This window comes from Rhinoraja longicauda, chromosome 13, assembly GCF_053455715.1.
Source record: "Rhinoraja longicauda isolate Sanriku21f chromosome 13, sRhiLon1.1, whole genome shotgun sequence".
In the NCBI taxonomy this organism is placed as follows: domain Eukaryota; kingdom Metazoa; phylum Chordata; class Chondrichthyes; order Rajiformes; family Arhynchobatidae; genus Rhinoraja; species Rhinoraja longicauda.
In genome coordinates, this window is record NC_135965.1 from 1047815 (window position 1) to 1108762 (window position 60948).

At 45.2% G+C, this 60948-nt stretch overlaps 1 protein-coding gene across 1 annotated transcript; it reads left to right on the plus strand.

The window, feature by feature from the left end:
- Positions 1-17630: 17630 nt before the first annotated feature.
- Positions 17631-57537, plus strand: chrd (chordin). The gene is given in 26 exon segments (XM_078410138.1): positions 17631-17769; positions 18061-18164; positions 20907-21033; positions 21070-21085; positions 21520-21656; positions 21768-21882; positions 23469-23565; positions 23658-23799; positions 24474-24614; positions 25692-25774; positions 27510-27600; positions 27603-27656; positions 31687-31793; positions 32640-32756; positions 32857-33013; positions 35859-36100; positions 37648-37761; positions 38762-38968; positions 39083-39176; positions 39424-39462; positions 39994-40014; positions 42063-42166; positions 44349-44451; positions 45143-45297; positions 47870-47963; positions 57446-57537. Coding segments are annotated over 26 exon segments (2892 nt in total).
- Positions 57538-60948: the final 3411 nt, after the last annotated feature.

Sequence of the window (60948 nt, forward strand, 5' to 3'; positions counted from 1 at the left end):
TTCAGAATGTTGAAAGTTTTTCAGCAACAGTGGGTTTGACGCCAATGAGCGTAGCTTGACGTCTCCTGACGTAGGTGCTGTCGTTGGTTGTCTCCAGGTGACATGGTTTATCGCTGATGCTGACTTCGGTGAATTCCATTGGCGACAACCTACGTCAACCTACGTCAACCGGCGACAGGTATCGGCGTCAAAACCGGAGGCCAAAATGACGTGAGTTGTCTTCAGTTGTCACCGACAGGATCATAGCTTGTCGTAGTGTGTTGCGGGTAGACGTAGGTTGACTTCGGTTGTCGTAGGTTGTCACCTGTGTGGTTGTAGGTTGTCATAGGTTGTCGTAGGTGGACGTCCTACTCGCAACGATTGGGTCGCCGGTTGTCGGTAGCTTGCCTTAGCTTGACGTCGACTCGGTGGTAGATTGTTGTAGCTTGTCGTAGACATTGTCGTAGGGGGGGGGTCCAGTCGCCGGTATTTTGGCGACCTGCTACGACTATGACAGTCGCCTAAAAATCGCCTAAGTGGGACAGGCCCTTAATGAAGATATCCTGGATGCTCCTCCATTTTGAGCAATCATAGACCAGGGAACATCCAGGTTTAGGAAGAAACCAAAATGGTGGCGCTACCATAGCAGCTGCGGCTCACCTGCGGTCCATTTGTCTTTGTGTTTTTGTTGTTTTTTTTGTCTTAATTGTAGTTGTGATGTGGTGTTTTTGTGTTTGTGTACTATGTGTGTATGTGGGGGGGAGGGGGGGAGGGGGGGAACTGTAAAATTGTAAATAGGTGTCCCTTCCGAACGGAGACCCGACCTTTGTTTTCTGGGTGGTGTCTCCGTTCCTGCTGCGGCCTACCATCGGCCCAACTCCTGGAGCTGGCTGCCTCCAGGGCTCTGGTTCGCAGAGCCCGCGGATCGGACTTACCATCACCGGAGCCGGCCGTCCTCGGAGGCTGTGGGAGCGGCTGCGACTTGCCTTAGGCTCGGGCCGCGTGGATGCCGACATCGGGAGCTCCGGCAGCGGCAGCGTGTTCGCCCGCCCCGGATCGCGGGGCTTGGGGCGCGGACATTTCACCGTCCGGCGCGGCCTAAGATATGCCGCGGGATATTTCTCTGCTGGGCGGGGACTTCAATGTCGGGAGCCACGACCGCCCCGACATGCAGCAACAGCGGCAGCAGCAGCGTGTTCGCCCGCCCCGGATCGGACTTATCATCGGCGGAGCCGGCCGTCTTCGGAGGCTGTGGGAGCGGCTGGGACTCGCCTTAGGCTCGGCCCGCTGTGGACCGTCCGGCGCGGCCTCCAACCACAACAGCCTGACTGCGGGAGAGGACAGCAGGAGATGGGAAAGACATTGTGGCCTTCCATCACAGTGAGGAGAGAGAGGACTGGAGGAGGAGACTCACTGTGATGGATGTCTCTTTGATGGATGTTTCTTTTTTTGTGTGTTTTTGGGGTTGTGTAATTTTAATGCCTATTTAATGCTTTTATTGTTGGACTGTGGGTGACTGAATTTCGTCCAATATTGGATGACAAATAAAGCTATCTTGAATCTCTTGAATCTTGAAGAGATGGATCAGCCCTGATTGAATGGCGGAGTAGACCTGATGGGCTGAATGGCCTAATTCTACTCCTATCACTTATGATCTTATGATCCTTCAGTCATTTCCTCTGTCTCTCTGGTAACCTTTTGACCCAATGGGGTTTGAGGTAAAGTGCTTGTTTGTAGACTCTAGTTAATGGACATACAAATAGCATGAGAAGATAAAGAACAGACTAGTCAACATTATGATTCAGATTGTGCAGTAATGATATAACCAAATGAGGTAGAGTTGAGAGTAGGAATACACGGCAGCTAGCTACGTGAAGAGGGTGGGAAGAGGTGTCTGATTCAGGAGGCAGATCGCCATGTGACAAGATGCTCTTCTTGTATCTGGACACCTGGACTTTAAAGCTCCTGTACCTTTAGCCAGAAATTCAAAAGAAGAAAAAGGAATGACCAGATTGGCAGGCATCCACTACAATACTTCAGATCTTTCTGATGCAATGCACCATGAAGTGGGACTGGGTGGATGGAAGGAAGTGATGAGCCTATAATGGACTGGACTATGTTCACCACTCCTGGAGTCCTGGCAGGTCCAGGTAGTCAAGGGCACAGCGGTTGCCACATGGGGCTGAGATGCATTCTGTCAGAATACTTTCCATAGCAAGTATGCAAGTTCAAGAGAATCCTTGCATACTTTGATGCAATACATTGAGGTACAGAGAGATTTTGGGGTCCAAGTTCATAACTCCCTGAAAATGACAAGTTGATCGACTGGGAACTAGAGCAGTAGGTTAGCGAAGGGAAGAAGACAATAGACAATAGGTGCAGGAGGAGGCCATTCGGCCCTTCGATCCAGCACCGCCATTCAATGTGATCATGGCTGATCATTCTCAATCAGTACCCCGTTCCTGCCTTCTCCCCATACCCCCTGACTCCGCTATCCTTAAGAGCTCTATCCAGCTCTCTCTTGAATGCATTCAGAGAATTGGCCTCCACTGCCTTCTGAGGCAGAGAATTCCACAGATTCATAACTCTCTGACTGAAAAAGTTTTTCCTCATCTCAGTTCTAAATGGCCTACCCCTTATTCTTAAACTGTGGCCCCTTGTTCTGGACTCCCCCAACATTGGGAACATGTTTCCTGCCTCTAACATGTCCAACCCCTTAATAATCTTATACGTTTCGATAAGATCTCCTCTCATCCTTCTAAATTCCAGTGTATACAAGCCTAGTCGCTCCAGTCTTTCAACATATGATAGTCCCGCCATTCCGGGAATTAACCTAGTAAACCTACGCTGCACGCCCTCATGTCTTTGTAATGTGGGAGGAAACCGAAGCCCCCAGAGAAGACCCACGTGGTCACAGGGTGAACGTACAAACTCCGTACAAACACCTCCCATAGTCAGGATCGAACCCGGATCTCTGGCACTGTATGGCAGCAACTCTACTGCTGCGCCACCGTGCCACCTTTGGTGAGGTGCTAACTGAGTACTTTGCATCTGTGTCTGAGGAGAAAGACTTGGAGGACAGCGAGATCATTGCAGAGAATACAAATATACTAAGGCTGTTTGAGATCAAGAAGCACGTGGTGCTGAGGGTCTTGAAGAACATTAAGCTCAATAGGTCCCCAGGGTCTGATGGGATCTATCCCAGGTTATTGAGGGAGACAAGAGAGGAGGTTGTGGGAGCCTTGACAAAGATCTCTGTTTCTTCTCTAGCCATGGGCATGAACGTGGGGAACTGGGGAGTGGCCAATGTTGATCCTTGGTGGAGGAAATAAAGGCTTAGTCTATGACAGGTCCTGTATTACTAATTTACAGTGTGTGGTGTGGTAGCAGGATTCGCAGATAATTGTAGAATCTGACAGGGACCGCGACGAGAATGCTCCTGCTATGTATGGCCCTCAAAAAGAATGCCTCAGACAATCAGAGGATGAAAGACACCCCCTAAATGACCACCCTTTGCTACCTCAGCGTTTGAAATCACGCAGAAGTTTCCTCTCTTCTGTCCATCTCCTGGACTGCAGTGCATCGTCCAGAAGACTCAAACTCTGGGAAGAGAGACTAGAGAAATCTCCGGAAGGCACTCGCATGCCAATCGATCCCTCTGAGAAACTCCCACCAGGTTCCGACCAACCGTAGATAACCTGGCTCAGTCTCAACAGACTGCGGACAGGCGTGGGGAGGAGCAAATCCAACATGCTGAAGTGGGGATACACTGAAGATGCGGCAGACTGCGAGTGTGGACGGGACCTCCAGACTATGGAACATCTCCTGAGCTGTGACATGCTGCATGACACATGCACTGTAAAGGATCTTGCAGAGGCCAACGGCGTGGCACTAACATTCGCTCGCTATTGGCTAACAGTTGTGTGATGACACGAATAAATAGAATATTACTAACTTGACTGGGTTTTTTGAGGACATGATATAGGAGACAGATGAAGGCAGAATAGTGGATGTTGTATACATGGATTTTAGTAAGGCTTTTGGATAAGGTAGGTTGGTAGGCTGGTAGACTGATCGAGAAGATTAAGATGTACGGGATTCACAATGACGTGGTCATATGGATTCATAACTAGCTTATTCATAGGAGACAGAGGGTTCATGTTTATTGGCCAGAGGAGCAGAATTAGGCTACTTGGCCCATCGTCTACTCTGGCATTCAATCGTGGCTGATCTATTTTTCTCTCTCAACCTCGTTTTCCTGCGTTTTCCCCATAACCACTGACACCCTTACTAATCAAGAACCTGTCAATCTCCACCTTAAAGATACCCAATTACTTGGCCTCCAGAGCCATCTATGGCAATGAATTCCACAGATTCACCACCCACTCTGACTGAAGAAATTCCTCGTCATCACCTTTCTACGTCCTTTTATTCTGAGCCTATGGTCTGTGGTCCCCAACACTCCCACCAGTGGAAACATCCTCTCCGCCTCCACTTTATCCAGGCCTGTGTGGTGTCCACCAGGTTGTGGAGGAAGGTAGACATTCTGGTTGGAGACTTGTGACCAGTGGAGTTCCACAGGGACCTGCACTGGGACGGTCACTGTTTACGTCATATATTAATGACCTAGGCATAAATGCAGATGGGTTGGTGAGTGAGTTAGCTGCAACGCCAAAATTGGAGAATTTGCAGACAGTTGGGAATGCTGTCAGAACATGCAGCGAGATATAGATTGGCTGCAGAAATAGGCGTACATTGGCAGATGGAGATCAGATGTACCTGATCGAGTGTGGGGTGCTGCATTCAGGGAGGTTGAATGTAACGAGAGAGTACACAATTAATGGCAAGACCCTTAACAGCATTAATGTGCAGAGGGATCTTGGAGCCCAAGTTCATAGCTCACTGAAGGAGACCACACAAGTAGCTAGGGTGGTAAAGAAGGCATATGGTATGCTTGCCTTCATTGCTGGAGGTATTGAATATATGTGTCATAGAGTCATACAGTATGGAAACAGGCCCCATACAGGCCAACATGTGCCAACTTACACTAAACCCGCCTACCCGTGTTTGGTCCATATCCCCCCAAACCTGTCCCAACCATGTACCTGTCTGTTTCTTAAGTCAGGAAGTCATGATGCAGTTCTCTAGGACATTGGAGCATTGTGTGCAGTTCTGGTCACCCCATTGCGGGAAAGATGGGAGGCTTTGGATAAGGTGCAGAGGAGATTTATTCGGATGGTGCCTGGAATAGATGGTTTCAGCTACAGGGAGTGGGTGAATAAACTTGGATTGTTTTCCCTGGAACATCGGAGGTTGAGGGGAGACTTGATGGAAGTATATAATGTTATGAAAGGCATAGACAGGATGGACAGTCAGAACCTTTTTCCGAGGGTGGATATGTCCAACACTAGAGGCTACGTCTATAAGGTGTGAGGGGAAAGGTTTAATGGAACGGTCTTTTACACAGAGATTGATGGGGGCCAGGGGTGAAGGTGGAGGCAGATATGGTAGAGGTGTTTGAAAGGCACAGGGAAGTGCAGGGAATTGAGAGGCATGGATAATTTCAGATGAACTAGGTATCCTGTTCGGCACAAACATTGTGGGCTGCTGCATTATTCTAAAGAAGGCATATAGTATGCTTGTCTTCATTGGTCAGGCCTTGAGTTTAAGAGTCAGGAAGTCACGTTGCAGCTTTACAGTACTTTATTTAGGCCACAGTTGTGATATTGCATGCATCTCAGTACAAGTGTGGAGGCTTGAGATAGAATGCGCAGGTGGTTTACCACAACGCTGTCTGGATTAGCTGGTAATAGCTGCAGGGAGAAGTTAGACAGACTTGGATTTTTTCTCTGGAATATCAGAAATCGAGAGCAGACCTGATGGGAGTATATAAAAAGTTTATCAAATAATGAAAGGCAGAGGCAGTTGCAATGTTTTTCACATGATGAAATATCTAGATGAAACAGATTTAAGGTGGGAGGTGAAAGTTGAAAAGAAGATGTGGAGGCAAGTGTTTACACAGAGGGTGGTGAGTGCCTGGAACATGGTGCCGGGGATGGTGGTGGAAGCCGATATGATAGTGGTGTTTAATACACCTTTGAATGGGCACATTGATGTGCAGGAAATGGAGGGATATAGATCATGTGCAGACAGATAAGAGACGGGCTTGGCCTCAAGTTTGGCACAGATTCTGTTCCTGTGCTTTGTTCTTCTGTGCTCTGTGATTTAATCTAAATACGCTGATGCACTTCCTAATCACTGAGTCAGTGAGAAGGAATGGGGCTAGTTTGCTGGCAATTTGTATGCCTAAGATAGACACAAAAAGCTGGAGTAACTCAGTGGGACAGGCAGCATCTCTGGAGAGAAGGAGCGGGTGACGTTTCGGGGCGAGACCATGCCTAGGTACTTTGAATTGTCCACCATCTCCAGCTACTACATTTATGAAGACTGGGAGATGATGAGAATACCTTCCCTCTACCTTAGGTTTTGTCTTGCTGATATTGAGGGCTGTGATGTTGTCCTGATACCATGATATAAGGTTCCCGACCTCTTTCCTGCACTCTGTCTGGTCATTGTTGCTGATTCGGCCAACAACAGTGAACTTAAAGATGGAATTGGCACTGTGTGTGGCCACACAATGATTAGTGTACAGGCAGCAAAATGGACTGAGCACACAACCTTGAGAAGCACCAGCGAGGAGGGTCAGCTTACAGAAAATGGTGTGACCAACTCTACTGCTCAGGATACACATTTTAAACATATTCTATTTCTATTTGCCAGTACGTTTTATAATAGAAATGTATCATCATCTTTAGCTGGATTCAAAATGTGTACAAAATCATGAGAGGATTAGATCGGGTAGATGCACAGAGTCTTTTACCCAGAGTAGGGGAATCCAGGACCAGAGGACATAGGTTCAAGCTGACGGGGAAAAGATTTAATAGGAATCCGAGGGGTAACTTTTTCACACAGAGGGTGGTGGGTGTATGGAACAAGCTGCCAGAGGAGGTAGTGGAGGCTGGGACTATTCCATCGTTTAAGAAACAGTTAGACAGGTACATGGATAGGACAGGTTTGGAGGGGTATGGACCAAGCGCAGGCAGGTAGTTGGGACATTGTTGGCCGGTATGGCCTAGTTGGGCCGAAGGCCCTGTTTCCACACTGTATCACTCTGTGACTCTATGAAGGGCCTGTTTCCACACTGTATCACTCTATGAAGGGCCTGTTTCCACACTGTATCACTCTGTGACTCTATGAAGGGCCTGTTTCCACACTGTATCACTGTGACTCTATGAAGGGCCTGTTTCCACACTGTATCTCTCTATGACTCTATGAAGGAAGAGCTAATAATTAAAATGCATGAAGTGTACTTAACCAGAACATGATTTTATTGGCCATTTGTTAAATGTGTATTGACTTAATCTGATGATCATTCCTACTTCCCCCAACGTGAGCTGTGCTGCAAGGGTGATTTGCTAAATAGAATCAATAAACACCTCGTTATCTTTGCAGGAAAGTGTTGGAGGTGTTAACACAGGCTCTTCCCACAAGGACGGCCAGTTGCAGCAAATTAATTTTGGAGCTGCACCGCTAAAAGTTGTATGACAGCAATTTGCACCTTTTACTAATAGCAGTTGCTTTTAGCATTTGCAAATTAATAATACACAGTTACTTGTAAATCACATTTGCGTTTGAATAAGGTTTACATTTAATTTGCAAGTTTAAACCGGCTTCTTCCTTTTCCACTTTTCAAACATTGAACTTAGCAAAATAAAAATATATTACTGTTCCGCAGCTCTGTGAATATGTAAAGCAAGATGTGTTTAGATTTACTAACTGTTGTAAATTCTTCTTTTATCTCCGCTTTTGTAGAATTAGAAAATAAATTGAAAGCGAAAGAACTAGCGAGCAGACTGTTCACAAACGTGGTAAAGTTGTGTTTATCGCGGTATATTATTTTTTTTTCTATTACATAGAAACATAGGAAATAGGTGCAGGAGGAGGCCATTCGGCCCTTCGAGCCAGCACCGCCATTCATTGTGATCATGGTTGATCTATTAAAATGTTGGTGAGACTAAAGTATAGCAAAAAAAATCCCTAATATTTCTTACATTGTTTTCAGCTGTTCGATATATTTTTCAAACGAACCATTAAAAATGAGCAGACCGCCCTCATTTATTGATTTTAAAAGATTGCTCAAACTGGAATGTGATAATATAATCAATGACGAATGTCATGCCGTCTGCGTCCCGGTAGTTCTAATGGGAACGTTGTTTTTTTTCTAATAAAAGCTGAAAAATGTTCCCAATGTTGGGGGAGTCCAGAACCAGGGGGCCACAGTCCAAGAATAAAGGGGAGGCCATTTAAAACTGAGGTGAGAAGAAACTTTTTCACCCAGAGAGTTGTGAATTTGTGGAATTCTCTGCCACAGAAGGCAGTGGAGGCCAATTCACTGGATGAATTTAAAAGAGAGTTAGATAGAGCTCTAGGGGCTAGTGGAATCAAGGGATATGGGGAGAAGGCAGGCACGGGTTACTGATTGTGGATGATCAGCCATGATCACAATGAATGGCGGTGCTGGCTCGAAGGGCCAAATGGTCTCCTCCTGCACCTATTTTCTATGTTTTCTACAATGTCGCGCACCTAAACTGAATACCAGTGCTGCGAGCTCCGCTCCTAATTTCCTAAATTGGACTGATCTAGTTTTGTTATGTGTTCTCGGTTGTTTTTCTTTACATTTTCTTTAACTTTCATGTAACCTTTAAAGTGTTCCGTGTGAAGCCAGCGCGTTGCCGCTGATCTGGTGGACAGTTACCTCGGGAATCTAAGATATAAAACACACACACTCTCTGCAACGGTCTGTTTGCAGACTTCCCTCGAACAAGCGCGCTGGGACACCATGAAGGGACCAAGTGCGTTGTTGTCCCACCCTGTGTGGGATGGACGCGATGTCAAATCCACTCCACAGATCGACGCACAAAATACTGGAGTAACTCAGCGGGACAGGCAGTATCTCTGGAGAGAAGGAATGGGTGACGTTTCGGGTCGAGACCCTTCTTCAGACTGAGCGGAGGGTTCAGAAGAAGGGTCTCGACCCGAAATGTCACCCATTCCTTCTCTCCAGAGATGCTGCCTGTCCCGCTGAGTTACAGCGGTATTTTGAGTCTATCTTCTCTGTGCGTCTGCATTTCCATCCTCCACATTGAAACCACTCCATCCCTAATCCTGATCAAATTGGCAATGACTATTCCTATTATTGTCCAGTCAAAACAAGTATTTGTTTTCCTTTATTGAGGTTCAATGATGACACATCAGACTTGCAACCGGGAAATAAGTTTGTTAATATTTTGCGTCTGGCAGGTTTTCGCCGTTCAGTGTCTCGATGTTATTTGAGACACTGTTATTTGCTGTTGCCGGCGAGGTGACAGTGATAATGTATTGCGAAATAAACCATTGGCCGTTTCCTCACCTGCACGCGTTTCTGACACTGTGTGTTGTGGCGTTTAATTACGCGTTGATGGCGTGTGAGGGAACACAGCGGGTCGGGCAGGGAAATGGACAGTGGGCATTCAATGCAAGAGGAAGGGTCTCGGCCCGAAATGTCGACTGCAGAAGCAAAGAACTGCAGATGCTGGGTCAGACCAAGGCAGACACTAAGTGCTGGAGTAACTCAGCGGGTCAGGCAGCATCCCTGGAGAAAAAGGACAGCTGATCTTTCGGGTCAAGACCCTTCTTCAGTCTGAGTCACCACCTGACTCTCAGTCTGAAGAATCGTCTCGACCCGAAACATCACCTGGCCCTCTGGTTACTCAGCTTTTTGTATCTATCTTAGATGGCGTTTCGGGTTGGGACCCTTCTTCAGACTGAAAATAGGGGGTGGGGTGGGGTGGGGGGACACGAGCTGAGTTACTCCAGCGCTTTGTGTCTTTCTCGAAATGTCGACTGTCCATTTTCCTGCCCAGTGCTGCATGATCGACAGAGTTCCTCCAGCAGTTTGTTTATTTCCCCCTCCATATTCTAGCACCTGCATTCCTTTCCGTCTCCATGTCCATCAGTGAAGGAGCACTTTTGAAGCTGATTTGAACAACGCAGCCTGGTACCGTCCATTGAAGGCAGGCTCCTAGTGACAACAGCCAAGACACCAATGCAAATGTAACCGTGACCCCATGGGTTGAACAGAGAAACATAGAAAATAGGTGCAGGAGGAGGCCATTCGGCCCTTCGAGCCAGCACCACCATTCATTGTGATCACGGCTGATCATCCACAATCAATAACCCATGCCTGCCTTCTCCCCATATCCCTTGATTCCACTAGCCCCTAGAGCTCTATCCAACTCTCTTTTAAATTCATCCAGTGAATTGGCCTCCACTGCCCTCTGTGGCAGAGAATTCCACAAACTCTGGGTGAAAAAGTTTCTTCTCACCTCAGTTTTAAATGGCCTCCCCTTTATTCTAAATATTTGAATACATGTTTGAGTACAGTTGGTAAAACGACGTGAGGCTGAGTCGTGGTCAGAAACGGTCCTGATTTGTGTAAACAGGCTCTGGGCAACTGTGGGCCGCTGGAGCTGGACTTCAAAGAGCGGCGGTGGGAATTGTTGTCGAGGCATCTTGAACCGGGCTTGGTCGGCTCCATCCAAACAAAGGAGGAGCTTCTTTCTAATTCAGCAGAAGCGATGAAAAGGCGGGTTGAACAGTGATGGGCGAATTCCTGTCACCGTCCTGTGAATTTCTGGAGCAAATATTTGAGCCGGCGCTTTCTCCACTTGTGTGGCTTTCACACGGGGAGCAGGACTCACAAGCGCTCTCATTGACACCTCTGCCGATCCGCACTCAATCCTCCTCACATTTCTGCGCCGTGCCGAGCGATCAGCAACCCCCCCCCCCCCCCCCCCTCCGCGTTGAGAGGCCGTGGAAAATATGAAGTAATCACACCGAATTATAATGCATGCGACCCCTCAGGTTTTTCGGCTTGCCGTAACTAGTCTACAAGGTCCTGTCCAAAGACTTCACACGGACAAGGCTGACCATTGCAACTCCACCCATTTGCAAGACGCCCTTTTCAACTTTCATTATAGTTGTTCATAGAAACATAAACAAAACAAAATTGAGGATGTGACAAGTAAAATGGATGAAGGGGAGCCAGTGGATGTGGTGTATCTGGACTTCCAGAAAGCCTTTGATAAGGTACCACACGGGAGGTTGGTGAGCAAAATTGGAGCACATGGTATTGGGGGTAGGGTGTTGACATGGATAGAGAATTGGTTGGCAGACAGGAAACAAAGAGTAGGAATAAACGGGTCCTTTTCAGAATGGCAGGCAGTGGAGAGTGGAGTGCCGCAAGGCTCGCAATACATTACCAGTGTTGGGGCCGCAACTGTTTACAATATATATTAATGATTTGGATGATGGAATAGAAGTAACACTAGCAAGTTTGCAGATGTCACAAAGCTGGGTGGCAGTGTGAACTGCGAAGAGGATGTTAGGAGGTTGCAGGGTGACCTGGACAGGTTGAGTGAGTGGGCAGATGCGTGGCAGATGCAGTATAATGTAGATAAATGTGAGGTTATCCACTTTGGTGGCAAAAACAAGGAGGCAGATTATTATCTCAATGGTGTCAGATTAGGTAAAGGGGAAGTGCAATGAGACCTTGGTGTCCTTGTACACCAGTCACTGAAAGTAAGCGTGCAGGTACAGCAGGCAGTGAAGAAAGCTAATGGCATGTTGGCCTTCATAACGAGCGGCGTAGGTTCACAAGGTTAATCCCTGGGATGGAGGGACTGTCATATGGGGAAAGATTGGAAAGACTGGGCTTGTATTCATTGCGATCATTGCTGATCATCCACAATCAGTAATCCGTGCCTGCCTTTTCCCCATATCCCTTGATTCCACCAGCCCCGAGAGCTCTATCTAACTCTCTTTTAAATTCATCCAGTGAATTGGCCTCCACTGCCTTCTGTGGTAGAGAATTCCACAAATTCACAACTCTCTGGGTGAAAAAGTTTTTTTTCACCTCAGTTTTAAATGGCCTCCCCTTTATTCTTAGACTGGGACCCCTGGTTCTGGACTCCCCCAACATTGGGAACATTTTTCCTGCATTTTGTCCTGTCCGTTTATAATTTTATACGTCTCTATAAGATCCCCTCTCATCCTTCTAAACTCCAGTGAATACAAACCCAGTCTTTCCAATCTTTCCTCATATGACAGTCCCGCCATCCCAGGGATTAACCTCGTGAACCTACGCTGCACTTCCTCAATAGCAAGAATGTTCTTCCTCAAATTAGGAGACCAAAACTGCACACATTACTCCAGGTGTGGTCTCACCAGGGCCTGAGACACTGTAGAAGGACCTCTTTACTCCTATACTCAAATCCTCTCGCTATGAAGGCCAACATGCCTCCTTGCGGTTGACCATGTTACCTCTCTAGACCATCATGCAGGGAGAGGCTGCATCCGCCTGCTTCCACTCCGAAACAATCAATCTAGAAAATCACATGCACTGTCCAATTACTCTTCCCCGCTTGGCCAGCTTAGAACCCAGCGGTATGATACTGATTTCTCTAACTTCAAGTAACCCTTGCATCCTCCCTCTCTCTCCAACTTTGTACCAGCTTTGGTCATCTTGTTGAGTCTCATTGTCTCTACTCATTTCCACCTATGTCCCAGATGACAATGGCCTGTTTCCATTATCTTCGTTACTTTTTTTGGCATATATTTCATTCATTTGTTCCATATCTCCCTACATCACCGTCTATGTCTCTCGTTTCCCTTTCTCCTGACTCTCAGTCTGAAGAAGGGTCTCGACCCGAAACTTCACCGATTTCTATTTTTCTCTTCTGCATTCTGCTCATCCACAGTATCATCACAGAATGTTAACCTCAATTTCAGCTCTGCTGTTTCTACATCCCACTAGGTGCCCCTGCCTACATCGTGAGACTTGCAATCCGCCCAAATGCCTGGGCTCATCTTGGCATCAAAGTGGCAGCAAGGGTGTGTGTGTACAGTGTGGGTCAATGTCATATGGAACCTGATGAACCAGGAAGTTGATGCTCAGGGAAACATGTGGCGATGGAAGACATTATTTTCTGGGTATTGACAGATGAGAGCCGGTGGATGTGGTGTACCTCGACTTTCAGAAAGCCTTCGACAAGGTCCCACATAGGAGATTAGTGGGCAAAATTAGAGCACGGTATTTGTGGGTAGAGTACTGACATGGATAGAAAATTGGTTGACAGACAGAAAGCAAAGAGTGGGGATAAATGGGTCCCTTTCAGACTGGCAGGCAGTGACTAGTGTGGTACCGCAAGGCTCGGTGCTGGGACCGCAGCTATTTATAATATACATTAATGACTTGGATGAAGGGATTAAAAGTACCATTAGCAAATTTGCAGATGATACAAAGCTGGGTGGCAGTGTGAACTGTGAGGAAGATGCTAAGAGGTTGCAGGGTGACTTTGACAGGTTGTGTGAGTGGGCGGATGCATGGCAGATACAGTTTAATGTGGATAAGTGTGAGGTTATCCACTTTGGTGGTAAGAATAGGAAGGCAGATTATTATCTGAATGGTGTCAAGTTAGGAAAAGGGGACGTACAACGAGATCTGGGTGTTCTAGTGCATCAGTCACTGAAAGGAAGCATGCAGGTACAGCAGGCAGTGAAGAAAGCCAATGGAATGTTGACCTTCATAACAAGAGGAATTGAATATAGGAGCAAAGAGGTCCTTCTGCAGTTGTACAGGGCCCTAGTGAGACCGCACCTGGAGTACTGTGTGCAGTTTTGGTCTCCAAATTTGAGGAAGGATATTCTTGTTATTGAGGGCGTGCAGCATAGGTTTAGTAGGTTAATTCCCGGAATGGCGGGACTGTCATATGTTGAAAGACTGGAGCGACTAGGCTTGTATACACTGGAATTTAGAAGGATGAGAGGGGATCGTATCGAAACATATAAGATTATTAAGGGTTTGGACACGTTAGAGGCAGGAAACATGTTCCCAATGTTGGGGGAGTCCAGAACCAGATGCCACAGTTTAAGAATAAGGGGTAGGCCATTTGGAACTGTGATGAGGAAAAACTTTTTCAGTCAGAGAGTTGTGAATCTGTGGAATTCTCTGCCTCAGAAGGCAGTGGCGATCAATTCTCTGAATGCATTCAAGAGAGAGCTAGATAGAGCTCTTAAGGATAGCAGAGTCAGGGGGTATGGGGAGAGGGCAGGAACGGGGTACTGATTGAGAATGATCAGCCATGATCACAGTGAATGGCGGTGCTGGGTCGAAGGGCCGAGTGGCCTACTCCTGCACCTATTGTCTATTGTCTATTGACTATTTAGTTGGGGGAAATGTTCTCACATTCCAGTACTGGATATCCAACAGTTCGGCAAATTGGACTTGTTGGAAGGTTCATTGGGTGTGGGATTTACTGCACCATATATTGTAGTTACAGGTTGTAATCTTGCCATCACTCTGCACAGATCCAGTCATGATACCACCAGGTAGTTTGGTGTTCCCCATCTTGTCCACGCTCATGAAGCTTGCATATCGTCTCGACGTTTGGGTCAGAATGAAAAGAGCAACCGCATGCATTTATTATGCTGATACATCTTGCATGGCAGTTCTTTCAAAAACCGAAAATAGAAGAGAAATGCCATTCTTTGGAGACTGGGTTCCTGAATTAAACGACTTTACTATTCCTGTTGGAATTCTTGGAGGAAGTAAATAGCAGGGTAGACGGAATCCGTGGATGTGGATATTCCTGGATTTTCAGAAGGCCTTTTGTAAGGTGCCACACGAGAGGCTGCTAACGAAGATGACAGCCCACGGTATTACAGGGAAGACACCAGCATGGGTAGCAGGGTGGCTGGATGGTGGAAGGTAAACTGGCAATAAAGGGGGTGTTTCTGCTGCAGATGACCAGTGGTGTTCTGCAGATGTCAGTACTAGGGCCCTGCTCCTCACGATGTATGTCAATGAATTGGAGGAATTGAAGTCACATTTGCAGATGATACGAAGATAGATGGATGGGCAGGTAGTGCAGACAGTAGACTCTGCAGAAGGGCTTAGAAACATAGAAACATAGAAAATAGGTGCTGGAGGAGGCCATTTGGCCCTTTGAGCCAGCACCGCCATTCATTGTGATCATGGCTGATCATCTACAATTGGACAGATTGTCAGGGTAATGGGGAGAAGGCAGGAGAATTGTGTTGAGAGGGAGAGATAGATCAGCCATGATTGAACAGTGGCGTGGAGTTGATAGGCTGAATGGCTTAATTCTGCTCCTAGAACTTATGAATTTATATGGGATTGGATGCCAAACTTGATGTGTGATGCACAAGTTGCGTATATAAAGTGAGGTCGGCAATCAGAACCTCGGCAGCATGTGTTCATTGGCGGGAGGGATATTTCCATTCAGAATGTGGCTATCCAGCAAATTGGAATCACCAGTTTGGAGATAGCAATGTGATTACAATCATTTCTGTGCATTTATTTTCTTGTGGGTAGATGCCACCTGTCATTATTACTCAATTCTCACCCTTTAGTAACATTCAGAGATTATATCACCCAACTACCGATCTTCATATTGAGCTGCAATATATGTTCCTTTGGGCGCAGCGGTAGAGTTGCTGCCTCACAGCGCCAGAGACGCGAGTTCGATCCTGACTACAGACACTGTCTGTACGGAGTTGTAAGAAAATAACTGCAGATGCTGGTACAAATCGAAGGTATTTATTTCACAAAATGCTGGAGTAACTCAGCAGGTCAGGCAGCATCTCAGGAGAGCAATGGGTGACGTTTCGGTCGAGACTCTTCTTCAGACTGGAGAAGGGTCTCGACCCGAAACGTCACCCATTCCTTCTCTCCTGAGATGCTGCCTGACCTGCTGAGTTACTCCAGCATTTTGTGAAATAAATACCTTCGGTCTGTACGGAGTTTGTAAGTTTTCCCCGTGACCCGCGTGGGTTATCTCCGGGTGCTCCGGTTTCCTCTCACACTCCAAAGACGTACAGGTGTGTAGGCTTGGTATAATTGTGAATTGTGTTAGTGTATGGGGAGGGATGATTGGTCGGCGCGGACTCTGTGGGCCGAAGGGTCTGTTTCCGCGCTGTATCTCTAAACGAAACTAAGCCAAACTCCACATTGCCAGAGCCCCCGGAGTCAGAGAGCGAAGCTGCACTGATAAAATGATGGGAATTCTTCGTGGGCGATTTCAGTTGGTATTTAATCTGAAATAAATCAACATAATGTAAGGAATGTCCAGGTTTCTTTTTAAATATGATATTCTGAAACGAAACGAAAGAATAATACATTCTCATGATGCTTGAGATAACTTGTATTAAATATTTTTACATATCCAGTTAGTTGTTTTTGTTGGTTCTCATTTATCCCATATTATTTTGCACGTTTCTCTCTGAGGGGAATCAGCGCATTTCATATCGGAGACCTTTTTCGCGGACAAGCAATTAATTTCAATTCACAGAATGTGACTATTTATAACTGTGTAATCGGCCAGTGTCTGAAGCCGGCGACATTTCCCGTCCATGTCTGGTTCATTGGATTAATGCAAACTTCTCACAAGTTCAGACTTTTGAGTCCAATTATCCCCCTCGCCCAGTGTTGACGCATTGAGCTCCAGTACACAAGGTTTCTGATTGGCATTATTTGGCAAAATGGGCATCTTGCCAGTCCAAAATTGTTCCATACATTTAAATATCTGCCAAGACGCCAATCCTTACATGGGAGCGGACGAAATGAAATAGACTAATATTCTAAGAACGGTAAGGAGTTGTTTCCAAAATAAAAGTTACGAGTTCCTTGAAGGATTAGAATCAGGGAACTACAGATGCTGGTTTACGGTATTGTTGGAGTTCATCCCTCATCAGTATCGGGACGGCGGGGCCTGATTTTAAATCATAATGAAGGATAAGGAAGCAAGAAAAAATCCTGGTTAATTTTTGTCCCTAACCTGCAGTTTAAATGCACCTAGTGAATCGTCTCTGGTAGAGTTTAAAGTGTAGGTACAATATAAAATGTAAACTAGTTATTTGTTGTTCAGTGTTTCAGTGTATCCTTGTGGCATGGAGACATCTCTTCCTGTTTACCACAAGGTATTTGGAATAAAGCTAGAAGGACAATGACAGACACGCGGACCAGTAACAGGACCAAACCCGGTGTGGTTCGCAGCTTTCTTTCGCTCAGCCTTGCTTGGCCTTAGACAGCTGCAAACACAGCCTGCGGGCTTGTAAACGTGTATTTCACTGCACAATTGATTCAATCTCATACTGATAGGACTCAGTTTTAAAATACACACTCGGCTCTCGGCTCAGAGCTACCCCACGCCTGTTTTTCATCGCTTTCACGCTTCTCCAGCGGGTTTGAAGAGGGTCCCATGCTGTGTTTGCTAATCATCTTTCTATGAGTCGATTTGAATATTCCAGTGATTAAGGCTTTGTTGACTTTGATGCATGCTCAGGGCTGTGTTAGCCGTGTATATAAACGGAGTGCGAGTACAAGGTGGCATTGGAAGAGGTGAACTTCATGTAGTCACAACAACCCGACGCAGCTTTCCAACCGTCTCAAGGCCTCTCAGCTAACGGTCTATTGGCACTTGTCTCAGTTCCCCCAGAGGTTGAATTGTCACTTGCTGGGTACAGTAGACACGATGAGAACACTTCACATCGTTTCCGTGTTGCATCTAGTTGCGTTGAAGCTCATATCTGAAGCAGTTGGCTTCCGACAGAAGCTTCCTCTTTTACCCATTCAAGCAGAAGACGAGCTGGCCCATCCCAAAGGCGCCGCAGGTAATTATGTCCTGAACATCCACCGCGGAGCTAACAGAGAGTACACACAATAACTTATAAATGTTGACAGTTTTCTTTCTTGCTCGTCTGTGAACACCTCTCATTTGATGTTAATATCAAGCTAGGATGTTTTTTGCAACAGAATTGTACCTGTTCATGTGTTTAATTCGCACTGATAGTGGTTGCACATGTATATATAGAAAGAGGATGGCGTTCATTTCTGGATATTAGTGGGAGGCATCTTGGCTGATGAAGGATCGGGACTTCACACCTTCTATTGTCACTCTGTAGGTTGCTCATTCGGTGGGAAAGTGTACACGCTGCAGGATACCTGGCACCCTGACCTGGGACAGCCCTTTGGAGTGATGCACTGTGTCGTATGTCACTGCGAGCCGGTAAGTGTATCTATCCTCACATCTCCACTGGAATATACAGCTGCAGTTTGCATTTTCCTTTGTTTTTCTAAAAACAAAACTGCCTTAAATCCACGCGTGTAGTTCCTTGCTAAACACGTTCCTTTCAAGCAGTCTCCAGCGAATATGTACATGCGTGACTCACCTTCACTGTATTCATTCTATGAAACCTTCATATATTGAAGTTCCGAGTTTCACAGAACCATGGAATCAGCACTGGCCTGAAGGAGGCCATTCGGACCATCGAGTCCGTGCACTCCACGTGGAACAACATATTTCATCCAACCCTCACCGCCCCGAGACCATGTAAATTATTTTATTTTAACACCTGCTTTTTTTTTTAAAGCGCTGATCGATCCTGTTTCACTGTCATTTCAGTTTCATACACGAGCCATTTTGCTACTTTAATCGTTTTCCCGTTTTGCCTCCACGCTGTATTTTTGCACCTCACTTTTAACCCATATTCTTCCCTGCGAACAGAAGGTAACTTTTCCATATTGACCTCCTCTAAACCCGCTGTGATATGTGGAGCTCAATGAACCATTCTCTCCGCGTTCTTTTGTCCACGGGGAACAACTCCAGCTTCCATCCATATCCATAGACACATAGAAAACAGGTGCAGGAGGAGGTCATTCGGCCCTTTGCGCCAGCACCGCCATTCAATGTGATCATGGCTGATCATCCACAATCAGTACCCCGTTCCTGCCTTCTCCCCATATCCATTGATCATACCCTGAGAGCTCTATCTAACTCTCTTTTGTATCCATCCAGTGAATCGGCCTCCACTGCCCTCTGTGGCAGAGAATTCCACAAATTCACAACTCTGGGTGAAAAAGTCTTTCCTCATCTCAGTTCTAAATGGCCTTATCCCTTATTCTTAAATTGTGGCCCATTATCTCTTGGCTGAAATGCCTGGTCCGCTGAAACATTCTCGTAAATCTGTCCAGTAAACCTCCCCCCCCCTACACCCCCTCCCCCCCACTACACCCCCTCCCCCCCCCCTACACCCCCTCCCCCCCGCCCCAAAGACCGTCGCATCCGTTCCATTCTTATAGAATCGATATTATTGCTGTGGGTTCTCTTCAACATTCTTGAATTTGGCGTGAAGAACATTCTCAAGAGATTTCCATCTGGTTGATTGATTTTAGTATATGTCTATTACCATGTTAGTATATGTCCATATGTCCAGTGTATCTCTATTCTGTGTACACAGTAGGCTCACCAGGTTAATCCCCGGGATGGCGGGACTGCCACGTGAGGAACGACTGGGCTTGTCTTCACTGGAGTTTAGGATGAGAGAGGATGTTATAGAGACATATAAAATTATAAATGGACTGGACAAGCTAGATGCAGGAAAAATGTTCCCGATGTTGGGTGAGTCCAGAACCAGGGGCCGCAGTCTAAAAATAAAGGGGAGGCCATTTAGAACTGAGATGAGAAGGAACTTTTTCACCCAGACAGTTGTGAATTTGTGGAATTCTCTGCCACAGAGGGCAATGGAGGCCAAATCACTGGATGAATTTAAAAGAGAGTTAGATAGAGCTCCAGGGGCTAATGGAATCAAGGGATATGGGGAGAAGGCAGGCACGGGTTACTGATTGTGGATGATCAGCCATGATCACAATGAATGGCTCGAAGGGCCAAATGGCCTCCTCCTGCACCTATTTTCTATGTTCCTGTGCGTAGCAAGGATCATATCTAAAGATTGCCTTCGCGGTCTGGGCATCGCTTGCTGAGGCAGTCAAGAGTATGGATGTTGTCTGCGAATCGCCAGCTTATTGCAGGTCGTTTCTGACCAAAGATTGCAACGTGATGGATGGCATTTTGAAGGTTGTACATTAAATTCGGTGGTCAAAGTTAAACTCTCCCGAGCACGGTTTCCTCGGCACCGCCCAAATCACGAATTAGCTAATCTCCAGTTTCCGCTACTCCTGTTGTAAACCAATTTGACTCAACAAAACCTTTTATTGCCAGTCTACAAAATTACGCAATTTATGACATTTCCATTAGCAAAACATCAAGAGCTGCTGCGAATATACATTTCCCTTTTACAGGAGACCCGCATTTCTCCAAGCTCCCTATTAGCCTCGCTAATTAGATGTATTGCATGAAGATAAGTAATTCCAATTAACAACCAATTAATGGACACAAAACGATGGAGTAACTCAGCGCGCCAGGCAGCATCTCCAGAGAGAAGGATGCTGCCTGTCCCGCTGAGTTACTTCAGCATTTTGTGCCCATCTTCGGACACAAGCAACCAGCATCTGCAGTTCCTTCCAGCAGCAACCAATGAAGATGATCAATACACGAGAAACTGTAAATGCTAGAATCCTCAGCAAAAAAAAAAACCCCCAAAGTGCTGGAGGAACTCAGCAGGTCAGGTAACATCTGTGGAGAGAGTGGACAGACGATGTTTCTTCTTCAGACTCAATTAGCATCTTGGACGAACGCTGTCACCCTGAATTATTGAACAGCGCAACGAAATTACTCCTTAGTAAAATTCAAATCGCGTGTTAATCAAAGTTAATTCCATTTGTTCTTGCCTCGTGTGTTACAGGTGGGAAACATCATACGGTGTGGAGCGGGTAGATGAAATGTTGTAGAGCATGTTAAACATTTCACTATTAGTGATGTATTTAATTGGCAGTAAGTACTCTGTTCATTCCGAGTACGTTTTCAAACGTAAAATGTAAAGTTTGTTTCAACGTTTCATCTTTTCTAAAGCAACGCAACCGAAGGGGGAAAGTGAATGGAAAAGTGAGTTGCAGAAATATCAAGCACGATTGCCGTGAGCCTCCGTGTCATGCCCCGATCTTACTGCCGGGACACTGCTGTAAAACCTGCCCCAAAGGTGAGGATCATTCGCCCTGGGCTCTCGCCATCTGAGCATTACCAAGAGCGCCGTGCGGAATAACGCTCATTGAAACATGCAGAATAGCGAAGGGCCTGGGTAGAGTGGATGTGGAGAGGATGTTTCCACTGGTGGGAGAGTCTAGGACTAGAGGCCACAGCCTCAGAATTAAAGGACATTCTTTCAGGAAGGAGATGAGGAGAAATTTCTTTAGTCAGAGGGTGGTGATTCTGTGGAATTCTTTGCCACAGAAGGCTGTGGAGGTCAAGTCAATGGATATTGTTAAGGCAGAGATGGATAGATTCTTGATTAGTGCGGGTGTCAGAGGTTATGGGGAGAAGGCAGGAGAATGGGGTTAGGAGGGAGAGATAGATCAGCCATGATTGAAGGGCGGAGTAGACTTGATGGGCCGAGTGGCCTAGTTCTACTCCTATCACTTCTGAGCTTATGACGCGGTGTTGTCCAATCTGCAGAAAGTGCCGTCAGCTCGGAGCAGAAACCCGACCCCAACTTCGAGGGATTTCACTACTTCCCGCTTGAGAAGGAGGATGACCTGCAAAAGAGTCACAACGACCGCTCGTACATCACGTCTGAGGACATGTCAATGGAGGACAGCAGGACAGGTACATTGGCCATCCATCCGTCTGTCTGTCCGTCCGTCCGTCCCGCCCGCGGGCAGCGACTGTGGAAGGTGGTCATGGTGGCAACTCACCAGCCTTTCTGCTTTTTCTTAGATTTTGTGGCCTTGCTCACGGCAACATCTGGCCAGCGGTCAGTGTCCAGGGCGGTGGCCAAAGCTCGGCTCACTCTGGTCAGATCCAACCTCGTCTTCGCCATCCACTGTGAAAGGTATTTGAAACAGCAAACAGGTCGCGGCGGAGGGAGGGAGGGAAGGAGGGGAGGGATATTGTGGTAACTTGCTATATCTCTCTCTAAATCACCGTCTACATCTCTTGTTTCCCTCTCCCCTGGCCCCTGAAAGGTCTCGATCAGAAACGGCACCCATTCCTTCTCCCCAGAGATGCTGCCTGACCCGCTGAGTTACCCCAGCATTTTGTAACTATCCGCGAGAGGTTCATGGGTGTTTTGATACTAGGGTTGCCAACTATCTCACTCCCAAATAGGGGACAAAGGGTGACATCACCGCCCTGCGCCCCACATGACCTCACCCAGCCAGCGGCCACATGCTCCCGCTCCACCAATGGTGGCCACCCTGGCCGGGAGGCGGGTTGCTTCCGTTAGGCGGCGTCCAGGCCTACAATGGCCCCCGGGCCTACAGTGGCGTCCGGGCCTACAGTGGAACATAGAACAGTACAATACAGAAGCAGGCCCTTTTCGCCCACAAAATCCTTGCCTAACATGGATTTTTTAAGGGGAAATGAACAGTCCTTGATTTGGGGTGGAGGAGTTATGTGATGTTCCTCGGGGATCGTTATTGGGCTTTAGAGTTTCACTATATTAATGATTTGAATGAAAGAACAGAGTTCTTATTAAAGTTTTCATGTACCACCAAGGTAGTGGAATCCCCAAGTTATATGTTTGAAAGAAGAAATTTATAATGCACAAAGGAACATCGACAACGAGAGCAAAACAATGCTAGGTGGTGCTCAAAGCATAGTGGGGGAGGAAAGTGTGAGTTTTCCACCTCAGAAAAGGAAAATCAAAATATTTTCTTATTGTGCAGAGACGCAAAGTTGAACATAGCATGTGAACATGTTCCCTGTAGACAAATCATCAAATGCCAGTGTAAACACAGAACAAAGTGCGATCTAATGCTGGCCAGAGACCATGAAAATGCAGGCAGACAGACAGAATGATGCTTCAGTTAAATCGAGCCTCGGTCAGTTCACACGCAATGCACCAGGAAATGGAAATCAGGCTGCAAGGATAAATTCATCCAAGGAATAGTAGGGCCTAAGGGTTGAACTCTGAGAATATGCAGCAGAAACCTGGCATGTGTTACCTTGAAATCAGAAGGTGTTTATAATAATAGGGAATGTATCAGTAAGTGAAACCATTTCCTGATATGGAACTACATTGAACTGGAGTGTAAAATCAGAAAACATATTTCCACTTTAATGATGGTGGAGGTCTGGAACAATTTAGATATGGATGGTCAATCAATTCCTTTAACTGTTCCAACAAAGGATATAGGACAGAATGGCCTCATGGAATTGCGATACATGATTCAAATCATGGGTGTGCAGGGAATGGGGGGGATATGGATCATGTGTGAGCAGATGAGATGAGTTTATCTTTGTATCATATTCAGCACAGACATTGCAAGTTGAAGGACTGGTTCTTTTGCTGCACTGTTGTTCAATGTTCTTAGAAGAAAACAGGAGGAAGTAAGGGAACCAAAGCAATCAGATTTTGTTGTTAATTAAATTATATCCCATGTGCCTGAACATTAGCTGTTTCCTTCTGGTCTGTAGACTCAGCCACCCTATTAGGGTGAGCTTTCGGGATCGAGATGGGACAGTCTTATTTGAACATCCAGTCCACAAGATGTCGTCACCTCAAAACAACCTGGTAAATTGCTGATCATTCGTTCCCCTTGCCTGCCACCCCTTTGTATTTTCTGATGTTTGTTCTGTGACCTGTGCATTTGGTCTTGTGTGCAGATCTGTGGCATATGGAGGAATGTGCATAAACCTTACATGAAGCTGCTGAAGTCTGATCAACTCCACCTTGCTCTGATATCACAGCCACGGTCAGATGCTGGCATCCATGGCAGGATCGTCAAACACAGGGCACTCTTTGCTGGTAAATCTCGCACCTTAAAAACATCTCCTTTGAGCATGCACGCGGGGCTCGAAGCAGCTGCATGTCTTTTCCCTCATTCACTCTAAGATACTGGAGAATAGCCAGAAATCTGCATTAATAAACAATAGTATGTTTAGAAGATAACCTAAATGACACAAGGCCATGTGTTCACCAGCGGCTTTCTCTGGAGAACCAGCTTCTGGAAACTAATCAATTGAAATACAGACTAATGATGCTTCTACATACGATATTCCGACTTTACGGTGGTGCAAACACTGGCCAATGGCAGTGACCCGTTGCTTGCCTCCGGCCTCATGATCAGGTGTATTAAATGCATTTCCACGTACGATATTTTGGGTTTGCGATGCGTTTATCGGAACGTAACCCCATTGTAAGTTGAGGAGCACCTGTAAGGTTATAACCATAAGGTCATAAGTGATAGGAGTAGAATTAGGCCATTCGGCCCATCAAGCCTGCTCCGCCATTCAATCATGGCTGATCTATCTCTCCCTCCTAACCCCATTCTCCTGCCTTCTCCCCATAACCCCTGACACCCGCACTAACCAAAGTGTAACAAAACGAGTGCAGCAAGAATTCAGCTTGTTACATGCTGCAGTTTCTCATGTGCCAAGCATTATTTTGTATGTTACAAACATGTTTATTTTTTCCTCTAGAAACATTCAGTTCTGTTCTGACCTCAGCTGACCCAGATGGCACAGGACTGGGTGGCATTGCCATGCTGACCCTCAGTGATGTGGAGGACAATCTACACTTTATCATCATGTTCAAAGGGTTGCGGAAGAAGAGTGAGAAGGGTAAAAGCATTTACCACACTGTTTTTACATTGGATTCGGACATCAGTTTTAAAAGATTTTATAATCCTCTATCATCACATCATTCTGCATTAGAGCATCCTAACATGGGGCAGTACATACATAACCATTGCCATTATGGGACATTAGAGCACCCTAACATGGGGCAGTACATACATAACCATTGCCATTATGGGACATTAGAGCACCCTAACATGGGGCAGTACATACATAACCATTGCCATTATGGGACATTCTGCTTTACCTATCATGTTTTTCACAACCCAATTTTGTTCTTGACAGTTATATTATAGTATCAGCTTTACATACTGGGGTTTTGCATTTGATTATGCGTATTGCAAAGATCCTGTTTATCTGCAAAGTGCAGGCAGAAAAGATTAATGTATCTTAGCATCAGGTTCTGCACTGATGCACTACGCTGAAGGGCTTGTTTCTGTTCTGTACTATTCTGTGTTCTACACCGATCAGCCAAAACATTATGACCACTGACAGGCAAAGTGAATAACATTGATTATCTTGTTACAATGGCACATGTCAAGGGTGGGATATATTAGGCAGCAAGTGAACAGTCAGTTCTTGAAGTTGATGTGTTCGATGCAGGAGAAATGGGCAGGAGTAAAGACCTGAGCGACTTTGACAAGGGCCAAATTGTTATGGCCAGATGACTGTGTCAGAGCATCTCTGAAATGGCAAGGCCTGTGGGGTGCTCCCGGTCAGCAGTGGTGAGTACCTACCGACAGTGGTCCGAGGAGGGACAAACCACAAACCGGCGACAGACAGGGTGTTGGGCGCCCAAGGCTCATCGATGCGTGAGGGCAATGAAGGCTATCCCGTCTGGTCCGAACCGACAGAAGGTCGACTGTGGCACAAGTCACAGAAAATGTTAATAGTGGTCACGGGAGGAATGTGTCACAATACACAGTGCATCGCACCCTGCTGCGTATGGGGCTGCACACGGAGAACCAACAGCATATTAGGCAGGTGGTCATAATGTTTTGGCTGATCGGTGTATAAACCTGTGGTATGTTACTTACTCATAATTCTTGTGTTCTCTTGCAGATGGCAGTCTAATCCCAGTGCGGGTGCAGTTGTTGTACAGGGGTCGACCATTGAGACAAGTCTCAGCCAATATATCCACCGATGTAAGACTTTGTTTTCCCATATTTGGCACTGCAATAATTCTAAACACTAAACACACAGGGCATGGATCACGGACGAGTAATGCAGGAATAATAAATACTCCATCCAAGCTTTAAAATACTTGGGAATCTTTCCATTGTACTTGAATTCACATGGAAACATTTCTCTGTATCACATTTGGAAAACGACCAAACAGTATGAACACTGAAGGTAGACACAAAAAGCTGGAGTCACTCAGCGGGTCAGACAGCATCTCTGGAGAGAAGGAATAGGTAAGGTTTGGGGTCGAGACCCTTCTTTGGACTGAAGAAGGGTTTCGACCTATCTGACCCGCTGGGTGACTCCAGCTTTTGTGTCTATCTTTGGTTTTATCCGGCATCTGCAGTTCCTCCCTACACAGTTTGAACATTGAATTCTCCAATTCTAGGTAACTAACCAACCCCCCTTTTCCCTCCCTTCCCCTTTTCTCCCCTCTCTTCCCTGTTCCCTACCTAGACTCGATCACAATTCTCCCCTGCCCCTCCTCTCCCACCTACATTCCTTTCTCTGGCTTCACAATGCACAACTCCTCCCTCTATCTGTATTTCACATCCATTGTCTTTTCAGATCTGGCCTTTGTCCAACCATCTGCCTATCAACCCCCCCTCACCTGTAGCCACCCCCGCTCTCCCCTCACCTGTATCCACCCCCCTCTCCCCCTCACCTGTATCCACCCCCCCTCTCCCCCTCACCTATATCTACCCCCTCTCTCTCCCCTCACCTGTATCCACCTATCGCTTGCCAGGCTTTGTGCTTGCTGTTCTCTCTTCTAGTGTTCTCTTCCCCTCCCAAAGGCACCACAAACTGTCTGATCTAAAACGTCACCAATTCATGCCCTCCACAGATGTTGCCTGACCCGCTGACTTACTCCAGCACTTCATCTTTTTTTAAAAACACATCACCAGTTCAAGTTTACTGACTGTTCTCACAGTTGTAATTATTTCACAGATTTTCTTTTCTAAAATCAACCCGAGTTTAAGTCTGGTCTGGCTCTGCCCTGTGCTAGTTCAGAGGACAATCTTGTAGTTAACTGCACTTGGGCTAACAACTATTTGGTTGGCAGCGGTAGAGTTGCTGCCTCACAGCGCCAGAGACCCGGGTTCTATTCTGACTACAGGTGCTGTCTGTACGGAGTTTGTACGTTCTCCCCGTGACCTGCGTGGGTTTTTTTCTGGGATCCTCAGTTCCCTCCCACACTCCAAAGACGTACAGGTATGTAGGTTAATTGGCTTGGAATAAATGTAAATTCTTCCTAGTGTTTGTAGGATAGTGTTGGTGTGCGGGGATCGCTGGTCGGCGCGGACTCGGTGGGCCGAAGGGCCTGTTTCCATGCTGTATCTCTAAACTAAAAACGAAGAAACTGTTGGTGTAGTGGGACCTATTGCAGTTTTCCTTCCATAAAGGACTTTCGTGAACCAAATTGGTTTTAACAACAGTCCATTTGTTTCCCTCGCATTCATTCTTACTCTGACTTTTAATTACTTTAAATGACCAAAATGCTGTGGTGAGATTGAACACCCTTTACAAGATCCTTAGTCCAGGGCAGTGGAATCTAACTCATTCATCTACCAATTATGCTATTGCGTTCTGTTACTTTATTCACACTCAGAAAGTTGATTCCATTGAATAGTAACAATGCAAGCACAATGATGTTTTTACTTGATGTGAAGCTGGGAAAATAACTCTACCTTTTGCCAGGACTCCAGTTTTGCTGAAGTGATGACTGACCTCAGTAACAAGGAGATGTTTCTGCTTTCACATGGCCAATTGGAAATTTCGCTGGACACCGATGCAGAAATGCAAATCGTATTTCGGGAATCATCACAGCTAGGAAAACATGCGATAGTAAGTGGAAAATCTAAGTAACTGCAAACTTGAGAGATTGGATGTGAAATGCTGCCGGAGTTTGAGCTTGCAATTCAGGCTGAAGAACCATGGACAACCAAGGTTTAAATGTGATATGCACGGTTTTGCTAAAGATTTCATCACTCTACGGCAGGCAAAACAAATATCCTTATCTTCCCTTTCTACCCCCCCCCCCCCCCCCCCAACTAGAACAAGGATTGAGTTCCCCTGGCCCTCACCTTTCACCTGGTCAGCTTTCACATCCAACACAATTTTCTCTGACTTTTTCACCACCTGCAACGTGATCCCACTACCAGTTTCAACTTCCCATCTGCATCCCTTTCCACTTTCTATAGAGACGACTCTGTCCACAACTCCTTGGTTGGTTCATCCCCTTACACCCAAACCACCCCCTCCACAGGCACTTGCCCCTGCGATCACAGGAGGTGCCTTTCTCCCGCTCGGGATACAACAGGTGAGACGGAGGTTCACTTGCACCTCTTCAAACTGTGTCTATTGCATTTGCTCCTCCCAATGTGGCCACCACAAGACCAGGCGGGGAATGGCCGACTGTTTGGCCAAACCTTTGTGGTGCGTGCACCAAGCCTGCTGGTTTTCCCGGTTGCTACCCATCTTAGCTCTCGTTCCCATTCCCACGCCGACCTTTCTGTTCTTGGCCTCCAGAGTGAGGCCACATGCAAGCTGCAGGAACAGCTCCTCATATTCCACTTGGGTAGCTTACTAGCAGTGGTATAAACCTTGAATGGTCCAGCTCCCAGTAATACCTCCCCTTTCCCCACTTCCCTTTGCCCTGCCCATCCCCGCATCCTGATCACATACATTAACCCACCATCTCATATCATATCATATATAAACAGCCGGAAACAGGCCTTTTCGGTCCACCAAGTCCGTGCCGCCCAGTGATCCCCGTACATTAACACTATCCTACACCCACTAGGGACAATTTTTACCTTTACCCAGCCAATTAACCTACAAACCTGTACGTCTTTGGAGTGCTCTCCTATCAGGTCTGTCACCCTGCTGCTCCCCCCTTCTCTGGACACTTGTCTCCCACTCCTCTATCGTTGAGTTGCCCATTTCCCTTTTATCCCCCTTCCACTTCTGTTTTCACTTCTGTTTTCCTCTCTCTCTCTCCCTCCCTCCCTCTCTTCTCCCCCCCCTCCCCCTCCCCTCTCCCTCTCTTCTCTCGTTGGATTTCACACCTTTCTTTCCTTATCTTACACCCTTTTGTCTTCTTTTCAACTCTAGCTTTTACTCCACCTATCTGCCGATCCCCCCCTCGCCAGTATCCAACCATCACGTGCCCCCCCTCGCCAGTATCCAACTATCACTTGCCACCCCCTCGCCAGTATCCAACTATCACTTGCCACCCCCTCGCCAGTATCCAACTATCACTTGCCAAGCTCTGCCACATCCCCACCTCTCTTTTTGAACTTTCTCCCCCTACTTCCACTGAAGAGGTGCCCTGACATGAAACAAACCGTCCATTCCCTCTACAAATAGTGCCTGACCCCTGAGTTCCTCCAGCACTTTGTTTAAGAAACATAGAAAATAGGTGCAGGAGGAGGCCATTCGGCACTTCGAGCCAGCACCGTCATTCATTGTGATCATGGCTGATCATCCACAATCAGTAATCCGTGCCTGCCTTCTCCCCATATCCCTTGATTCCACTAGCCCCTAGAGCTCTATCTAACTCTCTTTCAAATCCATCCCGTGAATTGGCCTCCACTGCCCGCAGTGGCAGAGAATTCCACAAATTCACAACTCTCTGGGTGAAAACGTTTTTTCTCATCTTAGCCTCCCCTTTATTCTTAGACTGTGGCCCCTGGTTCTGGACTCCCCCAACATTGGGAACATTTTTCCTGCATCTAGCTTATCCAGTCCTTTCATAATTTTATACGTTTCTATAAGATTCCATCTCGTCCTTCTAAATTCCAGTTTTATGCTCATGTTTCCAGCATCTGCAGTTTCTTGTCTTTACAATCCCCTCCATCTCTGTCTATCTTTTAGTTGACAAGTCTTGAAATTGATTAGAAAAACATTTGCCCCAATATTAAAAGGTGAGATATAATTTATATTCCAGGTCATTCCAGTCACCTGTAGAACAGGTAGAGTTGCCCACCAGACCATCAAACTCATTGAATCCAGTGGATTGTGTAATCTTGTGCATGATTCACCATCCCTGTTTCTCTCCTGGAAGAGGGATCAAAACATGTGATTAATTTGGGAAAGGTTAGAGAGAGTTTGGCTATATTTCTGGATGGACTGGTAAATTTATATGGAACCCTTTAGGAATGAGATTAGTCTTCACTCACAGAAATGTGCCTTCAATTGTTGCATAATAGAACACAGCACAGCACACCACAGCACAGCACAAGAATAGCCCCTTCGGCCCACAACGTCTGTGCCCAACATGATGCCAAGACCATCACTTATGTGATGTATGTCACCCATACCCCTCCATTCCCTGCATATCCATGTGCCTATCCAAAAATGCCACATGTATCTGCTTCAACCACCACCTCTGGCAGCACATTTCAGCCACTCATCACCCTCATTGTGAAAAAACCTTTGGCCCGCGTATCTCCTTTAAACTTTGCCTGTCTCACCTAAAAGCCCGAGCGAGATGCTGCCTGACCTGCTGAGTTATTCCAGCATTTTGTGAATAAATACCTTCGATTTGTACTAGCATCTGCAGCTATTTTCTTATAAAACAATCCAAGTCTGTCCAACTGATACTCCCGGCATCTTTCTGGTAAACCTCCTCCGTGCCAATTCCCAAGCCTCCACATCATTCCTATATTGGGGTGACCAGAACTGCACACAATACTCCAAATGCAGCCGAACCAAACTCCTAAAAGGATGCATCATGACTTCCTGACACTGATACTCAATGCCTCGACCTACGAAACCAGGCATACCATTTGCCACCTTTGCCTCTCTATCTACCTTTGTTGCCACTTTCATGGAGTTGTGGATTTGGGGCTCTAAGACCCCCCTGTATATCAATGCTATTGAGAGTCATGCCATTAAATCCCATCAGGTCATGGGGATTTATCTACCTTAATACTTTCCAAGAACTGAAACACCTCCCCTTCCTAATCTAAAATGCCCCTGCATTTATTCTCCAGACAAATGTCATTTTCTCCATGTCATTTTCCTTGGTGAATACAGATGCAAAGTACTCGTTTAGGATCTCACCTACATCCCCAGACTACCAGCACAAATTCCCTCCTTTATCCTTGAAGGTCCTGTCTTCTCAGGTTATCCATTTGTTTTTAACATTGGTATAAAAAACATTGGGAGTTTCTTTAATCTTTGATTCTTTGATTCATCAAAGCCATTTCATCGTCCCTTTTTGCCCTTCTAATCACCCACGAGTTCATTCCTCCTTTCTTTGTGTTGCTCAAAGGACTGACGCCATCCTCTTAAACCTTGCATACACTTCCTTGATTTTTGACCACATTTCCAATCTCTTTTCGTTCTCCAAGGTTCCCTTACTTTGCCATTCTTACCTCTCCCCCCCCCCCTTTACTGGAACATGCCAGTTCTAAAATAAACAATCAATTGGCCTTGAAACACCTCCCACATGTCAGATGTGGACTTGCCAAATAACAATTGCTCCAAGTATACTTTCTCAAGCTCCTGTTAATCAAAACACAGCTTTCTCTCCACTCTCTCACCCATTTTTCAAAAATACTTCCTCTTCTCTCAAAGTGGCTGCTCACCAAATCTCGACTTAGAAAGAGAAAAACTATCTCCCATAGTTCTGCACCATTCCTGCCTTCATTGGCCCCAGTCTCACTCTCAGTCAAACAAGCGCCTACTTCACAAATGCCCTGCCTTCACTTGAAACAAAGCCTCTTTTCAATCATAACTTTTCAATAATTGAGAGGTATTAACATCCATGATTCACAATGTGCTACTGCCTTTTTTTAAACAACACTCAATTGAGGCATTGATATGTGTATCCAAATTTAAGACGGTTACTTTTTTCCCCTTCTATTAGCTATTCAGAGTGTGCTTTCAGGCGGAAATTCCCTCACTCCAACTAAAACTGGTGCTGTTGGTTCAGCAAAGTTTACTCTACATGACAACGGGACCCTTGAATTCCAGGTAATAAAGTTACATGTTTTTCCAGGTTATCATGTAAACCACTGTGCATAAAAACTTAAGATAGACACAAAAAGCTGGAGTAACTCAACGGGTCAGACAGCATCTCCAGAGAAATGAAATAGAGATGTTTCGGGTCGACACCCTTCTTCAGACTGAGTCAGGGGAGAGGGAAACAAGATATAGAAAAAAATTAAAGAAAGATGTGCAAAAAAGTAACGATGCTAAAGGAAACAGGCCATTGTTTGCTCGGGACTAGGTGAAAACGAGTTACAGACAATGAGACTCAACAAGACAACTTTCAGGTCAGTACGACTTGGGTGAGGGAGGGATGGAGAGAGGAGTTACCTGAAGTTAGAGAAACCAATATTCATACCGTTGGGTTGCAAGCTGCCCAAGCAAAATATCAGGCTTGTGATTGGCCTCACCCTGAGAATGGAGAAGACCCAGGAGTGTGGAAATGTGAAGGGGAATTAAAGTGTTTGGCAACCGGGAGATCAGGTAGGTCCAGGCGGACTGAGCGAAGGTGTCTACGTTTGGAGTTGCCAATGTATAAGTCCACACCGTGAACAACAGATACAGTAGATGAGATTGGAGGAGGTGACCCGCTGAGTTACTCCAGCTTTTTGTGTCTGTCTTTGGTTTAAACCAGCATCTGCAGTTCCTTCCTGTGCATAAATACCTGTTCCGCTAATACAGATCATTCAATCTTACGCACGGATTTATACTTAATTTCAGAATATGCTGGCATTTTAGTTATGCCATGACTACAAATGCTGGGGGTTGCAGACATTTGATGATAACCAATTGCAAAGAGTATTGGGAAATGATGTTGGTATTTTGTGGCAGGTACAAATAGCTGGTACTGTCAGTGAAGTTGTGGGACTCACAATTGAATCAAAGCCACAACGAAGGCACAGACGCAACATATTACATGATATTACCTCCGACTACAGGAATCATTTTGTAAGTATCCACATCCCTTGATGAAAGAGTAAAACTGCGCAGTCATCCGTAAACAGCTGTTTGTGTTTTAACTTTAAATGGTTTGTTAATATAATTTCAGGCGATTGGAGTTTGTGACAACCTCAGTAGTAGGGAGATTCATATGCTCTTACAGAATGAGCTCTTTATCAATGTTGCAACAAAGGAGTATGAAGAGGGGGAGCTGAGAGGACAAATCAGTTCTCTACTCTATATTGGCCTTCAAGCAAGATACTACGGTAAGGAAAATAGAACAACTATTCATCTAAGATTGATGCTCCTTAAACAGTTACCATACATACACCATACACATCTTCCTCTGGAAACCTGAAATTATGCCTGGATTCAGAGTTTTCACCAGCTCAATTTTATCATATGTGATGGAAGCAAAACATTGTACAGTAATTCAAAGCAAAATGTTTAGTTCAGTTTAGAGATACAGCGAGGAAACAGGCCCTTCAGCCCACCGAGTCTGCGCCGACCAGCGATCCCCGCACACTTGCACTATCCTACACACACTGGGGACAATTTGCAATTTTTCCAAGCCAATAAACCTACAAACCTGTGCGTTTTTGGAATGTGGGAGGAAACCAGAGCACCTGGAGAAAACCCACACAGTCACGGAGAGAACGTACAAACAATCAAACAAGCAACCGTAGTCAGGATCGATCCCGGGTCTCTGGAGCTGTAAGGCAGCAACTCTACCACTGCGCCACCGTGCCACCCTAAATGTTGATTCTGGAAATATTAAATAAATGCTTGGCAGTTCAGGCACTGTCTGTGGAAGAAGAAGGATGGTAAATATAGCTGATGGCATGACCCCAGTGTGCGGGGATCGCTGGTTGGCATGGACTTGGTGGGCCGAAGGGCCTGTTTCCGTGCTGGATCTCTAAACTAAGCTCAACAATAATCCAAAGGTTCTGGGCAGGCTAGGTAATTAGCCCAGAAAATAACCCACTGCAGAAGGAGTGCAACATAAATAAGTATACAATGGGGAGACTGAAAATCAGAACTGCATAATCAGCTTTAATGTATTTCAAATAATCGGCCATGGAGGGAACTGGGGGTTTTGTTGAAAAGGTCTTTCAAGCAACAATAACATTTTCAATCTATTTGAGCAGCACTTTTAATACAGACAAATATAACAACACATTTCATCACCAGCTCTATGTTGAGAAAAAGCGGTGAGAAAAAGCAAAATGTAAATCATTTGGTTTACAATTGAAGACCTTCGAAACAAGGGCAGATGATTTTGGAATTGTATCGGACATTGCTGGGAGGAATTTTAAGGTTGCTAGTCCCCAAATCACAGAATATAACATCATTATTGCACTATTATTGCTTGTTTTATTGTGTGTGTGTGTGTGTGTGTGTGTGTGTGTGTGTGTGTGTGTGTGTGTGTGTGTGTGTGTGTGTGTGTGTGTGTGTGTGTGTGTGTGTGTGTGTGTGTGTGTGTGTGTGTGTGTGTGTGTGTGCATATGATCTATATACTGTATATGTGTATTTGTGAGTATGTGTATATATACACAACTGAACTTTATCTCTCTAGTTTATTATATTGTTTACAGAGCACTATGTTTACATATTTCTATTGTGCTGCTGCAAGTAAGAATTTCATTGTTCTATCTGGAATTTATGACAATAAAACACTCTTAAATATTAAAAATAATCTCAGAAGGCTAACAGCAAGACAGATATCAGAATTAAATGTATTATGTTCTGAGGAAAGTTTATCTCTCCTGACACTTTACTTTCTTTAGAGTTTTAGAGTAAGCAAGTCAATCAGATCTCTATAATATTTTCAATAATCAAGAGAATGTAAATGCAGAAAAAGTTCAATGAACACATTGAAACTTACTTCAAAACTCTAAGTGCAACAGAAGATCAGGAATCTATTCCCTGGAGCACAGGAGGACGAGGGGTGATCTTATAGAGGTGTATAAAATCATGAGAGGAATAGATTGGGTAGATATCCAGAATCTCTTGCCCAGAGTAGGTGAATTGAGGACCAGAGGACATAGGGTTAAGGTGAAGGGGAAAAGATTTAATTGGAATCTGAGGGGTAACTTTTTCACACAAAGGGTGGTGGGTGTATGGAACAAGCTGCCAGAGGAGGTAGTTGAGGCAGGGACTATCCCAGCATTTAATAAACAATTAGACAGGTACATGGTTTGGAGGGATATGGACCAAATGCGGGCAGGTGGGACTAGTGTAGCTGGGACATGTTGGCCTGTGTGGGCAAGTTGGGCCTAAGGGCCTGTTTCCACGCTGTATCACTCTATGACTCTATGACACTTTGAGAGTAGCACAAGAGCAAAACCCAACAAGTTTAAAGAATGGTTGGATGATGTTTTGCTTGGGATTAGGTTATAGAGTTACTGATTTAGTGTAAGGACTCTGATGACAGCCCTGGACAGCTCATTGATCCTTTGCTGCTCAAAACATTGATGTGTTCACAATGTGTCAATCAATGGCTGAAAAAGAAAGATAGGTTCAGCATGTTGGGAAAACTCTTGATCAGAAATGATCACCTTCTTTCTGTGCCCCTGTTCTGTCTGAGGCTCAGGCCAGAAGCTTTATTTATTTTCCCTTCCAGCTGAGAACACAGAATACAGAATACGCAGCTCAGGAATAGGCCTTCAGCTCACGCTGTCTGTGCCAGGAACGATGCTAAGATGAACTCATTTCATCTGCCTTGCCTGCACGTGATCAATGTCCCTCCATTCCCTGCATTTCCATGTGCCGAACTAAAAATCTTTTAAACCTCTCTTTCGTATCTGCCTGCACCTGTATCTGTGGTGGCAGTGTGTTCCTGGCACCCTCCACCCTCTTTAAAAAAATAACTTGCCCCATGCATCACCTTTATACTTTGCCCCTCTCACCTGTAGTCTTTGACATTTCCACCAGTTGCTGGTACATTTGCAGCGTCTTCTGTTTCGCTTTTATTTTCTCTCTTATTTTATGTAATTCTGTGCTTATTGCATATGTTGTTTTTAACTATTGCAGCAAATCAGATGTGAGCAGCAAAATACAGGGGATTAGGCTCAATGTACAACACTAATACAGGGGACTTGTCCTCCACAGAGCTGCCAATTCCATTAGCTGGCCAGTTTGTGGTGCCACCGGTTAAGACTGGGTCAGCAGGCCACGTCTGGCTGTCTCTGGATGAGCATTGCCATCTGCACTATGAGATAGTGGTGGCTGGGCTGAATAAAGGTGAAGATATTACCATCAATGCACATCTCCATGGCTTTGCCGAGATTGGGGAAATGGACGATAACAGTGGTGAACATAAACGGCTCCTTAAAGGTTTTTATGGATCAGAGGTAATACTTTCTTCAAATAGCAGATCATTTTTTAAAATCAATATCACTTCAACCATATGGATGACCAAAGGCAACATTTTCATGACATCAACTTCAGAATATTATTTATGTAAGAAGGACCTACAGATAGACATAAAATGCTGGGGTAACTCAGCGGGACAGGCAGCATCTCTGGAGAGAAAGAATGGGTGATGTTTTGGGTCGAGACCCTTCTTCAGACTGATGTCAGGGGAGAGGGAGATACATAGATTAGGAAGTGTAGGGTGTGAAAATAGGACACAGGGAATGGAGATCAAGGAAAATGCAGAATAGATCAATGTTAGCTGGGAGAAGGTAACATCAAAGCAAACAGAGATAAAGCGTAGTCGGAGACAGTAAGACTGGTCAGAGAACTGGGAAGTGGGAGGGATGGAGAGAGAGGGAAAGCAAGGGTTACTTGAAGTTAGAGATGTCAATGTTCATACCGCTGGGGTGTAAGCTGCCCACGCAAAATATGGGGTGCTGTTCCTCAAATTTGCACTGGGCCTCACTCTGACAATGGAGGAGGGCCAGGCCAGATAGGTAAGTGTGGTAATGGGAGGGGGAGTTAAAGTGTTTAGCAAACGGGAGATCAGGTCAGCAACTGCAGATGCTGGTTTACACCGAAGATAGACACAAAATGCTGGAGTAACTCAGCGGGACGGGCAGCATCTCTGGATAGTTCCTTCTCCCATCTCATTCCTTCTATCCAGAGATCCTGCCTGTTACTCCAGCATTTTGTATCCATTCTCAGAATATTATTTATTGATAACATGCACATTAAATATGTAGCCAGCACATCAAACTCCTCCCTGGATTCTTGCTCTGCTCTGAATTGCCTGCTCTCAGTTTGGCCAGCCTTTACAATATTAATTCCAATGGAGCATTGAGAGAGGAGAATCGGCTTCCAATTCTGGTTTCTAATGGCCTCAAAGTTCCTGGAAACTGAAGTTGAGGGAGAATAGATTGGAATTCACGGTCCTCTTCACCAGACTACAACTGTCAACTTCTCTCCAAGTGGACTGTCTACAAAGTTAAATACATAATTTCATAACAACAAATCCATTGCATAGGTACATGAAAGTATCCACACTTTCCATCTAGCTCTCGCATAAAGAATACTAACTACGTCTGATCTGCAGATGTTTGTGGAACCATACCTTTGGAGAAAGACAATGCCTTCAGTAAAATCTGGAAGAAAATGTAATTTTTCTTTAAAGGAGCTGTTCTGCCTCAAAAATAGATCTTGCCCACCCAATTCCCACCAATATTTAGGATGACAGTCCATCTTATATCTCAGAATTCCAGCCTCCAACAGATTATATTTGAGTAAGGTTTGAGCAATTACTAACGATATTGACTTGGATTCTGACTGATATTGTAGTAAAACACTTATGGAATGCAAAGTTAATTATTGGTATTTTTTAAAATCCAGCACATTGAAGCAAATCATAAATTGTTTATGGAATGGATGGAAACTTTGATTTTTACATATGGTTTAAAGAACTTGCTTTGCAATGGTCTTGTAGGCTCAAGGAATATTAAAGGATATCGGCACAGAACTTCTCCAGCATCTTAATCGAGGAACGGCATTTATTCAAGTTAGCACAAAACTGAATCCCAGAGGAGAGATACGTGGACCGGTATGTAAACAAGTAAATGAATATTGATTTCTCTAACTGCCAATGACCCCTCTCGCCATCCCGCCCCACCTAAGTGGCGGTACTGGCTTCAAAGTCGTCTTGTTGAGTCTCATTGTCTGTAACCCGTTTTCACCTAGGCCACGGCTAACAATGGCCTGTTTCCTTTATCATCGTGACGTTTTTTGCATGTCTTTCATTTGTTCTATATCTCTCTACATCCCAGCCTAGATCTCTCGTTTCCCTTTCCCCCGACTCTCACTGAGTCTGAATAACGGTCTCGACCCGAAACGTCACCTATTCTTTTTTTCCAGAGATGCTGTCTGACCCGCTAAGTTACTCCAGCTTTTTGTGTCTATCTTCGTCTTTAAGTAAAAGTAAGATTGGTTTAAAAAAACTATCCATCATTTAAAAACTGAGGCAGACTGCAATTCCAGCATTTTCATTTGAAAACTGTTGGTTGGTCTAGAACTGATCCACTTGAATTTTAGGTGAATTGTAAAATGCCACTGGTTCATGATGTGTAATAAGACATGACGGATCGTGTTAGAAATAACCTTTTTAATAACATTCTTATTGCAATAGTTTAGTTTAGTTTAGAGATACAGCGTGGAAACAGGCCCTTTTGGCCCACCGAGTCCGCACCGACCAACGATCCCCGCACACTAACACTATCCTATACCCACTAGCGACAATTTTTACATTTACCAAACCAATTAAACTACAAACCTGCACGTCTTTGGAGTGTGGGACGAAACCGAAGATCTCGGAGAAAACCCACGCAGGTCACGGGGAGAACGTACAAACTCCGTACCCATAGTCAGGATTGAACCCGGGTCTCCAGTGCTGCAAGCGCTGTAAGGCAGTAACTCTACCGCTGCGCCACCGTGCTGCCTAGTTGCAGTGACATATTCAGAAGGATAAAGCCCAGGTTATTAGTTGTGATTTTGTGAACATTATTAACCAATACTCATGGAATGTATTAAAACTGAATCTTCTTCAGGTGCTGATTCAAAACCAATGCGAGGCCAAAGGATTTGTCGTTCCTAAAGAATCCGAGTACGAAGACGATCTCTTTCATGAAGTTAAACCCAATCCTGAGCAGTTGAAGAAAGATCCAAATTCTTGTTTCTTTGAGGGGCAACAACGGGCACATGGATCCCAGTGGAGCCCAGATTATGACCGGAAATGCTCCACCTGCAGTTGCCAGGTGATATAATGAAAGCCAGCTTCATTGTATGAAGCTTTATCTGTGTTTATTTTGTCAGCTCATTTTAGCATGGCCCTTTATACTCATATGAGGCGTATTTATCTACTCTTTCAGAAAAGGACCGTAATATGTGATCCTATCCTCTGTCTTCCTCTGAACTGCACAGAAATTGTTCATGTTGAAGATAAATGTTGTCCAGTTTGTCGAGGTATGTTTTTAATGAATGCAAAATGATGTGCCATACAGCAAATGCCAGAAAGCTTCATAGTGCAGTGGCATAAATGAAGTAGCTGGATACATGTAATTTATATATATATAGTTAAATACCACTCAGCTCATCAAGTAGTTGAATCAACATGATGGAAATTTTCCATTAGTTGCATCAGGAATCTTTTGAAAACATTTGTTTAATTCATGCCTTTGCTCTGTTACAATTTGAATAGATGTAATTGAAGCAAAAGATGAAAACAAAAAGGGAACCGACCAGGTTGAAGGTAAATTTGTAATTTTAATAACAAAATAATAATTTTGATTATCCCAATCGTAAGTCAATTGTTGTTGTGTAAATATTTAACCCAGGAGATGCTACTGTTTTCCATACAATGTAATCAGTCTGAGTAGAGTTGGTGAAAAATATTGTGAATGTTTTGGTACAAGTGTGGTCCAGCATAATTTAAAGGGTTTGCAACCTTTAGCACTGGAATCATAGAATCATAGAGTTATACAGCACGGAAACAAGCCCTTCAGCCCTACGCGTCTACCCGACCATGTTGTCTAACCAAGCCTAGCCCACTTCCCTCTAAACTGTTCCTATCCTGTCCAAGTGCCTTTGAAAAGTTGTGCTTGCCCCCGACTCTACCTCTTTTTATTTTATCAAAAATATTTATTCAAATATTAAAATAATATATACAGTAAAATAAAACCAAAACAGAACCCACCACCATAATACAAGACAAACAATAAACTATTATACAACTATCTTACACTCCTTGTCAAGGATGCATTCAATCCCCCGTGGTGCCCAGCGGTCCCGGAAATCCCTCAGGGTGCCCGTGGATAGCACGTAGCCCCTCTCTAACACCACCTGGGCGCGGACATAACCCCGGAGAAGGGGCAGGCAGCCGGCTCGGGCAGCCGACTCGACCTCTGGTAGTTTGTTCTCCATATCACTTCACTGTGGGTAAAGGTTTCCCCTCAGTTCCCTTTAAAATGTTTTCCCCTCTCACCTTAAACCTATGCCCTCCTATTTAGAAACACAGTTGCAGCAGCAGGTCCCATCCACAAAAGAACTTAACAAAGCTGCAATAATTAATCTGGATATCTTAAACACAATGACATTAATAGGAGAATTTTGAATGATTTAGTATATAAATCATATATAATTCGATAGTATATAATTGGAAAACTTTCCATGAAACTGACTTCAGTAGCACAGGGTCACAATAATTGCGAAAAGCTGCATGTTTTACAAAAGTGAATTTCAATAATACAAAATTGATGTACTTTCATGCAAAGGAATTAAGTGTTGCGGAGTGAATATAGAGAGATATGAGCGAGGTGACAAAGCAGGATCTTGAGAGAGGTAATCTCTGTATTATTCCCTCGGTACCATGAGCTAGTGAGGACAGGAATAGAAGGATAGGGCAGAGGAACAAGGAAACAGAGAAACATAGAAAATAGGTGCAGGAGGAGGCCATTTGGCCCTTCAGCCCTTCATCGTGATCATGGCTGATCATCCACAATCAGTAACCCGTGTCTGCCTTCTCCCCATATCCCTTGATTCAACTAGACCCTAGAGTTCTATCTAACTCCCTTTAAAATTCATCCAGTGAATTGACCTCCACTGCCTTCTGTGGCAGAGAATGACATCAGTGGTGGGGAAGATGTCTGACATCAGTGGTGGGGAAGATGCTGGAGTCAATTATAAAAGACGAAATTGCGGAGCATTTGGATAGGAGTAACAGGATCGTTCCGAGTCAGCATGGATTTACGAAGGGGAAATCATGCTTGACTAATCTTCTGGAATTTTTTGAGGATGTAACTAGGAGAGTTACGAATGGCCTCCTCCTGCACCTATTATCTATTGAAAATGGACAGGGGAGAGCCGGTGGATGTAGTGTACCTTGACTTTCAGAAAGCCTTCTACAAGGTCCCACATAGGAGATTAGTGGGCAAAATTAGAGCACATGGTATTGGGGGTAGGGTACTGACATGGATAGAAAATTGGCTGGCAGACAGAAAGCAAAGAGTGGGGAAAAAATGGTCCCTTTCAGAATGGCAGGCAGTGACTAGTGGAGTACCGCAAGGCTCGGTGCTGGGACCGCAGCTATTTACAATATACATTAATGACTTGGATGAAGGGATTAAAAGTGACATTAGCAAATTTGCAGATGATACAAAACTGGGTGGTAGTGTGAACTGTGAGGAAGATGCTATGAGGTTGCAGGGTGACTTGGACAGATTGTGTGAGTGGGCGGATGCATGGCAGATGCAGTTTAACGTGGATAAATGTGAGGTTATCCGCTTTGGTGGTAAGAATAGGAAGGCAGATTATTATCTGAATGGTGTCAAGTTAGGAAAAGGGGACGTACAACGAGATCTGGGTTAGAGAACTTTAGCTACGAGAGATTAGATAAACAGACTGTTTTCTCTGGAACATCGGAGGTTGAGTGAAAATTTAATAGAAAAATATAAATTTTTAGAAACTTAGATACGTAGATAGTCTAGAAATGTAGGTAGTCAGAACCTTTAATGGAGATGTGAGGGGGAAGTTTTTTGCACAGAGTGATGGCTTCTAGAACACACTGCCAGGCCTGGTAGCGAAGGCAGATGTGATAGTGGTGTTGAAGTGGCTATTAGATAGGGACTAGAAGTGCAAGGAATAGAGGGATATGGGTCATGTACAGGCAGAGGAGATCAGTTTAACTTGGTATCATGTTCGGCACAAACATTGTGGGCCGAAGGGCCCGTTCCTGGGCTGAACTGTTCTGCGTTCTATGTTTTAATGCCACTTGGTATATATGTGCTGGAACTGTGAACAGCACAAATTAAGCCAATGTGACTCTAATAAAGCATAACTCTTGCTATTTTCCAGGCTGTTATTTTGATGGGGACCGGAAATGGCATCCTGCTGGGACCACCTGGCACCCCTTTGTGCCACCGTTTGGTTACGTGAAATGTGCTGTGTGCACCTGTAAGGTAGAAAACTCACTCCGACCATCTTTTGTGCAGAAAGATTTCCACGAATAATTTACTTTATAGTGTTTTAAAGGAGAAATATTAAAAATAATTATTTTCATATTTTCACTTTTGCACATTCTAGTTAGTGAATGTGAGTGGCTCCTGCCTCTCTGCTGTACATTTATGGGAATTATATTAGGGAATAATAGGGACCTTGGAGTACAGGTACACAAGTCCTTGAAGGCAGCAGGACAGGTGGACAGGGTGGTTAAAAAGGCATATGGGTTACTGGCCTTCATTAGCCGGGGCATCGAATATAAAAGTAGGGGGGTAATGATGGAATTGTACAGAACACTGGTGAGGCCACAGCTGGAGTATTGTGTACAGTTCTGGTCACCACATTATAGAAAGGATGTGATAGCTTTGGAGAGGGTGCAGAGGAGATTCACCAGGATGCTGCCAGGGATGAAGGGCCTCGGCTATGAGGAGAGACTGAGCAGACTGGGGTTGTTTTCCCTGGAGCAGAGAAGTCTGAGAGGGGACATGATCGAGGTGTACAAGATCATGAGGGGCATAGATAAGGTAGATGGCGGGGAACTTCTTCCACTGGTGGAAGGTTCAACAACGAGGGGACATAGATACAGGGTAAGGGGAGGGAGGTTTCGGGGGGATGTGAGAAAGAACTTTTTCACCCAGAGGGTGGTTGGAGTCTGGAACTCACTACCTGGGGTGGTGGTGGAAGCGGGAACACTCACAACGTTTAAGAGGCATTTGGATGGGCACTTGAAATGCTACAACATTCAGGGCTACGGTCCAAATGCGGGAAAATGGGATTAAAATTAGACTGTGTTTGGTAACGGGCGGCACGGACACGATGGGCCAAAGGGCCTCTTTCTGTGCTGTAGGACTCTATGACTCTATGATATCAGAAATTATTTTTGCATGTAAATAGAGGCCTTGGCATTAGAACAAAGGATATTAGAAATGAGGTGAATCATGATGTGAGCAAGAATGAGCGTTGAATGTTGTGATTGATTCAAAAGAAGTTAAGGTCAGTTAAACAGAGGAAAGATTAAAACATTGCGATACATCGTGGGATCCAGGAAGAGTCGATGTAATTGTAGAGAAATTCATCCTTGATCATCAGCACTAAACGGGTCGTATTTGTGCACGGCTCTCCTTTTTTATAAAATTCAGTTTTGTTGACTTAAGTGGATCTAAATTACGATGTGCATGTGTCCATTTAACGGGCGAATCTTTGTACACATTTAGGAGCTCTATTAGGTTTAATAGCAGTCGAGAACGGTCATTAGCAATTTTCAAAAAGTTGGACAGAGCAATTTTAGACAAATCAATATCATATAATTCAATCTGAAGCCGTGTCTTTAAGAGGAAAAATGTACCTTCTACTTGAGCATTAAGTGTGTGGGCATATCACGTACTCTACGGTGGAACAGGCGGAGGATGATGGCTGACTTTAGTGGAGCGTCACAACGGCTGGGAAGGCGGATGACGGCTGCAGCAGAAAAGGTCCCCGTTTGTCTTGGACTCCACACCACTGGATCCTGACCCAGATCTGTAGAGGACCGTGTAGTGGCTGTCTGTGCACCAGACTCCCCACGTTAAACAAAGTCACGCACCGGCGTCCGACCCTATGGAGAGGACAGTCACACTCGCTTCCAGTGACCGCTGATGATGATGATCACGTACTGATTACATTTGATTACCTGCAGTTGGAATCACTGGAGCCAAAAGTCCACTGGAGAGTATTGCCAGCTGCCAATACACCCTCATACACTTCAAGGAAACAATCATGGTTGAATTTCTCCTCTCATCAGTCCAGATAGAGAAGGAATTTTAAAATATTATATATTTCTTGATTAGATCGGGTGTCAAGGGTTATGGGGAGAAGGCAAGAAAATGGGATTAGGAGGCAGAGGTCAGCCATGATTGAATGCGGAGTAGATTTGAAGGGCCAAATGGCCTAATTCTACTCCTATAACTCAATGGGGCAATTAGCATCTGTGGAGGGAAATGAACTGACAGCGTTTTGGGTCCTTCTTCTGACTGATAGAGAAGGAGATGGTTTTACTGAAAGAAGCAAAATGATGAATTGCATGAAGGTTCCCAATATGGGGACAGTATTCAAAAATGACATGGGTGACATAGAGGTTAATATTAAATACTTCTTGTTTCACAGGGGGCAACTGGGGAGGTACATTGTGAGAAGGTTCAGTGCCCAGCTCTGTCTTGCAGCCAGCCTGTTCGAAGGAATGCCTCAAATTGTTGCAAGGAATGTCCAGGTTAGTGTTTTGTGTTATTCAATCTTTTACCATGATGCATATAAGGAAAAGACAAAAAAACACTTGTATGTATGGTGGGTGGTCACGGTGGCGCAGCGGTAGAGGTGCTGCCTTACAGCGAATGCAGCGCCGGAGACCCGGGTTCGATCCCAACTACGGGCGCCGTCTGTACGGAGTTTGTACGTTCTCCCCATGACCTGCGTGGATTTTCTCCGAGATCTTCGGTTTCCTCCCACACTCCAAAGACGTGCAGGTATGTAGATTAATTGGCTTGGTAAATGTTAAAAAAAATTGTTCCTAGTGTGTGTAGGATAGTGTTAATGTGCGGGGATCGCTGGTCGGCACGGACCCGGTGGGCCGAAGGGCCTGTTTCAGTGCTGTATCTCTAAACTAAAAACAAATGATGGAGCATATTTCATGACTTCTGTGGGCTTCCAAATCATGTCACTTTTGAAGAGTACTCACTGTTGTAATGTAGGAGGTACTTAAAGAACATACATTAAAGAGTAAATTAACTAGTTAAAATTGTCTTGTAAGAACGAAATGGGCAATTGCTTAAATGTTAGTGTGGGGTAAGATCAACAAAATATCAAAACCAGAGAACCCAAAGCACAATACCAACCTGAAATAGACTGCATCGTTGTGGACAGACACCCTGAACTTGCTTCTGAAATTTTCTTTTTTACCACAGTTCCAGAGATCCCCCCTTTTGACCACACAGACTTGATGCAAGCCGATGGGCCCAGGCCTTGCAAATTTGGGCGTCATATGTACATGAACAATAATAAGTGGCATCCTGAAGTCCCTCCATTTGGAGAAATGAAATGCATTACTTGCTGGTGTGATGTAGGTATTCTATTTAACATTAAGAATCAGACCACATCAAAATGCTGATGTTGTTTGAAATGGTGGGTTATTACTTAAAGAGTTGCCAAGATGCTACTATCAAAGTTATTCATTTATTCATCTGGTTTTCAAAGTTAGAAAATTATCTTTAGCTGTAAGACATTCAGTAAGATACAGTGGCGGGCACGGTCGCGCAGCAGTAGAGTTGCTTCACTTACAGCGCCAGAGACCCGGGTTTGATCCCAGCTACGGGTGCTGTCTGTACGGAGTTTGTACGTTCACCCCGTGACCTGCATGGGTTTTCTCCAAGAACTTTGGTTTTCTCCCACACTTCAAAGACGTACAGGTTTGTAGGTTAATTGGCTTTGGTAAAAATGAAAACATTGTCCCCAGTGTAGGATAATGTTAATGTGCGGGGATCGCTGGTCGGCGTGGACTCAGTGGGCCAAGGGCCTGTTTCTCTAAACTAAACTAAATTTATGAATAATTACAGTGGTAGTTTAATACTGTAAGTTATTGTTAGATGTAATTGCTTTACTTACATTGGACAATATAAAATTATAAGAGCATGGTTGGTGTTGGACTGCTTTGATGGAATACTGTTTCCATCTTCACCTTTTCCAATTGCCAGCAGGCCTAAACCAGATGGTTGAGCCCCAAATTGAGGGAGAGTGGTAGTAGGAAATTGAACCTATCTCGTCACTCTTTCCAACTTAATTAAAACAGTGTTAGTGGAAGCCCTGTAGCAGTAGAATCCCTTCTCCTCTCGCCTTTAGCTCAGTTTACCAATTTAGTTTATTGTCACGTGTACTGAGGTACAGTGAAAAGCTTTTGTTGCGTGCTGACCAGCCGGTAAAAAGACAATACATGATTACAATTGACCCATTACAGTGTATGATAAGGGAATAACGTTTAATCCGAACAAGGATAGTCCGGGGGTCATCAATGAGGTAGATAGTGGTTCAAGACTGCTCTCTGGTTGTGGTGGGATGATTCAGTTGCCTGATAGCAGCGGGTAACAGATAACAGCCGGCTTAAACTTCAGTCACAAACTAAGTAGAAAACAAATTGAGTAAGCAAAACGATGAATAATTATTACTCCCTAAATATGCGACTTAATCAAAGAGCCAATTTATTATACTTGTAGCAACATAATGGAATTAAATGAATAGTCAACAAAACAGACAGTACATTGGTGCAGGCAGTGAAGCCACTGCTTCAACGCATCAAAGACCAAGGTTCCAACCAACTGCTCAATTGTTCCATAAGTACAAGCCTCAGGTGCCCTCTGTGTTGTGTTTGCACATTCTCTCTATGACAGCATTAATTTCTTCTGGGGGCCTAGTTTCCTTGTTCATGCCCCTAACGTGTGGATTATGGGAGGAGTGGATGAGATTGTGGGGGAAGAGTAAAAACGGGTTTGGTGTGAATGGGTGGTGTTGGTCAATGCACCCTATCACAATGTCTCCATCACATTAAAATTTCAGTTTAGTTTAGTTTAGAGATACACTAGGGACAATGTTTTTTAACATTTACCAAGCCATTTAACGTACAAACCTGTACGTCTTTGGAGTGTGGGAGGAAACTGAAGAACTCGGAGAAAACCCACGCAGGTTACGGGGAAAACGTACAAACTCCGTACAGATGGCGCCCGTAGTCAGGATGGAACCCGGATCTCCAGTGCTGCATTCGCTGTAAGGCAGCAACTCTACCGCTGTGCCACCGTGACCGCCCTTAAAATGCTTTTGAGGTGAAGCCACTGTCATGATGTAAGGAAGTTCAGGAAGCCAATTTATACACAGTTAGATCCATCAAGCAACAGTGAAAGAGGGACCTGATAACCTGTTTTACTGATGATAATTGAGGGATAACTGATGGCCAGAACTCCAGGGAAAACTTTGCTTCTCTTTTCTGAACAGAGCTTTACCATCCCCTCAAGACAGAAGGGCCTTTGAATAAACAAAGCTGCTGGAAGGAAGTGAGTTAGGCAGAATATCTGAAGGGACTTTGGCCCACCGGGTCCGCGCCGACCAGTGTTCCCCGCACCTTAACGCTATCCTACACACACTAGGGACAATTTTTTTACTTGACTTTTTGGGTTGGGACTATTCTTCAGACTGATGGAGTTGGTGAATGGGGGAAGGGGGGGAGTTGTAAAAGAGAGAGGTAGAAGTGGGCAAAATCCTGGCAAGTGATTGATGGACATACTGTCCACACTGACAAAGGCTAGAAGCGAAGAAGAGACAAGAGGTTGTCAGATAAGGAAGGAAGAGGGGAGGAGGAGTGAATTGGTATCAGGAAGAAGTGGAGGAGAAATGAAATATGACTCAGATTGTCATCTTATCTTGATGCTGACAGCTCTGTATCTGCCTGTTGCTGCAATGAAATGTCAGAAGGTTGTATGTACTGATCCCTGAAGTGGACTTAAACTCATAACTTTCTGAGTCGGAGGCAAGCGTGCAACCATTGAACGAAGAATAATATCATTTAAGCTAGCAACAAAATGTGAAATTCTGCAGTTAACTGTGAACCAGGAAAGCTGTAACAAAATCTGATAATCATCCAATTTCAGGAAGGTTCCACAAAGTGTCAACGAGAGAAGTGTCCAGTTCTGACCTGCGAAAACATAGTAAAACAACACCACCAATGCTGCCCGGAATGTGAAGGTAAAACGTGAACATTATTTGTATCTGTTCCAGTAAGGGAAAGCTGTATCAGAACAGTTTGATAGTAATTTGAAGGGATACTGACAAGGAGGATCAACGGCTGTGGTGTATTGAACGTAATCTACACGGTTTGAGCAAGGCTTCTCACAAAGTGCCATGTGGCAGGCTGGTCAGAAAGTAAATGTTGGCCGTGTCAAAAGAACGGTGGCAAACTGATCCAAAAATGACTGAAGATAGACACCAAAAGCTGGAGTAACTGCAGGTTAGATAGCATCTCTGGAGGAAAGGAATAGGTGACAGTTCGGGACCGTTCTCCAGACTTGGTCCGACCCCCACCCTTGTCGTGTGTTCACCATCCCCCCTGACTTCCCCCTTTCCAATACCAAATGGTCTGTTCTCCACAGAGGCCCCACCTTCGTTCCCCTCTGCCCCCACCTCAATGAGTTCCGGGTCCGCCACGATGCAGAGCTTTTCTTCCATCACCTCCACGAGATGCTGTCTGACCCGCTGAGTTACTCCAGCATTTTGTGTTTATCTTCGGTTTAAACCAGCATCTGCAGTTCCTCCCTACACATTGGATCCAAAGATGACGGTGCAAGATGCACAGAGTGGATGTGACTGCAAACCTTTAGCAGTGAAACTTCACTGGGCTCAAAACCTCAGTCTCTGGCTGCTTGTGATAAATATTAATGATTTAGATCTAATTTGTCTAATTTGGTTATTTACTTGATCATGAGCATGAATCCTGCAGGTTACAGGACGTTTTGGTCATTTGGGGAAAAACCCATTTTCCTCCACCTTTTCAAGTGGTAAAACAATGGAATTTCTACATAATGTGCACAGAAACAACATTGATCATTAAAATGGCACAGATTTGCTTTGCACTGCAGATATTTTAAAGCCTTTGTAAAATAAAGGATCTCAAATATTTCCTCTAGTTTTGTTAGAAGATGCTCCCAGAAACTTATGTAAAATTAGGAGGGTCCTAAATAGCAAGGACTTATTCCCTGCAGCAGAGGGTCAAGTCTAGAGACCATGGATTTAAAGTAACTGACACGGTGGCGCAGCAGTAGAGCTGCTGTCTTACAGCGCCGGAGACCCGTGTTCAATCCTGACTACGGGTGCTGTCTGTACGGAGTTTGTACGTTCTCCCTGTGACCGCGTGGGTTTCCTCCGAGATCTTCGGTTTCCTCCCACAATCCAAAGACGTGCAGGTTTGTAGGTTAATTGGCTTGGTATAAATGTAAAATTGTCCCGAATGTGTGTAGGGTAGTGTTGGTGTGTGGGGATCGCAGGTCGGTGTATCAGTGGACTGAAGGGCCTGTTTCCGCGCTGTATCTAAACACAGGGAATGTGATGTTGGGATTTCTTCTTGCAAGTCGAGCCGAGCTGGCCTCGCTGAAACAATGATGGACTGCAAACTATGAAATGTGAATTAATACAACTGCTGCAGACTGAAGGATGCATGGAAGCTCTTGGCAGCTACCCCATGACTGACTTGCTCTGCTTAACACTTAGAAAGCGGCACGGCACGGTAGCGCAGCGGTAGAGTTGCTGCTTTACAGCGAATGCAGCGCCGGAGACTCAGGTTCGATCCTGACTACGGGTGCTGCACTGTAAGGAGTTTGTACGTTCTCCCCGTGACCTGCGTGGGTTTACTCCGAGATCTTCGGTTTCCTCCCACACTCCAAAGACGTACAGGTATGTAGGTTAATTGGCTGGGTAAATGTAAAAATTGTCCCTAGTGGGTGTAGGATAGTGTTAATGTGCGGGGATCACTGGGCGGCACGGACTTGGAGGGCCGAAAAGGCCTGTTTCCGGCTGTATGTATATGATATGATATGATATGAAAGCGAAGCCGCTTAGACGTTTCAACTCTATAGTTTGTGTCGGAAATGCTTTTGAAGTTCTGCAGTAGCCACGACATTCTGCACAGGACGCATGTTTCTGCTTCTCCCCGTTTACTTGCTACATCCTGCCGACCCCCTACTCCAAACCTACCTCCACAAGCCCACCCACAATCTGCAGATGGGAGATGAGTTAAGCACAGTAAAATGTTACAGACCTCCTTATTGTTAATAATTAAATTACAAATTAGAATACAGATCAATAATCCAAGCAGCCTCAAATGACAAAGTAGTAACTAAACAAGATAGACACAAAGTGCTGGAGTAACTCGGCGGTCAGGCAGCATCTCTGGAGAGAAGAAATGGGTCAAGACACTTCTTCAGTCTTGAGCTGAAACGTCACCTATTCCTTCTCTCCAGAGATGCTGCCTGTCCCGCTGAGTTACTCCAGCATTTTGTGTCTATCTTCAATGTAAACCAGCATCTGCAGTTGCCTTCCTACACAAAATAGTAACTAACCTATTTGTAGCTAAATCCACGCAGGCCAATAGAACAAAGGCAACACACGGTGAGCTTAAGGCTCTCATTGAAATATTTAAATAATTGTTCATCAATAATTTGGCATGTGCTTTGGATACCTGGGGATTAGTGCCATGCCAACAATGCAACACAGTGTACATGAGGTTTCATTAATGAGTGATACGAATGTATTTAGGGGGCGATGTGGCGCAGTGGTAGAGTTGCCGCCTCACAACACCAGAGGCCCAGGTTTGATCCTTTCTTCGGGTGCTGTCTGTACAGAGTTTGTATGTTCTCCCTGTGACCGCGTGGGTTTTCTTTGGGAGCTCAGGTTTCCTCCAACATAGAAAAACATCGAAAAATAGGTGCAGGAGTGGGCCATTCGGCCTCTTGAGCCAGCACCGCCATTCAATGCTGATCATGGCTGATCATCTAAAATCAGTACCCCTTTCCTGCTTTTCCCCCCATATCCCTTGATTCCTTTAGCCCCAAGAGCTAAACACTCCAAAGACATACAGGTTTGTAGGTTAATTGGCTTCTGTAAATTGTAATTTGTCCCTGGTGCGTAGATTAGCTCGTGAGCGCTGGTCGGTGCAGACTCGGTGAGCTGAGACTCGGTGGGCTGAGACTCGGTGGGCTGAGACTCGGTGGGCTGAGACTCGGTGGGCTGAGACTCGGTGGACTGAGACTCGGTGGGCTGAGACTCGGTGGGCTGAGACTCGGTGGGCTGAGACTCGGTGGGCTGAGACTCGGTGGGCTGAGACTCGGTGGGCTTGTTTCCACGCTCTATCTCTAAGCTCTAAAGAATTTCTGGACAAAAATTTGTTAAAAAATACATAATGTTTCATGTTATTAATTACTGATTTACAATAGGTTCCCACTTAAAATACAAAGAAGAAAAAGAAAAGAAATAAATGAAGCTAGTTAATTGCAGTGGGAGGGGGGTTTGTGGGGGGGGGGGGGGGTAGCTTCGGAAAACATCTACTTGATTATATGTGCAATTCATAGATTCTGCTTTACTAACATTTCAAGATTGACAAACTCATATCCACATATTAAATAGATGGAAGCTCTCTGTCGTCACCTATTCCACAGCCAACAGTGGCCTATTGTGGGCCCCACATTTCCTTGATTATCATGGCTTTTTGCATATTTTCCATTCATTTCTCCTACGTACTGTCTATATCTCTCGTTCCCCTTTCTCCTGACTCTCAGTCTGAAGAAGGGTCTCGACCCGAAACGTCACCTACTCTCCAGAGATACTGCCTGTCTTTCTGAGTTATTCCAGCCTTTTGTGTCTATCTTTGGTTTAAACCAGCATCTGGTTCCTTCATACACATTTCCTTGATTATCGTTGCTGTTTGCATAACTTCCATTCATTTCTCCTATGCACTCTCTATATCTCTCGTTCCCCTTTCCCCTGACTCGGTCTGAAGAAGGGTCTCGACCTGAAACGTCACCTATTCCTACTCTCCAGAGATGCTTGCTGCCTGATCCCACTGAGTTACTCCAGCCTTTTGTGTCTGTCTATTAAATGGATGCATCAGTTCAGTGAGCAATTTAAAATATGTTATCATCAGAATAATGCAGGAGAGACATTTCTTGTGCAAATGAGGGTGTGAGACAAAAAAGGAATCCTCTTGAAAGTGCAAAGAATAAAATTCTGCTTCTGTGTTGCTTAATGTTTCTCTTCAAGCACCTCCTGAGCTATTAGGAGAGGTTGAGTGGACCGGGCCTCTATTCCATGGAGCGCAGGAGGATGAGGGGAGATCTTATAGTGTCCAAAATCATGAGAGGAATAGATCGGGTAGATGCAGAGAGTCTTTTACCCAGAGTAGGGAAATCAAGGAACAGAGGACATAGGTTCAAGGTGAAGGGGAAAGGATTGAATAGGAATCCAAGCGGTAACTTTTTCACACAGAGGGTGGTGGGTGTATGGAATAAGCTGCCAGAGGAGGTAGTTGAGGCTTGGACTATCCCATTGTTTAAGAAACAGTTGGACAGGTACATGGATAGGTCAGGTTTGGAGGGATATGGACCAAGTGCAGGCAAGTGGGACTAGTGTAGCTATAGACAATAGGTGCAGAAGTAGGCCATTCGGCCCTTCAAGCCAGCACCACTATTCAATGTGATCATGGCTGATCATTCACAATCCGTACCCCGTTCCTGCCTTCTCCCCATACCCCCTGACTCTGCAATCATTAAGAGCTCTATCTAGCTCTCTCTTGAATGCATCCAGAGAATTGGCCTCCACTGCCTTCTGAGGCAGAGAATTCCACAGATTTACAACTCTCTGACTGAAAAAGTTTTTCCTCATCTCTGTTCTAAATGGGCTACCCCTTATTCTTAAACTGTGGCCCCTGGTTCTGGACTCCCCCAACATTGGAACATGTTTCCTGCTTCTAACGTGTCAAATCCGTTAATAATCTTATGTTTCAATAAGATGCCCTCTCATCCTTCTAAATTCCAGTGTATACAAGCCTAGTTGCTCCAGTCTTTCAACATACGACAGTCCCGCCATTCTGGGAATTAAACTAGTAAATCTACGCTGCACGCCCTCAATAGCAAGAATATCCTTCCTCAAATTTGGAGACCAAAACTGCACACAGTACTCCAGGTGCGGTCTCACTAGGGCCCTGTACAACTGCAGAAGGACCTCTTTGCTCCTATACTCAACTCCTCTTGTTATGAAGGCCAACATTCCATTGGCTTTCTTCACTGCCTGCTGTACCTGCATGCTGCCTTTCAGTGACTGACTCATTAGGGCACCCAGATCTCGTTGTCCGTGTAGCTGGGACATTGTTGGTCGGTGTGGGCGAGTTGGGCCGAAGGGCCTGTTTCCACACTGTATCACTCTGTGACTCTATGAAGGGCCTGTTTCCACACTGTATCACTCTATGGCTCTATGCTGGGTCTGTTTCCACACTGTATCACTCTATGGCTCTATGCTGGGTCTGTTTCCACACTGTATCACTCTATGGCTCTATGCTGGGTCTGTTTCCACACTGTATCACTCTATGGCTCTATGCTGGGTCTGTTTCCACACTGTATCACTCTATGGCTCTATGCTGGGTCTGTTTCCACACTGTATCACTCTATGGCTCTATGCTGGGTCTGTTTCCACACTGTATCACTCTATGAAGGGCCTGTTTCCACACTGTATCACTCTATGGCTCTATGCTGGGTCTGTTTCCACACTGTATCACTCTATGGCTCTATGCTGGGTCTGTTTCCACACTGTATCACTCTATGCTGGGTCTGTTTCCACACTGTATCACTCTATGGCTCTATGCTGGGCCTGTTTCCACACTCTATGGCTCTATGCTGGGCCTGTTTCCACACTCTATGGCTCTATGCTGGGCCTGTTTCCACACTGTATCACTCTATGGCTCTATGCTGGGCCTGTTTCCACACTGTATCACTCTATGGCTCTATGCTGGGTCTGTTTCCACACTGTATCACTCTATGGCTCTATGCTGGGCCTGTTTCCACACTGTATCACTCTATGGCTCTATGCTGGGCCTGTTTCCACACTGTATCACTCTATGCTGGGCCTGTTTCCACACTGTATCACTCTATGCTGGGTCTGTTTCCACACTGTATCACTCTATGCTGGGTCTGTTTCCACACTGTATCACTCTATGGCTCTATGCTGGGTCTGTTTCCACACTGTATCACTCTATGGCTCTATGCTGGGTCTGTTTCCACACTGTATCACTCTATGGCTCTATGCTGGGCCTGTTTCCACACTGTATCACTCTATGAAGGGCCTGTTTCCACACTGTATCACTCTATGCTGGGTCTGTTTCCACACTGTATCACTCTATGAAGGGCCTGTTTCCACACTGTATCACTCTATGGCTCTATGCTGGGCCTGTTTCCACACTGTATCACTCTATGGCTCTATGCTGGGCCTGTTTCCACACTGTATCACTCTATGGCTCTATGCTGGGCCTGTTTCCACACTGTATCACTCTATGGCTCTATGCTGGGCCTGTTTCCACACTGTATCACTCTATGACTCTATGCTGGGTCTGTTTCCACACTGTATCACTCTATGCTGGGTCTGTTTCCACACTGTATCACTCTATGAAGGGTCTGTTTCCACACTGTATCACTCTATGCTGGGCCTGTTTCCACACTGTATCACTCTATGCTGGGCCTGTTTCCACACTGTATCACTCTATGCTGGGTCTGTTTCCACACTGTATCACTCTATGGCTCTATGCTGGGCCTGTTTCCACACTGTATCACTCTATGGCTCTATGCTGGGCCTGTTTCCACACTGTATCACTCTATGCTGGGTCTGTTTCCACACTGTATCACTCTATGGCTCTATGCTGGGTCTGTTTCCACACTGTATCACTCTATGAAGGGTCTGTTTCCACACTGTATCACTCTATGCTGGGCCTGTTTCCACACTGTATCACTCTATGAAGGGTCTGTTTCCACACTGTATCACTCTATGCTGGGTCTGTTTCCACACTGTATCACTCTATGGCTCTATGCTGGGCCTGTTTCCACACTGTATCACTGTATGCTGGGCCTGTTTCCACACTGTATCACTCTATGCTGGGCCTGTTTCCACACTGTATCACTCTATGGCTCTATGCTGGGCCTGTTTCCACACTGTATCACTCTATGCTGGGTCTGTTTCCACACTGTATCACTCTATGAAGGGTCTGTTTCCACACTGTATCACTCTATGCTGGGCCTGTTTCCACACTGTATCACTCTATGGCTCTATGCTGGGCCTGTTTCCACACTGTATCACTCTATGCTGGGCCTGTTTCCACACTGTATCACTCTATGAAGGGTCTGTTTCCACACTGTATCACTCTATGCTGGGCCTGTTTCCACACTGTATCACTCTATGCTGGGCCTGTTTCCACACTGTATCACTCTATGCTGGGTCTGTTTCCACACTGTATCACTCTATGGCTCTATGCTGGGTCTGTTTCCACACTGTATCACTCTATGCTGGGCCTGTTTCCACACTGTATCACTCTATGCTGGGTCTGTTTCCACACTGTATCACTCTATGGCTCTATGCTGGGTCTGTTTCCACACTGTATCACTCTATGGCTCTATGCTGGGTCTGTTTCCACACTGTATCACTCTATGGCTCTATGCTGGGCCTGTTTCCACACTGTATCACTCTATGCTGGGTCTGTTTCCACACTGTATCACTCTATGGCTCTATGCTGGGTCTGTTTCCACACTGTATCACTCTATGAAGGGTCTGTTTCCACACTGTATCACTCTATGCTGGGCCTGTTTCCACACTGTATCACTCTATGAAGGGTCTGTTTCCACACTGTATCACTCTATGCTGGGTCTGTTTCCACACTGTATCACTCTATGGCTCTATGCTGGGCCTGTTTCCACACTGTATCACTCTATGAAGGGCCTGTTTCCACACTGTATCACTCTATGCTGGGCCTGTTTCCACACTGTATCACTCTATGCTGGGCCTGTTTCCACACTGTATCACTCTATGCTGGGCCTGTTTCCACACTGTATCACTCTATGCTGGGTCTGTTTCCACACTGTATCACTCTATGGCTCTATGCTGGGCCTGTTTCCACACTGTATCACTCTATGCTGGGCCTGTTTCCACACTGTATCACTCTATGCTGGGCCTGTTTCCACACTGTATCACTCTGTGACTCTATGAAGGGCCTGTTTCCACACTGTATCACTCTATGCTGGGTCTGTTTCCACACTGTATCACTCTATGCTGGGTCTGTTTCCACACTATATCACTCTGTGACTCTATGAAGGGCCTGTTTCCACACTGTATCACTCTATGGCTCTATGCTGGGTCTGTTTCCACACTGTATCACTCTATGCTGGGCCTGTTTCCACACTGTATCACTCTATGCTGGGTCTGTTTCCACACTGTATCACTGTATCACTCTATGCTGGGCCTGTTTCCACACTGTATCACTCTATGAAGGGCCTGTTTCCACACTGTATCACTCTATGAAGGGCCTGTTTCCACACTGTATCACTCTATGCTGGGCCTGTTTCCACACTGTATCACTCTATGCTGGGTCTGTTTCCACACTGTATCACTCTATGGCTCTATGCTGGGTCTGTTTCCACACTGTATCACTCTATGGCTCTATGCTGGGCCTGTTTCCACACTGTATCACTCTGTGCTGGGTCTGTTTCCACACTGTATCACTCTATGGCTCTATGCTGGGCCTGTTTCCACACTGTATCACTCTATGCTGGGTCTGTTTCCACACTGTATCACTCTATGGCTCTATGAAGGGCCTGTTTCCACACTGTATCACTCTATGCTGGGCCTGTTTCCACACTGTATCACTCTATGGCTCTATGCTGGGCCTGTTTCCACACTGTATCACTCTATGGCTCTATGCTGGGCCTGTTTCCACACTGTATCACTCTATGGCTCTATGCTGGGCCTGTTTCCACACTGTATCACTCTATGCTGGGTCTGTTTCCACACTGTATCACTCTATGCTGGGTCTGTTTCCACACTGTATCACTCTATGCTGGGCCTGTTTCCACACTGTATCACTCTATGAAGGGCCTGTTTCCACACTGTATCACTCTATGCTGGGTCTGTTTCCACACTGTATCACTCTATGCTGGGCCTGTTTCCACACTGTATCACTCTGTGCTGGGCCTGTTTCCACACTGTATCACTCTATGGCTCTGTGCTGGGCCTGTTTCCACACTGTATCACTCTATGCTGGGCCTGTTTCCACACTGTATCACTCTATGGCTCTATGCTGGGTCTGTTTCCACACTGTATCACTCTATGGCTCTATGCTGGGCCTGTTTCCACACTGTATCACTCTATGCTGGGCCTGTTTCCACACTGTATCACTCTATGCTGGGCCTGTTTCCACACTGTATCACTCTATGCTGGGCCTGTTTCCACACTGTATCACTCTATGAATCTATGACTTATCACTGTCTCTAATAAGGTATTTATTTCAAAAAATGCTGGAGTATCTCAGCAGGTCAGGCAGCATCTCAGGAGAAGGAATGGGTGACGTTTCGGGTCGAGACCTTTCTTCAGACTGACTCTACTGTCTCTAATAATGTTGATTCAATGCACTAACATTTTTACATCTTTAGCAGGGCCATCATATTATGATGAAGATGGAGAGAAATTTCAAAGCCAACAGAAGGGGAAGAGTGTGTGGGATTCCAGACCGTTGTCTGACTGAATTGATTCCAATGCATCCCACGTATGCAGTAACAGAGTAAGCATGTGAGGTATGTTAGGATGCATGCTTCAGTTCATCAAATTGAGATTCTGAGAATTTCATTTGAAAGACCTATGAACAATCAATACTTTAAATATTCTCAGTTGATCCAATATTCGGTGTTGTTGAGGAAAGATAAACAAAGTTGTGTACACCATCAGCAACTGTGACATGTTTTACAAGCTGAGTTCTGAAGTGGATACCTGAAGTATGAAGGACTGGTGTTCAAAATAAAAATCATCAGAATCTGCAAAGTTCCTGCCAACTTCACGAAACCACGCCGGAAGATTGTTTACAAATCGGACAGATGATCGAACAACGACTTCTTCATTGCCATGGAGACTCTGCCAAACATCGCCAACTCTCTCTGCAATTCAGAGACCTTTGATGATGCGGGAGCGGATTTATTTCGTATTGTTGGACAACTTTGTTTTAAAATGACAAGATGCTGTGTTTCTCGTCCACACGTTAACTGTACCTTGAAGTGCAAATCCACAACTGTGTGATTATAGCCCAGAGCATCACACCAGTGTGTGAGGTCCATCTCCTGATGGACTTCCTGAGATGGAACCGCAGAGCACAGCTGAGTGAACGAAGATGATATCTTTCGTTTTCTTTTAACAATTTGTTGTTAAGTTTATTTTTTCGCAAATTGCAAATGGGAGAAGCTGTGAGTTTCATGTGCCCTGATCTCCATTACAATTGACCTTCTTTATTCTTGTTGTGAATGGGATGCTGGTTCTCTGATTATCATTTGTGAATGTGAAATCCCCAGGGATGAAAGTGTCAGATAGTTGAAGTGTGAAGTAAGAGGTGATTCTAATGCAGGCTCGCGGCTGCATTCTTTCTAAATTCCCCATCGGGTCTTCATTTGTAAACCTCTGGAAGGATGCTTTTCTTGAGAGATTTAACTTGCAACAAAATTAATGGAGGTTGCTGAAAGTAAGAATGGACTGTGGTCGAGGACCTCCAGCTAACATTTGCTGTAAATTGCAAACATACTGTGTAGCTTTGTTAATGTGAATATGAACTTGGCCTCTGCTGCAGGTGATGCTGCAAAATGTATATATTGTAAGTTCCTGAATTCTCCTTTTCATCAATATTTTGCCATTTAATAGAAAAACACAATTATATACCTGTTAGTAAAATAGTAAACAAATTACATCAAGATGCTGGAATCTGTTCAAGATGTTACGTGTTGTTTTCTGAGTTTTCGAGTCACACAGCTTGGGAACACACCCTCAATATCAACGCATCCAATGCTGACCAAGTTGCCCCAACTAAGCTAGTTCCATCTGCCTGCGTTTGGCTCGTATCCCTCTGAATCTCTCCTATCTATTTACCTGTTCAAGTGTCTTTTAAATGCTTCTACAGTATCTGTCTCAACTACCCCCTCTGGGGGGCAGCTTGTTCCATATACCTACCAGCTTTTGACAATAGGTGTAGGAGGAGGCCATTCGGCTCTTCGAGCCAGCACCACCATTCATTGTGATCATGGCTGATCATTCTCAATCAGTACCCCGTTCCTGCCTTCTCCCCGTACCCCCTGACTCCGCTATCCCTAAGAGCTCTAACTAGCTCTCTCTTGAATGCATTCAGAGAATTGGCCTCCACTGCCTTCTGACGCAGAGAGTTCCACAGATTTACAACTCTCTGACTGAAAAGGTTTTTCCTCATGTCTGTTCTAAATGGCCTACCCTTTATTCTTAAACTGTGGCCCCTGGTTCTGGACTCCCCCCAACATTGGGAACATGCTTCCTGCCTCTAACGTGTCCAACCCCTTAATAATCTTGTATGTTTCGATAAGATCCCCTCTCATCCTTCTAAATTCCAGTGTATACAAGCCTAGTCGCTCCAGTCTTTCAACATACGACAGTCCCGCCATTCTGGGAATTAACCAAGTAAACCTACACTGCACTCCCTCAATAGCAAGAATATCCTTCCTCAAATTTGGAGACCAAAACTGCACTCCAGGTGCGGTCTCACTAGGGCCCTGTACTATTTTTTAGTTAAAATAGTTGTCCCTCATTTTCATATTAAATTTTGCCCGTCTCACCTGAAACATCAGCCAAAACATTATGACCCGATCAACCAAAACATTATGACCACTGCCTAATATGCTGTTGGTCCTCCGTGTGCAGCCCCATACGCAGCAGGGTGCGATGCACTGTGTATTGTGACACATTCCTCTTGTGACCACCATTAAATGTTCTGTGACTTGTGCCACAGTCGACCTTCTGTCGGTTCGGACCAGACGGGATAGCCTTCGTTGCCCTCGCGCATCGATGAGCCTTGGGTGCCCAACATCCTGTCGCCGGTTTGTGGTTTGTCCCTCCTCGGACCACTGTCAGTAGGTACTCACCACTGCTGACCGGGAGCACCCCACAAGCCTTGCTGTTTCAGAGATGCTCTGACCCAGTTGTCCGGCCATAACAATTTGGCCCTTGTCAAAGTCGCTCAGGTCTTTACTCCTGCCCATTTCTCCTACATCCAACACATCAACTTCAGGAATTGACTAATATATCCCAGCCCTTGACAGGTGCCATTGTAACAAGATAATGAATGTTATTCATTTCGCCTGTAAGTGGTCATAATGTTTTGGCTCAAAAGTGTGTCCTCTTGTTTTTGATTCCACTACCCGTGGGTAAAAGGATAAATGTGCAGAACCTATCTCTCCTCATGATTGTATAGACCTCCAAGATCATCCTGTGCTCGAAGGAATAAAGTCCTAGCCTGCCTAACCTCACACTATAGTTCATTCCAATTCTTGGCAACTTCCTTGGAAATCTTCTCTCCACTCTCTCCTTATTAATGGTATCCTTCCTAGAGCAAGGTGACCAAAACTGAACACAGTACTCCAATTGTGGCCTCGCCAACATCTTCTACAACTGTAACACCCCAACTTCTATACTCAATATAGACACAAAAGGCTGGAATAACTCAGCAGGACAGGCAGCATCTCTGGAGAGAAGGAATGGGTGACGTTTCGGGGTGAGGCCCTTCTTCAGACTGGTTAGGGATAAGGGAAATGAGAGATATAGATGATGATGTAGAGAGATAAAGAACAATGAATGAAAGATATGCAAAAAAGTAACGATGATAAAGGAAACAGGCCATTGTAAGCTGTATGTAGGGTGAACATGAGAAGCTAGTGCGACTTGGGTGGGGGACGGATAGAGAGAGAGGGAATGCTGGGGCTACCTGAAGTGAGAGAAGTCAATATTCACACCACTGGGCTGTAAGCTGCCAAAGTGAAATATGAGATGCTGTTCCTCCAATTTGTGTTTAGCCTCACAATGGAGGTGACCGAGGACAGAAAGGTCTGTGTAGGAATGGGAAGGAGAGTTAGTGTCCAGCAACCGGGAGATCAGG